The following is a 72,089-nucleotide window of genomic DNA, read 5'->3' on the forward strand; positions in this document are numbered from 1 at the left end:
CTTCATCCATTAGAATTTGATGATACCCGGCATAACAATCCACGAAAGACCCTATATCATGCTTGGCACAATTGTCAATCAAAATATGGATATTAGGTAATGGGAAATTATCCTTTGGACTTGCTTTGTTGAGATTGCGATAGTCGACGCATACTCTAATTTTGCCGTCTTTCTTTGGTACAGGAACTATATTAGCCAACCAAACAGGATATCGAGTGACTCGAATGACCTTTGCTTCCAATTGTTTGGTGATTTCTTCCTTAATTCTCACACTCATGTCAGGCTTGAATTTTCTCAGCCTCTGCTTGACAGGAGGCACCGTTGGATCGGTGGGCAATTTGTGAACCACTAAATCAGTGCTCAGGCCCGGCATGTCGTCATACGACCATGCAAAAACATCTTTGAATTCTATGAGTGCTTTAATTAACTCCTCCCGGATCTTTGGTTCCAGATGGACACTTATTTTAATTTCTCGGATATTACTCGTGTCCCCTATATTGATGTCCTCGGTATCACTCAAGTTAGGTTTGATTTTTTCCTCAAAGTGAATTAACTCTTTACTAATATCTTCAAAAACCTCATCTTCATCATATTCTGATTCATAATCACAATATATTTCTTGAATTAATATTTCGGAACCAGATTGATTTTTAAGACTGGGCTGAGGATTCCTCATGCATGCCATATCACTAGAGCCAGCGTAACAGGAACTGTACAGGAAAGAAGAAAAAGAAAAGAAAGCTATTAGGAATGATAATAAAAAGGAAACTGCTTTTTATTGGATGATGAAAGATAACAAGGTTTGCACACTTCAAACAAACTGTAAGATAAGCTTTAGGATTACAACCCTGAAGTAACCCAAACAAACTAAAAGAAAATCAAAATAAACTACCAAGACTCCTTTCGAATTGGGAGAGGAGTGGCTTTCCAATTATTGAGCTTTGTTTCTGGCCCAACGAATTGAACTTCTGCGTTGCTACACCCTTCTCCGCTTTCCAACATATTCACATCACTAAACAATTTCTCGAACCTTTCAATTAATTCCTTCTCAGGATTGACCCGGGATTTAGGAATTGTTGTTATCGGGCGATTTTTAGCACCGGTCTTGACAAAAGACTTTGACAGATGTGGGACTGGTTTTTGAAGAACCCATGCTAGGTGTTTCACCTTCCTAGCCCTTATCACGTCATTGGCAGTGGGTATGAACCCCAAACCGAATGTTCCCCAGTTCTCGGGGAGAGATACTGGTTGTATAATTCCTTGCAAAGATAAACCCAGACCTTTGCCGGGTATAAAGCCATTCTTTAACATTTCATAATCTACCATGACTGATGCAGAGGATATCTTTGGATTTGGAAGATATTTCCCCTCTGGAATTTTCTCTATCGACACTGTGTCGGTTACTTGGTATACCCATGGTCCCTGGTCATTTTCTGTTCCCTCGACCGGTACAATGGTACTGCTGTGAGCATTTAAACTTTCTTCTCCATACACGACTACTTCTTGATGATCCCATTCAAACTTGACAGCTTGATGTAGTGTTGATGGGACTGCTTTAGCAGCATGGATCCATGGTCGACCCAATAACAAGTTGTAAGAAACAGTTATGTCCAACACTTGGAATTCCATTGTGAATTCAACTGGCCCTATAGTTAGTTCCAACACTATGTCGCCAAATGAATCTCTGCTTCCACCGTCAAACCCCCGTACGCAGATACTATTCTTCTGGATCCTCTCCTCTTTAATTTTTAATTTGTTTAAAGTGGAGAGAGGGCATATGTTTGCACTTGACCCATTGTCAACCAATACCCGGGTTACTACGGAATTTTCACATTTCACGGTGAGGTAAAGAGCTCTGTTGTGCTCGGTACCTTCCACAGGTAATTCATCATCCGCAAATGTAATTCTGTTTGTCTCAAAGATTCTGTTGGCTATTTTTCCCAAATGATTTACAGAGATCTTTTCAGGAACATGAGCCTCATTCAGGATTTTCATCAAAGCCAGACGGTGCTCCTCTGAATGGATCAGTAATGACAACAATGAAATTTGAGCGGGGGTCTTCTTTAATTGATCCACAATAGAATAATCATGGAGTTTCATTTTTCTTAAAAACTCCTCCGCCTCTTCTTCCGTCACAGCTCTCTTTGTTGGCGTTGGATTGTTTTTAGTTTTTCTCAACTCTTCGGGAGTAAAACATCTTCCCGAACGTGTCAAGCCTTGCACCTCACACACTTCTTCCTTGATTTCTTTGCCCTTGTACATTACAGTCACCCGTTCATAGTTCCATGGGATGGCTTTGTTGTTGATGACTGGCAGCTGAATTACAGGTGCAATAATAACCCGATCTGTACGGGCTCCTTCCACGAATACAATGGGTTTGTTAGCAACCCCTGGTACTATCACTTTCGGCCTTTCTTGTTTTGCGGCAACTTTGCTCGATGATCCCTCATCGACTATCATAGACGGTTCATCACCATTTTTGTTCTGCTTAGACACCGGCTTCTCCTCTATTAACTGCTTATCTGGCTTGGCTTCATGAGACTTGATCATCATGACAGTTTGTGATGGCTTCTTTGTCTCCCCATCAGCTTGTATGATTTCTATCATATTAGCCTCTTGATGGGCTGGCATTGGATTTCTATTGATATTTGGGGCTTCGGGGTTTTGAACCTCGATTTTATTAGTATCAATCAGTTCTTGTATTGCATTTTTCAAATGCCAGCATTTCTCTGTATCATGGCCTGGTGCACCGGAGCAATATTCACAGCTAATGGTGTAATCCAGATTCTTTGGAGGAGGATTGGGTAGCTTGGATTGTATTGGTCTCAGCATGTCTAGCTGTCTCAGCCTGTGGAACAGACTAGTGTAAGATTCTCCCAATGGAGTGTAAGTTTTCTTTTTCTGTTCCCTTTCTCCCCTGAATGTTGGCCTAGGCCTGAAACCTGGTCCGGGATAGGCTCGTGGGTAAGTATTTGGTGTGACAGGAGCACGCCAATTGGTGTGAACAGGTGGCTGATTGTATGCTTGAGCATGGTTAATGGAAAAATGAGGCTCTGAAGGGTGGTAGTAGTATTGGGATGAATCATGGTGGTAAGCTGATTGGCGAGGTCGTTGTTGATTATAGTAAAGCGGTGAACCTTTGGGTCCCGACCAAATTCCTGAATCAACTACTGCTGCTTCCTCCCTCTTCTTTCTTCCGATTCCTCCTACCCCACCTTGAATAGCTTGAGTAGTTGCCTTAATTGCTGAATAGCTCATGATTTTATTTGTCTTGAGGCCTTCTTCCACCATACCTCCCATCTTTACTACTTCGTTGAATGATTTCCCAACCGCTGAAACCAAATGGGCATAGTAAGTCGGTTCCAAGGCTTGGAGGAAGTAGTCTACCATTTCGCTCTCCTTCATAGGAGGATCCACTCTTGCTGCCTGTTCTCTCCACCGAAAACCATACTCTCTGAAACTTTCATTATGTTTCTTCTCAAATTTTGTCAAAGATAATCTATCTGGGATGATTTCCAGATTGTATTGGAAATGGTATGCGAATGCCTGTGCCAGGTCATCCCAGGTGTACCATCTCCCATGGTCCTGGCGTGTATACCACTCCAAAGCTGATCCGCTTAGACTTTGACTGAAGTAAGCCATTAATAATTCATCTTTTCCCCCAGCTCCTCGCATCTTGCTACAGAAACCCCTTAAGTGGGCTACTGGGTCGCCGTGCCCGCTGTATAGGTCAAATTTGGGCATCTTGAAACCAACTGGCAATTGTACATTGGGGAATAAGCATAAGTCTTTGTATGCTACACTGACCTGCCCGCCCAATCCTCGCATGTCTCGGAACGATTGTTCTAGACTTTTGAACTTCCTGAACATCTCTTCTTGTTCAGCATTTTTGGCTGGCTTGTCAATTTCGGTTGGGAGATCAAACCGAGGAGCAGTTGAATTGATTTCGGAGGCTTTGAAGGTGGGCTCTAGGGGGTAATATTGGTTGTCCTGGACCTGGAATGTAGGCTCACTAGGAGATTTGTGAAATGTAGCGGGGGGGGGGGTGCTACGAAAACAGGAGTCATAGGTGGAGGAAAGTACGGAACTGGTTTTGGAGGTGGAGACTGCGGTGTCTGAGAGGTGGTGCCTCGGTAGTGCTGGTAAATGGGGAAGTTTGGGGATAATTCAGTGGTGATATTATCCTGAGTTTGGGTCATTGAATGGGGGTAACTGTCCTGTAGACCAAGCTTGGTACATCTCAGCCATTTGCTGCTTGAGCTAAAACAAACATCTCTTCTTTCATTTTCCCGACATCCATCTCCTCTATCTCCATACATGTGTCAACATCTGGGATAGACATACTTTCGGGTATTGGTCCTTTTGATCTTGTGTGATAGTGATAATATGCCAGTATACTCTTTAGAGAAACTAACTGCTTGAATTCTGAAAATGAACAAATTTGTTAGTTTTGAGAGTTTAACACATATATAATCACACGTTGAGATGCAATGCTCCTAGACAAATAATCCCTTTCTATTATGCATTTGCTCGGCTGCTTGTGTCGTCCCAGCTTTCTTGAAATTTTTATTGTTATTCACTTTTATTTATTATATATATCTTTTATCGTGGTGGTCGAATCTTAGAGATTGCCTACGTATCATGCCTCACATGAATCAGACCTTGCGTAGTTCGGACCAAAGGCAATCACTTTTATTCATTACACAAAGATGGAATTACATTTGAAAACTTTAAGAAACTGGCTAGAAAACACACACTTAAATCAAAATAAAAGATACAATTCTTAACATCTCACAACGTGCCCCACTTTCCACTTTTGTTGTCAAATATTGGATTATCTGCTCAATGTGGGGCTTGACCTGGATGGCCTCCCAGCGTAGATACATCCTTTCCAACTCCATTGCTAGATGACGAGCAAAAGTGGGCGCATGCTCAGTAAATCTTTCATAATCCATTCCTTGGCAGTTTATATAACTTTGAGATGTGAAGACTGCCAGGTCGTAGATTTGTGCCCTGAAACCTTGGAGACGTTGGTCTTGGTCTTGCAATTGCTGCTGATGAGTGGTGGCTATATCTCTGACACGGTTTTCACGATCTAGAGCTGATTCTAACAGAGCTCGGAGTCTGGCCTGCTCTAATCTTGCTTGCGATCTTTCCCTGTCGAGGTCTGCTTGTTGATGTTCTCTGTTGCATCTTCTTGCCTCTTCTAGTTGTGCACGAAGCTGGTCTTCTGATCGCATCCAATAGTCTTTTTCCTTCTTGAATTGTGCCTTGTCTTTTTCGGATTGCCTATCTTGGCGTTCCTTGTTAGATCTGGCTTCTTCGTTTAATTGTTGGATCCTTTCTTTTGCTTTGCTCAATGCCCTTTCGTTTTCCGCAAGAATGGAATCATAATCTTGCATTCTTTCAAAGAGATTGGCGATGGTTTTTTGATCCTTCCAGTTCCTCTTTGGCATTTCAGAAACTCTTTTCATTTTTTGGAATCGGGCATGAAGATTTTCATTCTCACAAGCTAGACTCTTCTTCTCACCTTCGGCTTCTTGTGCTTGTAAATCTTTCTCCAAACTGAGGCTTCTCAGATTTTCTTTTAGGGCATGGATAGTTGCTTTGTACCCTTTTTCTTTTTCTCCCCAAATCAACCGTTCTTGGATTTTATCACTGATGTTTTGAACATGGGGTCTTTTTGTTGGCCTTCTTAGCTCAGGCTCTAATACATCATCCACGCGAGATCGTTTTTCAAACCACCTTGCATATCCAGGATTTATCTCACCCCTTGTAGTGTCTGGGACTTGAGTATCACTTTTCAAGTATCGACATCCATTCCACATCTGCTGAAGTAGAGCTTCGGGAATAGTGGCTTCTGGGTATAATTCGATTACTTGCATACTCAAATCTTCATCATCAGGAACTATTTGATATCTCCCTAGTTGCCTTAAGACTCTTAGTGGTGCATACAGCTGAATGCTTCTTAATCCCAATAGTAGTAGATAACTATTTGAGGTTGACATATGTATTACTTCCCTCATCGGGAGCCATCCCAGAGTCCATTCCATTTGATTTGCCGTTAAAGCCTTTAGATGAGATACCCATGCTTCTATCCCTTCTGGAGCTTGATAATTTTTTGTCCTTTCCTCATAGCTCTCGATGCAATTATCATTGTTTGACCCATATTGTATGATCTTGGGCTGTTGTTGGAGATGCTCCATCACCCACATTTGCAACAAAATTTTGCATCCTTCGAAGACCCTTGCTCCTGATTTACATAAAGTCAGAGCCCGATAAATATCTGATAGAATGATGGGGACAAGGGTGTGATTTTCTTTGGTAGTAAGGATTTGCACAACTTTTGCGGTGCGAATATCAATTGTTTGCTCTTTGTTTGGGAAGACCATGACTCCTAGAAAAGCCACCATGAAAGCAAAGCGACGGTGAATCTGCCAAGTGTCTTTGTTTTGCTTATTGGTAAGGCCTTTCTCATGAATTTCGAACCCATCTGACTTTCCGAACCTTGAATACAAAAAGTTGAAGGAACAACATCCATTGATGACATTGCTTTTCCTGATTTCACTGCTGATGTTCAGAAGACCGAAGAATCGATGTACCGAAGGAGCCTTTGTGAATATCAAGCTTTGATTTCTTAAACTTCCATCAAAACCAACATAGCCAGCTATCTCCTCTAATGTAGGAGTAAGCTCGAAGTCAGAGAAACGAAAAACATTGTGAACAGGATCCCAGAAAGTTACTAACGCCGCAATCAGATCATCACGGGGTTTAACTTTCATAATGTCCGTGAGATTTCCCAAATGCTTGACGACCCATTTTTGACCGTCTTCGCCTAAATCATACCACCACATTTGAAGCTGACATAGAAATTCTTCCGTACTTGTGGATGAGAGGCTTTGTGTGGTGCTCATTTTGTATCTGAAATTTAATTTTGATAAAGTTAAAATTCATTTTGAAAATTTATACTAAAAAATCATTTTCGAAATTTTTTTTATTTATTAAATACCTTTATTTCAAAATTTAAAACTATATTTTTTCGAAATTTTTAAAACAACCCATTTTATTCCTTTCTTCTCACCATGATTTTATTTAAGCTGGTCAACAAGCATGTTCGAGGCAAATGAATGCACAAGTAACAAGTAGGATGCATCATGATGGTCTTTTTATTTTGGGTTCACCTGTCCTAGACAGACCCAACCCCTGTGTTGAGTCTCCAAGGCCAAATGTGTATGATGCAAATAGACGTTCCTACTAGGGATCCGGTACATGGCTGAGTTATTCTAAGTGTAAAACCTTAGGTTGATTGTTCTAAACCTGGCTTACCCAAACGGACAGTTTGAGCCGAAGCGGGGGCAACGTACCGGGAGCACGAAAGTCTGCCCGGCCTAGTTACTTGTCCCAACTCCGTCTTATTTGGTATGACTTTAACAGAAAGGTGGGTCACGCGCACGTGTACACCATAAATTCAGAAGACTCAGAAAGAAAGGGGGTTTCGTAGCAGTTGTATATATTCACAATTCAAATAATATTAAAGCGGTAAAAAAACATTTAGCATATTAGCATGTAAACAGTTGAAAATCATAAAGCCAATTAACACAGATATTTTAAGCTCGAATTCTTGAACCCTGAACCAGTGGTTCTGGGTTTATCCCCAGCAGAGTCGCAGCAGAGTCGCCAGAGCTATCGCACCTCCTATTTACCGCGCCCGGGGGGGCGCGTAGGGAGTTTTCTCCAATTAAAGGACAGTCGAAACGGGATTTATTTAATTATTTAAGAGTCGCCACCTGGGAATTTTAAGGCGTCCCAAGTCACCAATTTCAATCCCTGAATCGAGGAGAATATGACTCTGTTTATTATTCTGCGAACCAGAAATCCTGAGTAAGGAATTCTGTTAATCCGGAAGAAGGTGTTAGGCATTTCCGAATTCCGTGGTTCTAGCACGGTCGCTTAACTGTTTTTATTATTGGCTTAATTATCTTGATTTTATTAAATATATTGATGTTACATGATTTTACTACCGCTTATACTTATTGTGATTGAGGACCCTTCTTTGAATCGAATTACGCGTACGTATATTCGTGTTATAAATTTAAAAATGCGGAATTGTGTCACGCGCACGTGTACACGACAACTTTTGATAATATATTTATTAAACAAACATTTTTTCGAAATTGTGTCGACTCAAGAATATTTGTTTTTCTTAAATAGTGAACCGTACATCTCGGGTTTTTATGAAATTGATTTAACGCCTTTGGAAAAATCCTTTTCTTAAATATTCGCTCGAAATTGTGCATACGCATAATCCGAAGTTACTTTTAAAAAAAAAATAATCAGGGTGCGCGAACGCATCCCTGATCGCGCAAGATAGTATTATGGACTTTTCCCCCAAATTGTTTATTATATTATGAGAAATCTTCATTTAAGATACCCTTTAATTCTTGAAAAAGAATTCACAATTTATTGAATGTTGTCCGTTGATTATAATTTCCGCGTATAATTTATGTTCATCCAAGACTATTCCAATTCAAAATAAAGAGTGAGAACATGATTAATACTATTCTTCACAAATACAACATATATATCTATATGCCCAATAATGAATTGTATATGAAACTAAAAATGATTTATAAAGGGAAGAATATTTTTTCAAGAACTTTTATTATTTCTATTTAGTGCAAGTCCTATTTCTAATTGTCATTGATAAAAAGTGTTGCAATTTGTATATCTCATCTTATTCTCATATACTTGCTTTTAATCTAATAGGCCTAATTATTTATTTAGGATGGTAAATAGGCATCAAATTGATAATAAAGGGAATTACTGTACAAATTGATTAACAACATTGCCTTACATGCCACATATTTGTATGTCTTGAAACATTCGTAGCACTTTAACATCATAATGAGCCATGACAACTCAACTTACCATCCACTGATGGTTATATAGATACCTGCTATCTTATACATGGAAATAATACCAACACCATTTTACCTTATTTAACAATAGATATTACTACTGTAGTTTTCTTGATACTTCTATATTACTTTCTTACTTAGCTAACAACAAAATTAAATAATGACCAACATTCATGCCATATTCCCTACTTTGACAATTCAAATATAACTATACTAATGAGATTTCGAAATGGATAATATTATTACAAACTTTTACACGAATTTCAAAATAAGATGATTAACTTATAGCCATAGTGTTGAATTCACTACTAGTTAACCAATATGAAATAAAACAGAAATTTAAACTAAAGGACTTAGATGAGTAAAAAGCAAAATTATAACTCCAAACTTCATTTATTTGCCGTGTTGAAGCTTTTCACAACCTGAGTTTAAAAGGTATGTACCTGGAAATGGAGGTAGAAGAAGTAAATTTCAGCAGTAGCAGCAGTAACAAAATCAGCAAGATATACCAGTGTTCAACAGACTTGGTCAACAAAACAAGGCCTGAGGAACTCAGAAACACAGTACAAGACTTCTTAAAAGTTTCAGATTTTTAAACTGAACAATCTGTCTGATTCTAAAACTTTAGAAAAGGAAAACTGAAAAGCTCTTAATTTCAAAAATCAGCCTTAATACTAGTGTCTGATGTAGAATTCTTTTTACTATTTCTGATTTTCTTTCTTTCCTTCTATCCTATATCTGATTCTGTTCTTCTCAATTTTCAGATTTCTATTTCTGATTTTTCTCAATGTATCTCTCTCAGTCTTTCTCTGAAAAGCTCTTAAATCAGATTTTTTCTCTTTCAAAATCTGAGTCTCTCTAAAAATCTCTTTCTCTGAAAAAACTCTTAAAGTCTCCTAAATTCTGTTTTCTGTCTCACTGATAAATCAGATTTTTTCTTTCAAAATCTCTCCAAACTCCCTTTTTCTGAAACTGATCTCTTCAGTCTGTCCAGCTTCTTGTATTTATACAGGGGTGGTCCTATACAGTTTAGTGCTGGATGGACCCTTTTCTCCTTTAAAAATCAGAAAGTTTTTTCCATTAAAACTACTTTTGAATAATTTAAAACTAAGTGCTATTTATCCTGTTTTTCAGCAGCCCCATTATCCCTTGTTCCCCATTATTACTTAAATTATAGCCACTATCATATTATTGAAAGCACACTATCACATTACCTTACTGTTTCATTCTAAAATAATACTGAAATCCTTCTGTAATTACAACCCTCAAGGAAATCAGAATCTGATAAAAAACAGATTTTAAAAATTGTTCAGAATCGATTATCCTTCTGAATTAAACAGCTATAATCAATCCTATCAAGTTCTTGACTGAATCTTGACTGAGAATGCACTTTTCTAACACAATGGTATCTCACCAACATTTGTGAAATTGAAATTAAACCTAATATCATAACAACATTATACTGAATTCAGCCTAATAATTCAACTGAACTCAGCTTTTGAACTAAGATCAAACAAACAGGAGCATTGTCAATATATTGACAATGTTCTGAACTTAATGTTCAGAAAACAACACACATATAACGTCCATTTGATGGATTTATTAAACAAGAACCAACTGATTAACAATAACTAATTAACTGATTATAGCAAAATAATCCATCCAAAACAGGTTATTTCAGTCAACATTTTCAGAAGCAGGATTTATGATATAACTAATCGACGAACTTAGTCGAGTCGATTACACACATTGTACATAATCACAATCAACAGAAACAATTCACATTTAGAATCAAGTTGACGGGTAGGGGACAATATAACAAAAAATTTGACTGGAAAATTATGAAAAATTAAACAAACTAATGAAACGAACATAGAATACACATAGAATGCACATAAGAAACAGAAATTACCTCTGAACCTTTAAATTCAACTGAACTCAACTCGACTTGGATTTGGATTTTGTTTGAAATCAAACAGACCTTAGTCGAAGTATTTTCCACTGAAAATACTTCGACTAAGGTCGATTAAACCTCAATCTTTATTCAATCTGGACAGAATCCAAAAGTTTGGTATTTTTAGGGTTCTTGAAAGTTCGATTTGGGATTTACTCATTTCTGGTTAGATTCGAGGGAAACCAAAGATGACACAAGGGTGAGGGAGGCCTAGGGGTCATTTGGTGTTAGTTTGAAGTAGGTTGGGATAAGGTCAGGTTGTACTCGAATCTTCAAATGAAGATTCGAGTAGTTCCAGTATGATTCGAACCATGCAACTAACAGATCCGTGATGAGGGTATCTAGGGGAAGTTGTGGTGTTATTTTGGAAGCCATCGGAGAAGGTAAGGTTTTCAGGCCAACCTTCGATTTAAGATTCGAAGAGTTGGGACCTGATTCGAAGGAAACCAATGTTAGATTTGTGTAGAGGATGTTCAGGGGATTCTATGGTGTTATTTTGGTGACCGGCGGCGTTGATGCCGCCGGGTTTCAGGCGGTGGGATCCTAGGGCGGCTAGGGTTAGGAGTGGGGGTTTGGGGGACGATGATGAACAGTGTAGGAGGGGGGGTGTTCAGTTAGGGGCCGGGGTAAGGGCTTGGGACTTATATAGGGGTGGGGTGGATTGATATTGTCCGTCCGATCAAGTAAGATGAAGGGCCAGGATCAATTCATTAAACCAAACGATGTCGTTTGGTTTAATGCCAGGGTCGGCTGAGTCGGGTCACTGGATCGGGTTACGGGTTACGGGTAAAGGGGGTGAGATCTTGACCGTTGGTTGGATTTGATCCAACGGTTTCTGAGAAGCCACGACCAAACGCTGTCGTTTTGGTTCGTCTGGTTTGGACCGGACCTGGGCTAAAGGATTGGGCTGTGGGGGGTTAAAATGTTTTGGGCCTGGATTTTAATCCAGGTCCGATTTTGTATATATATATATATATATATTTTTCATTTTTTTCTAATTTAAATTTTTAATATTAACTATAAAATAATTTTAACTTCACAAAAATATATTAATTACTCTATAACAATTATTTAACACATAGACAAAACATCAATCACACAGTGGAATATTTAAAATAGAACGATTGCATATTTTTTGTGATTTTATTTAAATTATCTTTTAAATGCATAATTAAATCCTATATGCATGCAATATGTATTTTATTTTATTTGTTTCATTTATTATGACAAAGTAAACATTTATGGTCATAACACAAATATTTAACACCACGCAAATTCAAAAATTACACAGTAAAAGAAATTTATTTTATTTTTTGATTTTATTTTGGAGTAGTTTTCGTAAGGCAAAAATCACGTGCTCACAACAAGTACTTATGCACTGCCACATTATCTATTTAGCATGTTCCCTTCCTCATTCCTAATATATTATTTTTCTGTCTTAACTGCTACATGCTTATTGGTGCTTCCATATTTAATTGCTTCTTGTTAGATGTTGTTTTCTTTATTGAAGGTATTAATTGTTCCATAGTTCATTGTTCCACATTATTGGTTTAAGTTGGTTTATCGGTGTTTCATGGTACATTTTGGTTGGTCTCGCTGGGTAGTGTTAACTGATGAAGTTTCATAATTGTATAGATTTTCGTTTGCTTTGGTTTGAGGCATAAATGTTGTGGAGGGTTTTAAGCTAAATTGTGAAATATGTGTTCTTATTATGTGATTGGTACTAATATGGTGGGATAGTGTTGCATGCTGCAACATGAGAAATAAGAGTGATCTATTGAGGAGGAATAAGGGTGAAATGTAATTGTCTGGTAGGATCAGGTTGCGCGCCGCAACAGGAGTAATAAGGGTGGACAGGTGTGATCCGGTTGCACGCCTCAACAGAAGGAATAAGGGTGATATATTTAGGAGCAATAAGGGTGGACTGGTGAGATCGGGTTGCATGCCGCAACATGAGTAATAAGTGTGAATGTATACAGTGTTACTAATTATATGGTGGGATCGGGATGCCCGCTGCATCATTTTGTTATTTAATTCTTCTTCTGATGTGATTTTATTCTGTAGCATTGTAACTCTCTTAAGGATTGGTTATAGCTAAGTACTAGCAAGATAATTGGGTTCCGTATTTATTTACTGCTAGTTACTGTTCCATTTCTTTCCGTACTTTCCTTTTGCTTTATCATATATTGTATGCAGGTTAAACGTGAATGCCCTACCGTAGACTTGTCAATACCTCATCGAGGATAGGCTCAGCACTTACCAATACATGAGGTCGGTTGTACTGATACTGCACTCTGCACATTCTTTGCAGATTTTGGAGCTAGTTGTGGCTGATCGAGAGGTCGGTTGAAGGCATTTATCTAGGAGACCCAAGGTAGTCCTGCAGGCGTCCGCAGGCGCTGACATCCCCTCCTATGTTTCTACATTCCTGTTTTATCTTCTTTTGAGATACATGTACTTTTCTTTCAGATTAATACTTGTAGATATTCTTAGTATGTTCGTGAATTGTGACACTAGTTTTTGGGTGATAACAGTTTCAGTATTGTTAATAGTATATGGATAATCGGCTTATTATGCACTTCCGCATTTATTTCAGTGTGATTTAGCCTTGTTAATTTTAATTATAAAATGTAAAGGAAAAAGATGAATATAACTCTAACATTGGCTTGCCTAGCGAGTGCGATATTAGGCGCCATCACGGTCTCGACACTGGGAAATTTTGGTCGTGACAAGTTGGTATCATAGAACTAGGTTGCCTAGGTCTCAAAATTCATGAACAAGCTTAGTAGAGTCTGAGGGATCGATACGAAGACGTCTATGCTTATCCCAGAGGCTACTGAGTTAGGAACAATTTTACTTCTATTCTTCTCTATCGTGCGATTTGGTCTCTCAATGCTAATTGAACTTTCTACTCTTGTTCCTTCGCATATGGCGAGAACACGTACTGCTTTATCAGTTGATTAGCAGTCTGAGCCCCTAGTGGCAGCTCCTACGAGGGGCAGAGGACGAGGCCGAGGCCATGCTAGAGGCCGAGGCAGGGATAGGGCTCAGCCCAGAGCTCGAGTAGCAGCACCAGCGGCGGAGCCTCGGGTAGAGTTTAACGAGGAGGCTCCAGCCCAGAACGTTTCAGCAGGGCCAGCTCAGGTTCCAAAGAGGTTCAGTGCTACCCCGGTACTTCAGGATGCTTTGGTCTGTCTAGTAGCCCTTATGGAGAGTGTTACTCAGGCCGGTACATTCCCTGTAGCACTAGCCATCTCTCGGGCTGGGGGAGGAGCACAGACTCCCGCTACTCACACTCCGGAGTAGATGGCTGCCCAGTTTCGGACTTCAATAGCTCTGCCAGTTGGGGTAGTTCTGACGGGTGTTGTAGCACAGACCAACGATGGATCAACCATATCTTCTGAGGCCTTGTGGAGATTGGATAGGTTTACCAAGCTTTTCACCACTACCTATGGCAGTACATCTTTAGAGAATCCCCAGGACTATCTAGATGGATTTCACAAGGTATTATAGAACATGGGGATAGTGGAGACCAATGGGGTCGACTTTGCTACCTTTCGTCTGTTAGGTTCCGCCAAGAAATGGTGGAGGATTATTGTTTGGCCAGAAGAGCTAGGTCACCAGTTCTTACTTGGGACCAATTCTCTCAACTATTTTTAGAAAAGTATCTTCCTATCACTCAGAGAGAGGACTATCGGAGGCAGTTCGAGTGCCTTCAGTAGGGTTCTATGACCGTCACTCAGTACGAGACCTAATTTGTTGATTTGGCCTATCATGCTCTTCTTATACTTTCCACCGAAAGAGAGAGGGTGAGGAGGTTTATTGAGGGACTCGCTCAGCCTATCATATTTCAGATGGCTAAGGAGACAGGGAGTGAGATTTCTTTCCAGGATGTAGCCAATGTGGCCTGGCAAATTGAGATGGTTCTATCTCAGCGGAGTGTTCAGGGGTCTTACAAGAGGCCTCGTCACTCCAGTAGATTCAATGGGGCCTCATCTAGAGGCCGGGGAACTTTTGGTAGGGGTCATCCTCCTAGACTATTTCATTCAGCACTTCAGACATCCCATGGAGCTTCAGGGAGTCGTAGTCCTTATGTACCTCCTTTAGGGCAGCCAGCTTATAGTGCACCGCCAGCTTCTATCAGGGCACATCCTCTTTAGACTTATTATCGCGGTCAGCCGACCCGTCAGGGTCGATCTCAGTTTCCTTAGCTGCAGTATCAGGAGGATGTTTTGAGTGTGGTGAGTATGGGCATATCCGGAGGACCTGTCTGAGATTAGTGGGTGTTCAGTCACAACAGTAGGATTCTCATGCCATGATCTCGGCATCGCCCACTCAGCCAGCTAGAGGTAGGGGTTAGGGAGCCAGAGGTAGGGGTTAGCCCGCTAGAGGTGGAGGTTAGGCCGTTACAGGTGGAGGCCAGGCCACTAGAGGTGGAGGCCAGCCAACAAAATGTTGTCTCGGTGGTGGGGCCCAGCCCCGATGTTATGCTTTCCCAGCCAGGCCTGAGGCTGAGACATCCGATGTCGTTATCACAGGTACTATTTCGGTTTGCAGTAGAGATGTTTCAGTTCTATTTGATCCAGGATCTACATACTTCTATGTGTCTTCTTATTTTGCTTTATATTTTATTGTACCTCGTGACTCTTTGAGTGCTCCCGTGTATGTGTCCACACCGGTGGGACATTCTATTGTTGTAGATCGTGTATATCGTTTGTGTGTTGTTACTATTGGGGGTCTTGAGACTAGCGTAGATCTCCTACTACTCGATATGGTTTATTTCGGTATCATTTTAGGGATGGATTGGCTGTGACCTTATCATGCTATATTGGATTGTCACGCAAAGACCGTGACCTTAGCATTGCCGGTGTTGCCTCGATTAGAGTGGAGATGGACTCCTGGTCATTCTACTAGCAAAGTTATTTCTTATATGAAGGCTTGGCGTATGGTTGGAAAGGGGTGTTTGGCTTATTTGGCTTATGTTCGTGATTCTAGCCCGGAGGTTCCTTCCATGGATTCTGTACCAGTTGTTCGGGAGTTCCTAGAGGTTTTTCCTATAGACCTGCTGGGGATGCCACCCGACAAGGATATTGACTTTGGCATTGATTTGGCTCCCGGCACTCAACCCATTTCTATTCCGTCGTACCACATGGCCTCGCCAGAGTTGAAAGAATTGAAAGAGCAGTTGCAAGATTTTTTTGATAAAGGCTTATTAGACCTAGTGTCTCACCCTGGGGTGCGCCGGTGTTGTTTGTAAAGAAGAAGGATGGGTCGATGAGGATGTGCATAAACTATCGGCAGTTGAACAAAGTCACCATCAAGAACAAGTATCAATTGCTGAGGATTGATGACTTATTGGATCAGCTTCAGGGTGCCAAGGTGTTTTCAAAGATTGATTTGAGGTCTGGCTACCATCTATTGAGGATTATGGCATCCGATATCCCTAAGAAAGCTTTTCGGACTCGATATGGGCATTATGAGTTTCTAGTGATGTCATTTGGCTTGACAAATGCCCCAACAACATTTATGGATTTGATGAACCGGGTGTTCAAGCCCTATCTAGATTCCTTCGTGATTGTCTTTATTGATGATATCTTGATCTACTCCAGCAGTCGAGAGGAGCATGAGCAGCATCTGTGGGTCGTACTTTAAACTGTGAGGGACAACCAGTTATATGCTAAGTTTTCGAAGTGTGAGTTTTGGTTGAGCTTAGTCACTTTCTTGGGTCATGTTGTATCAGCAGAGGGTATTCAGGTGGATCCTAAGAAGATTGAGGCAGTCAATGAGTGGCCTAGACCCATATCAGCTACAGAGATCTGGAGTTTCTTTCAATTGGCGGGTTATTACCGTCGTTTTGTTGAAAGGTTTTCATCTATAGCAGCCCTGATGACCAGGTTGAACCAAAAGGGTACCCCGTTCAGGTGGTCGAACGAGTGTGAGGCAAGCTTTCAGAAGCTCCAGGCAGCTTTGACTACGGCGCCGGTGTTGGTGTTGCCCACAGGTTTAGGGCCATATATAGTATATTGTGACGCATCTCGTATTGGACTTGGTGCGGTATTGATGCAGGGTGGAAAGGTTATTGCATATGCTTCGTGGCGGTTGAAGATTCACGAGAAGAATTGTCTAGTTCATGACTTGGAGCTATCATCCATTGTTCATGCGCTGAAGATTTGGAGGTACTACCTATATGGCGTGTCGTGTGAGGTATTCACGGATCATAAAAGTTTACAGTATTTGCTCAAACAAAAGGAGCTCAATTTGAGGCATAGAAGGTGGTTGGAGATATTGAAAGATTATGATATCACCAACTGGTATCATCTCGGGAAGGCTAATGTGGTGGCCGATGCTTTGAGTAGGAATCAACTAGTATGGGTAACCTTGCGTATATTCCAGTCGGTAAGAGATCGCTTGCATTAGATGTGTAAGCTTTGGCCAATCAGTTCGTGAGGTTGGATATTACTGAGCCCAGTCGTGTTTTTGCTTACATAGTTGCTCGGTCTTCCTTGTTTGAGCGTATCAGGGAGCGGCAATATGATGACCCTCATTTTCTTGTCCTTAGGGACACAGTGCGGCACGGTGATGCCAAGTAGGTTACAGTTGGGAATGATGGAGTTTTGAGGATGCATGGTCGTGTTTGTGTGCCTAATGCAGATGGGCTTCAGGAGTTGATCCTAGAGGAGGCCCACAATTCCCAATATTCTATTCACCCGGGCGCCGTCAAGATGTATCAGGACTTGCGGCAGCATTATTGGTGGAGGAGGATGAAGATGGATATTGTTGCATATGTAGCTCGGTGTTTGAATTGTCGGCAAGTAAAGTACGAGCATTAGTGACCGGGTGGTTGCTTCAGAAGATTGAGATTCCTGAGTTGAAGTGGGAGCGTATCACTATTGATTTCGTTGTTGGACTCCCACGGACTCAGAGGAAGTTTGACGTAGTATGGGTTATTATAGATAGACTGACCAAGTCAGCACATTTCATTTCTGTGGCAGTTTCTTATTCTTCGGAGCAGTTGGCAGAGATCTATATCCGTGAGATAGTTTGTCTTCATGGAGTGCCCATGTCGGATCGAGGTACACAGTTTACCTCACATTTCTGGAAGGCAGTACAGCGTGAGTTGGGTGCGCGAGTCGAGTTGAGCACATCACTTCTTCCTCAAACGGACGGACAGTCCGAGCGTACTATTCAGATCTTGGCGGATATGCTCCGCGCCGGTGTTATTGACTTTGGAGGTTCTTGGGATCAGTTATTGCCATTAGGGGATTTTGCCTACAATAACAGTTATTAGTAGAGCATCCAAATGGCTCCTTATGAGGCATTATATGGTAGACGGCGTCGATCGCCGGTTGGGTGGTTTGAGCCGGGGGAGGCTCGATTATTGGGTACAGATTTAGTGCAGGATGCCTTGGATAAGGTTAAGATCATACATGATAGACTTTGTACAACTCAGTTCAAGCAGAAGAGTTATGTCGACAGTAAGGTTCGTGATGTGGCATTCATGGTCGTAGAGAGAGTGCTGCTCCGAGTGTCACCCATGAAGGGTGTGATGCTGTTTGGGAAGAAGGTCAAGTTAAGCTCTAGGTTCATCGGGCCTTTTGAGATTCTTGATCGAGTGGGAGAGGTGGCCTACAAACTTGCGTTGCCCCCAGGCTTATCAGCGGTACATCTAGTCTTCGATGTGTCCATTCTTCGGAAGTATCACAACGATCCATCCCACATATTAGATTTTAGCGTTGTCCAGTTGGACAATGATCTGACCCACGAGGAGGAGCCAGTAGCTATTCTAGACCGGCAGGTACGTCAGTTGAGATCGAAGAGTTATCCTTCGGTTCGTGTGCAGTGGAGAGGTCAGCCTATGGAGACAGCTACCTGGGAGTTTGAGTCCTATACGCGGAGTAGATATCCTCATCTTTTCACCGACTCAGGTACTTTTCAATGTTCGTTTGAGGACGAATGATTGTTTTAGTGGTGGAGAATGTGATGACCCAAAGGTTCATCTTATATTTTAAAACTCGATTCCGTATTCTGATTCCTTAAAAACCTTATTGTATCTCTCCTCGATTTGGTGCGTAGTCCGAGCGCGTATCCAGAAAGGTTTTATATGAAAAATTGATGAAATAATAAATTTTGACCTAAAAGGTTAATTTTTGTTGACTTCGGTCAATATTTTGGGAAAACAAACCTGGACCTATATTTTGACGATCACGATAGGTCCGAAGTAAAATATTGGACCCAGGCGTATGCCCGGAATCGAATTCCAAGGTTCCAAGCCTAAGAAATGAATTTTTGATGAAAGTTGTAAAATTGGAATTATAAAGGTTTAAATAATTTGGTTAATAATTGATCTTGTTGATACCGACTCCGTATTGTGGTTCCGGAAACCGATACAGGTCTATTATGATATTTATACCTTACCTATGAAATTTGGTGATAAACGAGACTGATTTGACGTGATTCGGACCTTTGGTTGAGGAAATAGAAGTTTTGAAACTATCTTGAAAATTTCATGCAATTTGGTGCTAAATTCGTAATTCTAGATGTTATTTTGTTGATCTGATCGCGCGAGCAAGTTCGTATGATGTTTTAAGACTTGTGTGTATGTTTGGTTTGGAACCCCGAGGGCTCGGGTGAGTTTCAGATAGGCTACCGAGTGATTTAGATTTAAGGAATTTTGCAAAGTCTGGCTCGCAAGTGCGAGCATCGTATTTGCGAAGAAGTTTTGCATTTGCATCAGAAGGGCTGGGAGGGAACCTTCGCAATTGCGAAGTTCAGGATTGCAATTGCGATAAGAACAGGTCGCATTTGCGAACAATTGTTCGCATTTGCAATAGTAGCAGGTCCTGGACATTCTTCGCATTTGCGAAGGGATGTTCACATTTGTGGGGTTCGCATTTTCGATCCCCTGATCGCACATGCGATATCTGCAACTGTTCAAAAACGATTTTGGATGGGATTTTTCATTCATTCTCCCATTTTTCAAAACCTAAACCTCAAGAGGCGATTTTCCAAAGACCATTTCTTCCCCAAATCATATGAAAGTGAATCTTACCTCATTTCTTTTCAATATTTTACTACTTTTTGTAAGATTTCATCCTAGAATCTAGGGTTTTCCATGGTAGAATTGGAGATTTTTAGGTAGAGCTTAGGAATTTCAAAATTTGGGGATTTAGACCTCAAATTGAGGTGTGATTCCAAAACCAATTGTACATCTGGGCTCGGGGGTGAATGAGTAATCAGGTTTTGGTCCAAATTTTGGGTTTTGACCAAGCAGGCCTGGGGTCCGTTTTTTACTTTTTGGGGAAAATATTGGGAAGCCTATAATTATGCATTGGAATTGATTTCTTTAGCGATAATTGATGTTATTAAGTTAATTATGACTATATACGAGTGGATTGGAGGTGGAAACTAGAGGAAAAGCAATAATTGAGCTTTGATTTGGCTGTTGGATTGAGGTAAGTGTTGTGTCTAACTTCGGCTTGAGGGATTAGGGATCCCCGACTTAATTACTATGTGAAAATTCATGTGTGTGGCGTATAGGTAAGGTGACGAGTACCTATGTGCCGCCAAATTATCTGTTTAGCCTGTTCCCTTCTCCATTCCTAATATATTGTTTTCCTGTCTTAACTGTTACATGCTTATTGGTGCTTCCATGTTTAATTGCTTCTTGTTAGATGTTGTTTTCTTTATTAAAGGTATTAATTATTTCGTAGTTCATTATGCCACATTATTGGTTTAAGTTGGTTTATCGGTGTTTCATGGTACATTTTGGTTGGTCTCGCTGAGTAGTGTTAATTGATGAAGTTTCATAATTGTATAGATTTCCGTTTGCTTTGGTTTGAGGCATAAATGTTGTGGAGGGTTTTGGGCTAATTTGTGAAATACTTGTTCTTATTGTGTGATTGGTACTAATATGATGGGATCGGGTTACACGCCGCAATAGGAGAAATAATGGTGGTATATTGAGGAGGAATAAGGGTAAGATGTGATTGTCTGGTGGGATCGGGTTGTGCGCCGCAACAGGAGTAATAAAGGTGGACGGGTGGGATCGGGTTTCACGCCGCAACAGGAGGAATAAGGGTGATATATTGAGGAGCAATAAGGGTGGACTGGTGGAATCAGGTTGCACACCAGAACAAGAGTAATAAGGATAAATGTTCATAGTGTTACTGATTATATGGTGGGATCGGGATACGCGCTGCATCATTTTATTGTTTATGTATTCTTCTTCTGATGTTATTTTATTATGTAGCATTGTAACTCTCTGAAGGATTTGGTTATAGCTAAGTACTGGCAAGATAATTAGGTTCCATATTTATTTACTACAAGTTACTGTTCCATTTCGTTCCGTACTTTCCTTTTGCTTTATTATATACTGTATGGAGGTTATATTGTAAATGCCCCGCTGTAGCCTCGTCACTACCTCGTCGAGATTAGGCTCGGCAGTTACCAGTATATGGGGTCGGTTGTGCTAATACTGTACTCTGTACTTTCTGTGTAGATTTTGGAGCTGGTTGTGGCTGATCGAGAGGTTAGTTGCAGGCATTCATCTAGGAGACCCAAGGTAAACCTGCAGGCATCCGCAGGCACTGGCGTCCCCTCCTATATTTCTATATTCCTATTTTATCTTCTTTCGAGACAGATGTACTTTTCTTTCAGACTAATACTTGTAGATATTCTTAGTATGTTAGTGGATTGTGACACCAGTTTCTGGGTGGTAACAGTTTCAGTATTATTAATAATATATGGATAACCAGCTTATTATGCACTTCCACATTTATTTCAATGTGATTTAGCCTTGTTAATTTTAATTATAAAATGTAAAGGAAAAAGGTGAATAGAACTCTAACGTTGGCTTGCCTTGCGAGTGCAATTTTAGGCGCCATCACGGTCCCCACGGTGGAAAATTCGGGTCGTGACAATATCATCCACATCTTCACTGCTTGCACGCCAACCATACAAATCTGGCATCATTTTAACATCTTATTCCATTTACTAACCATATAAATTGGCTACACCATCTATGTACATCTGTCGAGCTACTACATCTACGTTCCTCTGTTACATCACACGTTAATTCACCTACAACTCAACTTGTGCCTATTATTCTCTGGCACGTTTGGCTCAACCGTAACCATGATCTCTTCAACCACACTAATACAACCGTCCCTATTAATGCCATCTGCCTCTTAGCCGCTGAACTCAAATATCTCATCTCTGCCAACCCCCATCCACGCAAACTCACAACTATTATATTTCCTGGCAGCCACCTAAATCTAGCATCTACAAACTTAATATAGATGGCGCATTTGACCCCAACATACATCGTGGAAGGGTAGGAGGCATCTTTCGAGATTCCATTGATGATTGATTAGGAGGCTATTGTAAACCCCTATACTTTACCAACGTTTTGCAAGCGGAATTGCTTGTTCTTTATTATAACCTACGTTTTGCAATCAATTGATCACTCACCCCACACATAGTGGAGATCGACTCTCAGGTACTTATCGCTCTCTTACCATCAGGTAATCACACACATTTTTAATGCTTGCAGGTTGATGCTATATGAACTGCATATGCCGGCCATCCAACATATTCAGGGAGGGGAATGGAGTAGCGGATGCTCTGGCACGTTTTGGAAGGGATATGCAAATTACCCAACCTCAGGATGTTATGTTTTTTGAGAACCCCCCACCTTTTATGTTATCGCACTTACTTTTGGACTCCACAGGGACTGCACTGCGCGTTCAGTTCCCTCTTTGTAATATTCTACTTTAAGTTTTCAATAAAATGACAAATGCATGATTTAGCAACAAAAAAACTACTTCTAGTTTTAAACTGATTCCGTAGAGTTTTATGCTTCAAGGCTTGACATAGCTAGTACCTGCCAATTAAATGCCACAGATAAATTGTGCAGATTTCCATTGGATTTGGTTCATTTTTACTTGTTGGATGCGATATATTTGAATTCAGATGGTATATCCATTTTGGGGTGAAAGGGGAAGGTTGTGGTGGAAGAAGAAATAGGGGAGGGGGATAAAGTGGGGTTGGGGTAGCGAGGTGGCATGCCATATGAGGCCACCTCAACAAAATGTCCGCTCACGTGAGACGTAGTGTCTATGGCAGAGGGTCCTAATGACGGAGAAGTATTTTTGCACCAATTTTATAGTATCGGGAGCAATGATAGACCGAAAATATAACAGATGGCATAACAGATCGTTTTCACACAAGCAAAGGGTATTTTGGCCCTTTTCCCTTTATTTTTTTCCCCTTAGGTAGTAGTATCAAAGTATGTGAAAGCCACAATGATTTAAAGGATGACGGAGAAAGGGAGAAAAAGAAAACAAGCTAACAAACGGACGATAGATGATGTGATAAATAATTGAGATGATGAGAAATTTAAGGAATACTTCCATGGAGAAGGAATACATACTGCAAAAATAAAAAAAGTATATACACTTTGAAACACTCTTATTACAATTACACCATATTAGCATATATAAATCTTGTTCACGAGGGGAAGAAAACTTTATTTTTCTACCCCAGTATATGTTTTATACACTTGAGATTAAAACGCTCTCCATCTTGAAACTGAGTAGCCATGAGGTTATCTTCTTCCGCACGAACACTTGTCAGAGAGGTTGGCTATAACAAATCCAGCAAAAACCTTGAAAAAAAGAAGTAAAATGGCAAGTGGCCACTGTAAGTTGGAGACCACTACTTGTAGATTCCAATAGAAGTTTGTGACACAAACCAAAAACTACACGAAAATTGTAACTTGAAGCTATGTAGGGAGTTGGCCAAGAGAAAAACCTGAATGCATCCAAAAATGTAAACTGCAGAGTAATGACGGCCGTGAACTAGCATGTCAGCAATCATAGCAAGAGGTATGGTCAATGACATTCCCAGTGTCGCAACTAGTGGTGTTGTCCATACTACTGAAAGGGCCCTGTTTCATAATTCAAGAACTTACCCCTGTTAATCTAAAAACTTATAGAGCAAAAGTAGATATCAATGTAGAGAAAAAAGACAGGCAGATTCCGGTGAACCCGAGAATTGTTTTGCTCTCCTTGCAATTTGATTTCATTTTGTCTCCACTGTCATCTGATTTAGCATATTGTGGTCAAGCTAAATGTTTTGAGGGGCGGGGTTAACCCCAGAAAATGTTTTCCCTAGAGTTGATCAATATGAATAGAGATAATAAAGATTATCTACCTTAACCTAAGCAGCAATGTAAAAGTGACCTAACACAACCTGCAATAGCAATTCTATAGATGTGAGAACTGGCAGACTTCCCTTTGCAATTGTTTACCATCCATTCCAACTCCTCCTGCCACCTGAAAGCTTGTCTACTTATTCCTTGCCATCGGAGCATTTTGTTCCAAACGTTAGAAGCAAATTGGCACTCAAAGAAAAGGTGCGACACTGTCTCATTTTCAGTCAAACACAAAGGGCACTTTATATCGACATTCATTCCCCACTTTGCGAGTCTGTCTTTAGTAGCTAGAACTAGGAATCAAGAATAGTAGAGTAATGATGTTGTTTGTTGTTGGACCTGTGATACAGGGTTCCAGCAATTCGTTTCTCTCTGCTTGTAATTCTTACATTGGTTAATAAAATTCTTTTATTTACCAAAAAAAAAAAAAAGTGACCTAACACAAGATCCAAATGGGTTTATTTTTTGAGATGGAAGAAATGGGTTTATTCAAAGTCAAGATTTAATGCTCGTATTCTTAGAATATTCTAAGATTCATTCTATGAATTTATTGAAACTCAGAAGCATCAGTTCTGACATAGATATTGATGTCATTTCACAAGGGAGAAGGTCAAGGTTAATGCTATTAGTAGACAATACATTCGCACAAAGGAGTAACTAGCAGATATCTTAATCAAGAGCCATGAAGAGACTCAGCATGAATACCTTCCTGTGCAAGCTGGGTGCGAAAATATCTTCTATACCCTCTGAACTCGAGGACTACTAAGTGATACGGAAAAAAAGAGAGTGGAGTGACAGGCTGTGAGAAATGTGACGAGTTAGAGTTGGAGCTTAGTTAAGTTAATTAGTTCGCTAGTAGTTGGTTTAGTTAATTAGCCAGTGAAGTTGCTATAAGTTAATAGTAACTAGAACTAGATGATGGAATGAACATCTTTTTGTTATTTTCCACTCAGTTGCAGCTACTCAAAATCTCCTTTGAGGGAGCTAGCTCAACAAGGTTAAGCGTATAGAAAGCTCTTCCTAATTCCGATATAATAAGGAATCTCCATATTCGGGTAACTTTCCTCATTTCGCATAGTTTAATCTTATTTCTAGCAGTGGTACTCCTACAAAGGAGCCCTCTTGTATCTTGTTTCATAATCAGCTCAAAACAAGTTCTCTGTTTATTTTCTTATTTTTCACGATGATAAGTGTTGGTACGTACCATAAGTAGTCAGAGAAAACACTCCCAATAAAGCCATTCAGCAGCACAACCTCAGCAACAGAAGCCGAGCTTGGGAAATCAAACTTAGGTTCCAATCCAATAGCATTTAATGGCCATGCTGGAAAAAGAATTAGGGATGATAAAAATCAGTAATACACACTCAATTAAGTAAGAGATTCAAACTAAGGACGGTACGGTATAATATAGGACTGGTTGCAATCACACTTGAAATCTGGAAGTTCTTTCCACTGGCTTAGAAAATATTTGACTTCTACCCACTGCGGAAAAGATTATTTGTCCTCTTTCCTTTTCAAAACCAAGAGAGTTTCATTTCCCATGAAAGGGAAGTTTTTCCATTGTTTGCTTTTGCAGTATTATAGTATTTCAAAAGTAGATGGTCCCACTTCTATTCTTATAAAATCTCAAACTTTAAAAGTACACTCTAACTTTGGATCCGCTTCCAATATATTATAATTTCAACCTTCAACTCTTCAATTACATGTGACAATTAAAAATGGTGCTACTACATGGAACAGAATAACATCATGAAGTACAACAATAAAACAACAGAGACCAATTCAAACCTAAAAGCCCCAAAAGAACACATTTACTCCAAACCTAAAAGTTCAAAAGAATATTTTCATTTTTTCTGCGGAGAAAGTTCCAAAAGAACTTAATGAAATCAGTTCCAAAATTTGATCACTACCTAAAGAAAATCACCTTCCTTACAAGAGCAGTTGTGTTATCACTGTTTACTTAGATTTCTGAAGAATTTAACATGTCTATGCACGGTATCCTATATTTGTCCTCTTTCTTTCCCTGTAGTATAGACCTAGGTGCCCTCCCCTTCTAAACAAATAAAGAAGAAAAACCTGATCACCTTATTCAATTCTTGGATTTCTTGATTTATTACTCATAAGAATGTTATTTTCTCTTGATACGCCAAAAACTGAGAATAGTGGGCAGCTTCTTTGAATACAAAGAAATTTTAAAATATTCATGATGTTCTTTCCAGGGGCGCAAATTTCCAAAATGTCCATTACCAATCCACCAAAGGCCGAGCAAAGTGAATACTCCAAGATATCCAAAGAACTTCTCCATATCTGTCTTTTCTCCTGATCCAGCAGATTTCTTGAGGAGCACTGAGCACATCAGAAAACCGTGAAACTAGCATTATCATTATAAAATAAAAGTGGCAATTTCATCCCAACCCTGATTGATATCCTACCTGTAAATAAGCCATAACACACAGCTGAAAGAAGACCAAAAACATCACCAATAATGGAATGCTTAGCAGTCCTGCCAGCAGCAAAGGATCCACAAAAATGATGCACTAGAGTTAGCCACAAAAGTAGCATATGGAAGAAAATTTAAAATTACCCTAATATTTGTAGTCCATATAAAAATATAAAAGCCGATTATATCAAGAACCAGACAGGTTAGCCATGAGCAGAAATAAAATAGATATATTGTGGAGTTATTGGTCAAGGGAGCAGGTTACTCAGCTTAAACATATCATTATAGAACAGTGAAAGAAAAATTACTTTAGACATCCAAATTGCTTCATATAGCATAATGTAGTTCAAAGTCAAGGTCTGAAATTGTTAACTGAAATAAACCGAGCGGTAAAAAGTACATTTAGAATCACACAATTCTCCCACAACCATCTAATAATAAATTTGACGATTAGTGTCCCTTAGTCTTGGATTAAAAATAAGCTCTCCGTTCGAGTGCCATAAAAACAAAAGCAAAAGGATCCAGACTACTTTAAAAAAAGGCATATAAGGCATCAGATCAAGCATGAGCGGCAACACTAGCCCTCATGAACTAGGAAAAGTACGGCACTTGTATGATTGTGATATAAGCATTGGAGAATACTATGACCGCCTATTGGGAACCAGCGATGGGGTTTTTTTTTTTTTTTTGGGGGGGGGGGGGGGGGGGGAATGGTTACTATGACTACCTCATCACTAGTATTCCTTAACTAAGAGGTGCATATATTGATTCACGCCAAATGAGTCTAGTGATGCAGACAATTAAATTAACCTATAGAAGAGCAGTTTAGCCTATTAGAAAAGTTGAAAGATCTGGAGGTATGTTTCCCCCTCCTTTTCCCTTTTGTGACCAGCAGATTAAGGCTTATAATACATTTTCAAATTCTTTTATTATTGTGCCATTATTTTCTATAAGATTTTTTTTTCTCTATAATTTCAAGTTCTAGGGGTATTTTGCTCATTATAGAATTCCTGTGATATCCAGAAAAATTTTGCATAAAGAAAGCTATTCTTTGGCAAACTAGTTATAATTTTTAGTAATTTAAACGTTTCGCAAGTAGGTATTACCGTTTGTTTCCTAATTAGTTCAGAAAATCCTACCAGAATAGGTTTAGGTTGTATAGTTTATGTACAATATTGTAATGTTGCTTATGAAATGAACTGTATAAAGCTTTTACTCAGAATTCTCTGAGATCTTTTGAAGGGTATGCCTCCCTTGAACTTTCTGCTAGGCGCCATTCCTAGAGGACATTCGAGATTTGATGTTTTCCTTCTTCTTGATTATTATTTTCCACTGGTTATGGATTTAACTGCCTAATTTCAGATATGTCCTAGATCATATACTTCAACCATTCTTAGATCTTGCTCTCTATTTCTCTACTGCATCAAGTCTGATAAGCGTCCACTTCAAATTACGGGTACAAAAACCAAGCTTTTAAAGTAGATACGAGCCTTGAACAACTTTATTATCTTTTCCTATAAACCATCAGCACTTTTTAGGTCACTTTCACCAGTAAAAGCTCCATCTTTGCCATAATACATGATGATGCAAGGAAGCTAAAGTCCTTAAGTGAAAATGAAAATTAATAGTGCACCAATTAAATTTATATTAGGAGAGACGACTTCTAAATTCATATACATCCTGAGCTTAAACAACACTTATCATTTCAAAGCCACTTATTGAAACTTATTCACTTTTTTTTTTTTTTTAACAATTGCCATTATGGGTAATTTGAAATTTCACCAATTAAAACATGGAAATGACATGAAATAAGTAATATAGAGGCACAACTTGTGCATATCAGCATAGCATGATCATCGTCTAATAAGGGCAGCTCGGTGCACGAAGCATCCCGCAGGGTCCGGGAAAGGGCCGCACCCCAAGGGGTATGATGTAGGCAGCCTACCCTGATACAAGCATTAGTGACTGATTCTACAGCTCAAACCCGTTACCTATAATAACTTTACCGTTGCTCCAAGGCTCCCCTTCTATATGATCATTGTCTCATGGCAGAATAAAATGTTGTGGAACAGAAGAACTTGAGATGCTATGCCTATATGCTAAATACGGATAAAGCATCTTCTGCCCCTATGCATGCATTTTAATCCGTAGATGGATTGTATGGTTCATCTGGAGAATCTGAAGACATATTAACAAGCTTAGACCTCAACATAGATAGACCATGCTTATTAAAAACTTACTCAGATGCACTCAGCATTTCATCAGGAGCCCATGTTTTTCCAACTGTAGTCAGTGCCACACCACTCATACTGATTATAACAGCAATCATCTTCGCAATAGTTATTGAGTCCTGGCCGAGGAGTGCTCCAAAAAGAAGCGTAAAAAGCCCAGATGTTGAGGTCAAAATAGTAGTACTAGCCACACTTGTATTCGCCAGTGCAGAGTTTGAAAAATACTGCAAGCCATTAAGCAATTAAGTTGGGTATTCAATTTGCAATTATATAATTTATCTTGCAAAGAAGGAAAATGACAAATAGCAATCAGCCCCCTACATAAAGACAGAATAGGACAACAAACAGTCAGTCACCTAGATACAATTAACACTCCTTTAATGTAAGCATGGCCATTTTGATCCATAAACAGACCGACTCAAATGATGACGACTTGACTGCATCAAATCTTGCATGAATTCTCTATCTTCTAATTTCTCATCCGTTAAACATTTTCAAGAAGTACAAAAGGAAACATCGATTGTGAAATCCTATATTTGGACAAACAAGTTCTCCGTCTTCGTGATATTTCTGTATTTCTACAATAAGTAAAAAAATCTGTGTTCTTTCTGTTTGGAAATGTTCTTAAATAATATTTGCATATCTTCTAGAGCTCATAATGGGAGATCTCTTAGATGTTCAATGCTTTATAGCCATTTTGAGCAAGCAACAAACATTTGTTTTCTAAAACAAGCAGTAAAAGCTCGGGCATGGTTCAATAAATGACCGTCAATCTTGAAGCAAAATTGATAAGGGTCAGGAAATGAAGCACATCTCATCCGTAATACATTTTATAACATTTGCCAGCTTCCTTTTTCTTTTTTTGCTCACTATAGGAGCCTTTGGCTGCTTTCCTGATTTCCTCTCTTCTTTGTGTTTTTTTTTTTTTTTGGCTTTAGGGGAGAGGGTGGAGAAACATTTGGCGCAAGTACTGAAAGTAGTATATCATTCAACATAAAAATTGTTAAAGGTTTTAGATAGAAATAAGTACCTCTGTCGCAAACCATAAAGGAGCAAGATACAAACTACATTTGACAAGGTCCCATGAGTTACGATCATGGCCCTCCTCTTCAAGAAAGTGGAACTCATCTTTATGGTTGATACCAACTAATGCCAGGGCTTCTTCAGGGCTGCTGTAATCCATGTCTGCTGTAAAATAATCCTTCAAAGCTCCTCCGGGATGATTGTGCATGTCATTGAGTTTAAGTGGTACATCTAGGACTGAGGAGTCCAAGATAAGATTTTTATTATACAGTTTCTTCAAGGAACTCTTTTCTAATAAACTGCATAACCAATCTTTACAAACCGCTATAGGCAGGAAGATTGCCATAAGAGAGATCCCCAGATATGTAACTGCAAAAGGTTGTTTATACTCTACAAAAATTTTCTGCAGCACATAAATGGTTTTATCTTAGTATCATCTGTCCAAAAACATCTGCATAATATGATTGCAAAGCTTTGTATGGAAAGAAATTAATGGCAACAGAAATAAGTGAATGGCAAAAGGAAAGTTGTATAGAAATCCTTCACATACTATGAAAAGATCAACAGCTTCAGCATAGGAACTACAACATAACGAAATAAACATTCTAACTTTCCCTTTTGCACAGCTCTAAGCATTTCTTTACCAATAATCCCCAAGTAATTGTTGTTAAGATGCTATAGTGGAAAACTTGCAATATTGACATGTAATTGACACATAATTCATATAGCAAAACATTGGTTTAAAACCGAATCTTACAAAGCTTGTACCCGGAAAAGAAAGTAGCCCTTGTGACAAAAAATTACTAGTTAATACTAGTAGAATAGGCACAAGTTACTGAATACGATATGCATAGACAACGCAACATCCTTAGCCAATGCAAATGAGATAAAGTAAGCATATGATATTAGATGAATGCAATCAGCATATTTAGTGGTAATACTGTGGGTATCATCAATCAATGGGCTTTGCATTCAAAAATATTTTTCTGTGTCAGATTTTGTGCAAAGGCATATGTTTAGAACAAAACAAGATTGGATTATGGTTGAAACTAACTTGCCTCTCTCAATGTACTCTCAGATATGAGTCTAAACATCGGAATAGTGCATGACAATTTCTTGCTTCTCATTTCTTTCCCGGCAACTGACAGCAGATAAATGTAATAAAATAACAACGCCAACAGAAACCAAAATAAGGTACATAACGTCTGAAAGCAGATAAACAATCAAATGATGTCTTTGTAATGTGTAATGGATACTATACAGGCAGTATCATTGATAAAACCTTGTAAGATGATGACGTCAACAACAAAAATAACTAAGACTCTATGCATTTCAACAATGTTGCAGCCTATCTTTTTGACACTCCTTTACCTTAATCATAATCCTAGTCACAATAGTATCTAGTCTCCTACAAGCAATCCGTCAAATTTTTGAACTTTCCAACTTTACACTCTTCCCCTATCGTCTAGCCTCTTGGGCTTAATCTGTATGCATATTTACTTAAGTCCTACGCTTTCTCACCATTTATATTCTGAACCTATTTTTGCAAGTGCTTTCAGTTGCTTGACTATAGAAAAACAAAGCTTTTCCCCATCTCAGCAATATATATGAGGCCACAATTCATTGGAATCCTAATCTCTCTGTTTGATCTTCCTTTGAGCTAACTTCTTAAACATAATTCACAATCCAATATTATCCTTAAGTTATTCCTCACCATTTCTTTTTCAACATAAAATTCTGTCTGGACCGTCTACATATAATAATAACAAAAAGGAGTTACTAGCATTTCTGCATAACGTCATGAACTAGACTACATTTTGCTATAATCTTATTCATCTGTTAGAACTAATTTTATAATATCAGCTTTATATTTTCCAATTCAGAAGTCGGTTGCACTGTTTAGCTAAGTCTATATATTCCCTTACTTCTTATCAATCTTTCCCTATCAAGTTGCTGCATAAGTAAACAATATTAGAATTCAGCTATAAAATAAAAGCATCAGTACACAAAATAAACCAAGACTAAACTCTATAATCCCCCCAAAAAGAAACAGAAAGAGCGCAAATGAAAAGGCTTTAATTACCTGAGTAACCTCAGCAGAAGCAACCCATATCAACACAAAAGCTCCTATTAACACCAATCCAGCGTTGTATTTCCAACCCATATCTCAATAAATAACTTTAAAAACTCAGAAGCAACGAACAAAATAACAATTTAGAGAATCTAATGCTCTAACTGTGAGAAACACAGTAAAATTTATCCAGAAAGTGCATGTTGGGGTGTTTTTCTTTGGTTCAAAAAGGGGAGAAAATGTGTGAAGAGTTGAAGAAATCCCAAAGGCCAAAGAGTTACTCATGGCTGTGAAATTGAAACGCAATAAATATATTGAAGTCGGCAAGAGTTGGCTGGTAATCCCGAAAAGAAGCTTAAACGACAAAATTGGCTTGTTTTTGACATGTAATTCGTATGTTTCACTGTTTCAGTAACGTACGCGAGTGTCACAAAGTCCTTAACTAAAGTTTCCCGTTTCTTGGATTTTAATGGCAGTGGTTTTTGTTTTCTTCCTCGAGTACGATTAATTTGATAAATTTGATCCCTCTACTCTTTAACAATAAGTCAAACCATATTATCCTACATATATACATCCAAAACAAATACTTTTGCTTAATCTACAACAAATATAGGAAATATATTAAAAACACTTCATCTTTTTCGAATTAAAAAAGTAATATTTGAGAATACTTAAGAATAAACTTCTACCTTCCCAGGGTGGGTAATCTTTAACTCCAAAGGACTTCTTTTTTTAAAAGGAGACAGAGTTCTTATATTTTTTATTTAAAAGGTGACAAAAATTCTACAAAAGTCAAAGTAAAAAATATATACTCCCTCTGTTCCATTTTATGTGAACCTATTTCCTTTTTGGTCCGTTCAAAAAAGAATGAACCCTTTCTAAATTTGGTAACAATTTAGCTTAATGTTACAACTCTACCCTTAATGAGAAGCTTTTATAACCACACAAAATACTCTGGGCCCCATTTGGACTTGTTTAGGACCACAAATTCCAAAAGTCTTCATATTTTTCTTAAACTCCGTGCCCAGTCAAATAGGTTCACATAAATTGGAACGGAGGGAGTACCATAGTATAATTTAAAGTCTTAATTATTTAGTTCATCTAGAGTTTAGAATACTAATATCATTTTGTATATGAACTATAATTAATTTTCATATTAATTTGAACTCCTTTCCTACTCAATCAATATTTTTTTATTTATCAATTTTTTTAAAATTTTGAAAACTATGCTCAGAAATTAGAAAAAATGCTGATATGGTATATATGAAATTTGTATTGGGTAAAATTGGTTTATAATAAATAGTCGAATGATAGCATAACATGTGGAATCGAAGACAGGTAAAAGGCGAGTCAAGTAACAACCAGTACCGAATACCACAACTACAATTGACATCGGGTAAATCCCTAAGGGAGCATGGTCAACAGGAACAAATCAAGTATTTGTGATTGGATAGCATTCAATGAGAGAATATTCTCTATCATTAATGAGCAACTGTTACTGAGAATATTTGCATTCAAGTCCTGCCGTTACATATTCATAAATGATACCTTTATTATCATTTAAGCGAGACTTGATCCTAGGATCTTGTTTCTCTAGCTATACCTATAAATAGCAGGCTCATCAACCATTATAACACAAGAAATTCTTGAAGAAACATATGCTATATTTTACTCTCGCTCTCAATTAAACAACTTTATTTGTTCTTTATCATTGTTTTTATTTTTGTCCTCGGAGAAATTGCGCTCGGATCCAGGCTTATCATCTTCTTCAATTTCTATTGCTAAGTATTTTTTTAAAATCTTATTTCTTTATCATTTTTGGATCAAATCAGTTTGCTTGTCTATAAACCACGTAACAAATTTAACTGTACTGTTTTACGGGTAAATAGTTTGGCACCCACCGTGAGGCTTAGACAGTTGCGTAATTGCTTTGATTCTTACATTTGTTACTAACTTGTTTGATTTTTCCTTAGCAAGAAATCAGCAATGGCAACTAATGATGTCAATATCACGCACAACGTTAAGGGACACGAAGAGTTGCCTTAACACGAAAACTCAATCAGCGACACCCGTAACGAAGGGACGAAGCAACACTAGTTTGTAAAAGGCAGTACCTCCGACATGTGCGGGAGCTAACTCCCAATGATGTAGAGGAAGAACATGTCCTGAAAACAATGAAAATCATAAGAGCACAACAGAAAGCTATCATGAGACACCTCTCAAGGTAGGACCGGATAATGACGGAGTTAAAACAAGCATTGTGAGGTGCTTCTAATAATGCAAACAAAAGGGGTCCGGTTCCTCCTATTGTTCCTATGTATCGAATGGCTCAAAGAGTCGATGGTGCTGGAGGGACCGATAGCGGATATGGGAATGATAACAGGAATTATCCCTTGAAAATCGAGCTCAAGAGGTTTACGAGGGAAATGAACGAACGAATGGATCAAAATACGAAGGAATTTCATGCCCGAATCGTTCAGATTCTGGGCGCACCGCCAATCTTGAAAGGCCCACATTTGAAAAAAATACACGCAATTGCACCTTAAACCGAGCGAAGCACCAGAGTCAATTCTGAAGAGGTTCCAAAGGTCGGACATACCAAAATACGATGGGACTTTGGATCTATAGGAGCACATCACAACCTACACCATTGCAAAAGGGAACGATTTTGGCTCAACATGAGATCGAATCGGTTTTACTGAAGAAGTTTGATGAAACCCTCATAAAGGGGGCCCTGACATGGTATTCACTCTTACCCGAATATTCAATTGACTCTTTTGAAATACTTGTAGATTCGTTCATCAAGGCCCATGCCGGGACAAGGAAGGTCCAAGTCAGGAGGGCAGACATATTCAGGATTGTGCAAGGTGAGTCCGAATTGCTGCAAGAATTCATGATAAGGTTCTAGAAAGAGAGGATGCTGGTACCGGTTGTACCAGATGAGAGGGCAGGAGAGGCGTTCACAAAGGTTTTGAATCCACGAAGCTTTGACGCCTCCTGAAAGTTGAAGGAAAACTAGCTCGAATTCCAAGCAACCACATGGATGGATGTCCATAACCATTACGAGTCAAAAAACAGAATAGAAGACGATCAACTCGGGTTCCCAACATCAGCCAAAGGATGGGACCGAGACAAAAATCAAGACAAGTTTAAAAGCGACTTCGATGTAGATCGGCGATCTTTTAAGGGTCATTTACTGCTATATGAAAGAATCGAGGGATGCAACAGAAAAGGGTTTCAGTCCTCGGATAGGTTCGCTCCTGATAAAAGAGCCAAACATGGCCGGAACAACAGGTCATTACAAGAAAAAGAGGTACCGAGGGCCCGAGACTCCACATATCCTAGGTTATCGAATTACAACTTCAACAATAGCTTAGTGGAGTTAGTATTAGCGTCGCGCCCTTTTTTCTCGCAAAATCAGGTTTCGACATGTGACAACTCTTTTAAAGGCAGGGTTAAAAGAGAAGAGTCGCCACTTAGCGATTTTTAAGGTGCGTTAGGGCACCTATTTGCAAGTGACTCAGGTTTGACTAGTTTGCATCACCAAATATCGAGTAAGTGCTCGAAATTACATCGAAGAGAAGATGTTAGGCACTCTTCGAGGTCCACAACTGTGGGTCTCGGCCAAACTCGAATTATTTGGATTAGTCAAATAAATAAAGAGAGAGAGAGAGAGAGAGCACGAAGTTTGGGAATTTTATTATTATAAAAGACTTTGAGTAAATGAATACAAACACTTGATTCAAAGATAAATAGGAATAAGATGGGGGGAGGGTCCTAAGTTTTTTAGCCTAAAGGATCACCACGTGCAACATAAATAATACTTCGTAACTCCCTCAAGATAGGATGTTACTCATATTATTCAGCGGGCACAGACTATCATCTTCTGCTACCCAATTGCTATCTTCAAGTTGTTACCTAAAGCTCACTAGTTCAATTATAAATCGTACCTTACACGTGCACTACCCATCCCATGCCTATGGTCTAGGAGGCATTGGACCTCTACTTTTGGTGTTTCTAGACTTATCTTAGGCTGCTCAAAAAATGTCAAAACTAGGCGACATACAAAAACACATTAGAGTTCACATATGAATGCAGTTAAATGCTCAAATTAACCTCCACAATTAAACAACAAATGCATGCCCAAATAGATTTTCAGGTTAAGCAATTCAAGATTAAAGAATTTGATTTCCTATAGACATGATTTCTATGTGATAGACATCCAGGCATGCAAGCAGTTTGAGGAACCAGTGTTATTCATAGACATGATTATACGATTGTCGCATACTGATTATTAAAAATTGCAGCTTTCCAGTTATTAATCCTGTAGATATTGTGTCTAAGTAATTTATGCACTAAGTGACAATGAAATCTATTGGAGAAGAGCCCAGAATTATGCATGATTTCTATAGTGGCCTAAATGAGCAATAACAGAGTTGAGAGGTGCATCACTAACGGTTATTAAGGCGAATAATGGTATCCTATAGACAGGGTCTCTAACGATTAGCACCTGGGACCGATTTTATGATTATACTTTAACCCTATAGGCATGTTTTATAGGTGAATAGTGTGATATAATAACAAATGAGATGATTGAAATCCTATAGGCATGATCTCTAGCATATATGCTGCAGCAATGCAAATTGAAGGAAAGTTCAACGATATTTACTTCTTATGGACATATTTCTAATAATCATGTAGCAACAAGGATAATTGAAACATTTGAGCTCATGCTTTGCTAGTAGACAAGTAGTGTGAGTGTGTGCTTCTCTTAATGGCATGATTTCTACAGTTTACATAGCGAGTGAACGACACATATAGCAAACACATTATTAAGTCCTATAGGCATGTTATCTACCCATCACATGTAAATATTAAAATCTACCCCACTCTCTTTTACTAACAACCCAGTTGTTTATACAAAGATTATTACAGGCCCCATAATGAGTAAAGTAACAATATTACATTACATTGAAGAGGCCCACAGTATTCCCAATAAAGATAAAAACAAATACCCAGCATTGCATGGGCCTTCAACATCTCTTACAACATACCTAGGCCTTCAATAGAGAGTCGCATTCAATACACGACCCAAGGGTCCATAGAAGAGCCCAAACCAATTTACTTAACCACAGTACCAAGTTTTGCACCACTTGAACAACCAAATTCAGACACATAGTCCATAACAGGGGAAAGGGAACAACAGGAACAGTTTTGGAGGTTGAGGGAATGACTAAGGACCAAGCCCTAGCGTTTTAGAGTTCACAAGGGCCTCAATTGGACCCCGAGCAGTGCTTGCACTAGGGAGACCAACAACAGAACCTAGATAGCCTTGGTTTTCAGCCGGCTAAGAATGAGAATTTAGAATAGCATGAGCAATAAGTATGGAGAGTGGATAGTGGATAGTGGTGGAAGGACAGGAAATAAGTGATATACCAAGTTAAGCATACAGAGCAACTAGTCAAGCAGGCCAGTAGGATTTCCACACATAGCAGAGTACCATATAGAAAATTTCATATTGAAAGAATTAGGAGAAGAAACAGGTTTTCAGGTATACATAGATTATCATGTACAAATGCATGATGCTAAACTAGTTGAGACTTAAAGTTTCAAATTAAGTCAAATATACATCCTAGTGCCATGTTAATCAGCATTTAGGCATGATGGGGGGAACACATATTGTGACAATCACTGAAGGAGTAAGGTATCAAATGAACTAAAGGCATACTAGGGAAACATATTGGCATAGAATAAAGACCATGGTCTTAATACAAGTTGAAACATATTGTACAAACAGGACAAATATTGCAGAGGTTCAAAGCAGTGACAGACAACAAGCTCATACCAAATAGCACAAGTAGATATTCTTGGATTGACATAATAAACTAATTAACTAAGAAGTTTTAAGTTATGTAATAAAAACAGAAAGGTTCAAAATAGGGCATGGAAAACAAGTTGAAGTAACTGTTAAACTCTCAGTCAATCACCAATGAGTATGAGGGCTCATGTTGAGTGACACAATAGTAGGGGAACATATTTTAGAGGAAAATTTTAAACAACATTCCATATAGTTGGGACTAGTACACAAAGAGAAGTCAAGCAGACACATGACTTAGCACCAAAGGATTCATTCAAAAGTGGAAGTGGTTTCCATAGAGTTGTCATAGTATCCAAACAAAACATGCAGAAGTTTAACAACATATGGTCACAATAGTCAGATTCATATCAAAATGGACTGGCACTGAAGCTCAAACTGAACATATTCAGATGCTAGAGTTACAGAAATCATAAAAATTAAACAATCAATATAGAAGTGCAAATCGTAGTGAATTATACATATTAGTATAACACAAGCTAAGGACGAAGCAGTAAGCTCTCTCATGTGTTCAATTATCACAGAATAACAAAGGAGTATTAAGCATTATCATAGTTAAATCATGCTCATGTAATTCAAACACATATAGGTATGCGGAAAGAAAGAAAGAAATTTAACATTGCAAGAGTTTAAAAGCTCTAACCAGTAGCAAAATCAAAGAGAAATAAAGAGCATAATAGCAAGAATCCCAGGTCTTCGATGCTTCAGAGTTCACAAGAGCCTCGAGAATGGGCTCCGAGCAGTGCTTGCATCAGAGGAGGTCGTTTAATGGCCTTGGCTTTCAGCTGGCCCAGAATTCAACGATTTTAGAGAGTATTCGAGTGTAACAGTGAGTGAGTGACTAAAAGAGGGGAATAGTGAGAATAATAACAATGATTAGGAGGTTCGAAAAGTCTATTTAAGGGGATTAAGGGGAGATGTTTATATAGTAGTTAAAGATTAATACATGAAATAAGGAAATACATTAAATTAAACACAAAATAAGGAAAATATAGTATGCAAAATCAATTAGAATCAGTTTTAGGACAAATCTAGGAAACCCTAGTTTAGACGAGAAACAAAAATGGCAAAAATCTCACTGAATATGGGCTATTACTACAAAATTGTGCAAATAGCTTAAAAATACTAATGTAATTATATAAAATAAGGTAAAAATATTTGACACATATATTATAGATGAAAATAATAATTTTAGGTAACTAAGTCCTCACAAAATAGTTTGAAGGAGTAACTAATAATTATTCAAGTAATTTAAATACATGAAATCAATTTAAAAGCTCTAAAAATTATGAAAAATGCTCGTACATGTTTATAAGCCAAAATAATGATGCAAAAATGATGTTTTGAAAGTATATATACTATTTAAGAAAATATGAGCGCAAAATTGGGTATCAACAGTTGTCCCCCTTTACCCGGGAATGATGAAAGAGTTGTCGGGTAAAGAAAATGATGACCAATTTTGGCCGAGTCGAATGAGGAATGATGTGATTTGGAAATATAGGTCGAACCCTGGTTCCTGAGTTGCCTACATATCCTTGGTGTTACGGGAATCAGGCCGTGTATAGTTCTGGATCCAATAGTGAACGAAACCGATGGAATTGTTGTAGGAATGGTCGTATGTTTTGGAAAATATTTTTTTGGGAAGGATAGTATCGGATGGATTTATGTGAAGTCATGAATGTGAATTTGAGACGTTACGGATGTATCACATGGCAAATATCTAAATGGGCATGGAGTAAAAGGTGAGGAATTACTGGTGGTCGGTTATGTTTGAAACAATTGCATGATGTGAACGTTATGAACAGAAACTGGAGTGAAGATTTCTCTCGTTTGAAGAACGATTACTTCTTGGGTTACATGCAAAACTTAAAACATGATGCATGCAAATATATATGGATTATTGCGAGAATTTAAACATGATAAAATTCCCTTTGGACCATGAAGGTTATCTTTGGACGGTGAGGATGATGTCCTTAGACCATGACGTCCCAGGCCATGAGTCATGCGATAAGGGATTCGCATGCCATGAAATGATGTCCTCGGGCCATGAGAATGGTGTCTCTAAACCATGACGCCTTTGAATAATGATGTGCATTATTGAGAGATCCTCAGGCCATGGAATGATGTCTTCCAGCTATGAGGATGATGCCTTCAGACTATGACGCCTTTGGACAAAATGGCGATGTTTCAGCCTATGAAATGCAAAGATATAATACTTGGTCATATGCAAAATGAAACAAGACAAGACTTAGTCTTGTGTAAGATGAGGGCAGTGCTTAGCCCCAGGTGAATAGAGGATAATGCTCAGTTTCAGATAGCATAGTGGAGATAGTATTTAATCTTAAGGAAAAGACAGTGCTTAGACTTATGCAATTAGGAAGGCAGGACTTAGCCTCATTCAAATGGCAGACAATGCTTAGTCTCATGCAAAAGAAAGGCAGTTCTTAGCCTTATGCAATTAGGGAGGCAATGCTTAGTCTCATGCAGGAAAAGACAGTGCTTAGCCTTATGCAATTAGGGAGGCAGTGCTTAGCCTCATGCAAGAAGAGGAGACAATTCTTAGTCTCATGCAATTAGAGAGGCATGGCTTAGCCTCATGCAAGAAGAGGAAACAATGCTTAGTCTCATGCAATTAGGGAGGCATGGCTTAGCCTCATGCAAATAGGAGACAATGCTTAGTCTCATATAGGGGAAGGCAGTGCTTAGCCTCATGTAATTAGGGAGGCAATGCTTAGCCTCATGCAAGGAAGAGACAATGCTTAGTCTCGATGCAAGGAAAGGCAGTGCTTTGCCTTATGCAATTAGGGAGGCAGTGCTTAGCCTCATGTGAGAAGAGGAGATTGATAATGCTTAGTTTCATGCAATTAGGGAGGCAGGGCTTAGCCTCCTGCAAATAGGAGACAATGATTAATCTCATATAGGGGAAGGCAGTGCTTAGCCTTATGTAATAAGGGAGACAGTGTTTAGCCTCATGCAGGAAAAGGAGACAATGCTTAGTCTCGATGCAAGAAAAGGTCGTGCTTAGCCTTATGCAATTAAGGAGGCAATGCTTAGCCTTATGCAGGAAAAAGAGACAATTCATAGTCTCGATGTAAGAAAAGGCAGTACTTAGCCTTATGCAATTAGGGAGGCAATGCTTAGCCTCATGCAAGGGATAGAGACAAATGGAAAAGTATTTCTTAGCTGAAGATGTTCATGCTAGATAATTTGTTGTCTTGAAGGCGGTGTCTTGATGTATTCGCTAATATTGTTGTCTTATTATTCCTGCATTCAAAAAAAATTGTGAGTTCTGTGGGGGAAGGTTGGTTCATGCTTTTGTCTTCTTCTTTGCCTGTGCTCCTATCTTGAGATACTGTTTGAGTTACCCTGGGTAACGTCTGACTATCATAGAAATAAAATTTTCGAAAAATATGCATGCATTTGATAAATATAATTGTTTTAAAAATATAGTGGTATGCGATATCAAGTAGGTTAGATGAACCAATGACTGTGGCATATTTTAAAGACATCGCGACCTCCTTGCTTTAGAATTTGAGGGTCCTCCTCAAAATTCTACCCCATTTTGAAAGCGATTATTTGACCGTTCTTTGTATGACAAAATCAGATGGACTTGCTTCAGAATTTTGAGGGTCCTCCTCAAAATTCTGCCCCAGTTTCTGACTATGGAAAAATGAAGAATTTATTAAAATGTGACCGAACCCACAAGGCTGCCTACGTATCCCCTCTTAAATGGGAATCAGGTCAAGCATAGTTTAGTTACATCAAGTGAAGAAATGTAAACAATCCTAAACATAATATCTCTTGACTGCGTCTGATTTGATAGGTTTTAGCCAAATTTCTCCATCCATTTCTGCAAGTATGAGTGCTCCTGCTATTAGTACTATGTGAACCATGTAGGGATCTTGCTAGTTGGGTGAAAACTTCCCTTTGGCTTCATCCTGATATGGAAAGATTCGCTTCAGCACTAGCTGCCCCGGTGTGAACTGTCTAGGTCTGACCCTTTTGTTCAAAACTCTAGACATTCTGTTCTGATAAAGTTTACCATGGCATAATGCATTCATTCTTTTCCCGTCAATGAGAACCAATTGTTCATAGCGCCTCCGAATCTATTCTGCGTCACTGAGTTCCGCTTCTTGTATAATTCTTAAAGAAAGAATTTTGACTTCGGCGGGAATGACAACTTCAGTACCATAGACCAGCAAGTAGGGGGTTACCCCGGTCGATGTGTGAGCTGTGGTACGATATCCCAATAAGGCAAATGGTAATTTCTCATGCCATTTCTTGTGATTGTCTACCATCTTTCTCAGTATTTTCTTGATGTTCTTGTTGGTGAACTCCACAGCTCTATTCATTTGAGGCTTGTATGCTGTGGAATTCTTATGCTTGATTTTGAAGGTTTCACACATAGATTTCATTAATTCACTGTTGAGGTTGGTAGCGTTGTTGGTGATGATGGATTCTGGCACTCCGAATCGGCAAACAATACGATCTCTAACAAAATCTGTGATGATTTTCTTAGTTACAGCTTTGTAAGATGCAACTTCAACCCATTTTGTGAAGTAATCTATGGCCACTAGAATGAACCTATGCCCATTTGAAGTAGAAGGTTCGATCGGACCGATGACATCCATTCCCCAAGCAGAGAAATGCCAAGGTGCACTTGTTGCATTGAGTTTATTTGGTGGCACTCGTATCATATTTGCATGTACTTGGAATTGATGACACTTTTGAACATATTTGATGCAGTCTGTTTCCATTGTCATCCAAAAATATCTTGCTCTTAATATCTTCTTGGCTACAACAAAATAGTTCATGTGTGGTCCGCAAGTTTCGGCATGTATCTCTTCGAGCAGTTTGGATGCTTCCTTGGCATCGACACACCGTAATAATCCTAGATCTGGAGTCCTTCTGTACAGAATTCCTCCACTTTGGAAGAAATGGTTGGCCAATCTTCGGAGTGTGCGTTTTTGATTATGGTTTGCGTGCTCCGGGTATTCTCCTTTTGCCAAATATTCTTTGATATCGTGGAACCATGGATTTCCATCGGTTTCTTCTTCAACATGAGAACAATACGCCGACTGACGTTGGATACCTACCGGGATAGGGTCGATGAAAATCTTGTTTGGTTGTTGTATCATGGAAGATAAAGTAGCCAATGCATTCTATCTTTGTGAATCTCTTCATCAACTCTTGTACATAGTAAAGATACGACAATATCTTGGTATTCTTTTTAGCCCATTCTCCTAAAACCTGATGTACCAAAAGGTCTGAATCACCAATTACCAGTAGTTCCTGAACGTTCATGTCGATGGCTAATATGAGTCCTAAGATGTAGGCCTCGTATTCTGCCATGTTGTTGGTACACGGGAATCTGAGCTTTGCGGATACTGGATAGTGCTGACCTGTTTCTGATACTAAGACAGCTCCAATACACACTCCTTTGAAATTTGCAGCTCCATCGAAAATCATTCTCCAACCGTCATATGTTTCGGTAATATCTTCTCCTATGAACGATACCTCTTCACCGGGAAAATACGTTTTCAGTGGTTCGTATTCTCCACCTACAAGATTTTCTACAAGATCATCCACCAATGCTTGCCATTTGATTGCCTTCTGAGTTACATAGATGATGTCAAATTCACTCAATAGTATTTGCCATTTTGCCAACTTCCTCGTAGGCATGGGTTTCTGAAAAATGTACTTTAGAGGATCCATCCTTGATATGAGATATGTAGTGTAGGCATAGAAGTAATGCCTCAACTTTTGAGCTATCCATGTTAAAGCGTAGCAGGTGTGTTCCAGCAAAGAATACCGTGCTTCGTAGGTGTGAACTTCTCACTCAAATAGTATATGGCCTGCTCTTTTCTTCCTGTCTCGTTGTGTTGTCCCAAGACACAACCAAAAGCCCCATCTAGTACAGACAAATAGAGTAGCAAAGGTCTTCCAGGTTCCGGCGGGACCAGTACTGGTAGTGTAGACAAGTATTCCTTGATTTCGTCAAAAGCTTTGTGACATTCTTCAGTCCAACTTGTTGCAGCATCTTTCTTCAACATTTTGAAAATTGGTTCACAAATCACAGTTGATCGCGCTATGAAACGGCTGATGTAGTTGAGATGCCCTAAGAAACTCATCACATCTTTCTTGCTCTTTGGAGGTGGCAAGTCTTGGATAGCTTTAACCCTTGACAGGTCTAGTTCAATACCTCGGCGACTGACGATGAAACTTAGCAATTTTCTGGCAGGGACTCCAAAAGATTCAGTTTCAGATTGTACCTTCGAAGCGATTAAAGAATTTCTTCAAGTCTGCTATATGATTTGTGCTTCTTTTGGATTTGATGATGATGTCATCCACGTACACCTCTACTTCTTTGTGAATCATGTCATGGGAAATGGTCGTCATAGCTCTCATGTAAGTGGCTCCAGCATTCTTCAGGCCAAACAACATCATCTTATTACAATACATCCCCTACATAGTGATAAAGGCGGTATTTTCGGCATCCTCTTTGTCCATCCAGATCTGATAATACCCCACAAAGCAATCCACAAAAGACTGGAGTTCATGCTTGGCACAATTGTCGATTAGTATATGTATATTAGGCAATGGGAAATCATCTTTGGAACTTGCTCTATTTAAATCCCGATAATCGACAGATACCCTGACCTTCCCTTCTTTCTTTGGAACCGCCACGATGTTGGCTAACCAGGTTGGATATTCGACCACTTTAAGAACCTTGGCTTTGATTTGCTTAGTGACTTCCTCTTTTCTCTTCAAACTCATGTCTGGCTTGAATTTTTTGAGCTTCTGTTTCACTGGCGGGCACATGGGATCGGTGGGTAAATTGTGAGCCACTATGGATGTGCTCAGACCGGTCATATCATCATAAGACCATGCAAAGATGTCTTCATACTCTTTCAGGAAATGAATGTACTCTTCTTTTTCTGATGGTCATAGGTGATACTTATACGGGTTTCCTTGACTGATTCGAAATCTCCTAAGTTAACTGTCTCGGTTTCGTCCAAGTTAGACTTAGGCTTGTTTTCAAAAATTTCCACCTCTCTGACAATTCCTCAGGTATTACATCGTCTTCCAGATCCTCTGAATCACTATCCCTATGTTGCGTTGTCTCATTAAATGTCACAGTCATAGGTTCATCAAGATGAGTAATAATAACGTTGTAGAGAAAACGTAAAGGATAATAATGAATAAAAATAGCTATGCATTAAATAAATTTTGAAAGCATCAAACAAGTACGGCTCGATGACTCGAGCAATTATTTCTAAACAAAATATTGAAAATGTCTTAAATGCTCAAATTGCTTTTAAAAATAAATTATGCTAATTGCCGGGCTACCCAAGAACTCGGCGGGCCCGGGATGGTGCAGTACCCCAATTCTTGAGGATAGTTCCTTTCTCCATGGTATGAATAGTAAGGTCTTCCTCCTTAACTATCATATTGCAGTCCATGTCTTCATTATCCAGAAATAAATTCCTTAGGCCAACTAAAGCTTCATCTTTTTCAGATCCCCATATCACATCAGTTTGTTGAAATGTTTGGTGTAAATGTGGTGTTGGCTGCTCAAGAGGGTAATAAGGACCATGCCATGGCGGCGACCAATCATTATACTCTTGCCAGGTGTACTTATATCCAAGCCCAAAGGTTGTGCCGTAACGCTTTGGCTGCACCTGTTTGGTGATAACTTGGAGATTCTTGTTGGGTTCATACCCTGTCCACAACAATATGCTTTCTATCTTGTTGCTCCACCATTTATCTTTCTCAATTACTTTGACGTGCTCGATGCGATGGTATGTTTCTCCACCCAACTTCCTTCTATTCTCGACGACCGGAACAATCTGATTGGTATAAATAGGATTACTCCCATTTCCATGGATGATCACTTCCTGATAATTCCATTCAAACTTCATAGCCTGGTGCAGAATGGAAGCTACGGCATCAACGACATGTATCTAGGGTCATCCCAATAATAGATTGTATGTTGCAGATATATCCAGCACTTGGAACTCGACATCAAACCAGGTTGGGCCCATCTGTAAATAGAGGTTGGTCTCCCCAATTATGGCCCTTTGGGACCATCGAATGCTTTCACGTTCATACTCCCTGCTCGTACCTTTTGCAAACCCTTACCCAACCTCTTTAAAGTGGTTAATGGATAGATGTTGAGACTTGAAGCCCCATCTATCAAGACCCTGGCGATGAATTTGTCTTCAAACTGCACTGTGATATGCAGTGCCCTGTTGTGATCAGTCCTTCGGGCGGCAGTTCGTCTTCGTGAAAAGTGATCTTATGGCTCTCCAATACTTATCCTAACATATTGGCCATCTCCCCACTGGTAATATTATTGGGTACATAGGCTTCATTCAATACCTTCATAAGGGAATTCCTGTGTGCCTCGGAATTTTGCAGTAGTGATAAAATGGATATTTGAGCAGGGGTTTATTCAGATGATCAACCATAGAATATTCTCTTTCTTGCACCTTTCTCCAAAGATTGTTTGGGCCGGTCTCAATGATAGGCGACTTAGAAGCAGCTTCTTTGCTTGTTCTTCCTAAATGCTCGGGTGTATAAACCTTATCGGTTCTGGTCATATCCTGCGCTGCACCTGTTTCCTCCATTTTTACCTTTCCTTTCCTTCTTGCTTCCGCAGCATAGTCCCAGGGTATAGCATTGGACTTAAAGGACGGTGTAGGTGGTACCGTCACGGTAAAGGGTATGGTTAAATCCACCTCAAACGGAGTTGGCGTGGCTGAGGGTGTTGTTACTTCGACCTCGAACGGAGTTGGCACGGCTGAGGGCGTTGTTACTTTGACCTCAAATGGAGTAGGTTTTGCTATCTCGACTTCAATCGGTGTTTGAATCTGCATTATAATGGGTGTGAGGGTGATTGGATATGTTTTAGGATCATCCCCCTCCCGAATGAGTCCAATTGACCCTTCCGGATCCATTCTTCGTCCATGTCTATCAGGTTCACTCCCTCACCTCTGTGATCTGGGAGAGGATTGTTATGGACATTAGGTGCAACCTTTTTTGCCTATATAACTTTGGTGTCAATCAACATCTGGATCTTATCCTTCAAAGTGCGACATTCATCAATAGTATGACCTTTCATGCCCGAGTGGTAGGCACATGTCTTGTTTGGATTAATCCACTGGGAGGAATTTTCCATAGAAACAGCAGGAATATGATTGACATAACCGGTGGCCTTCAGTCTCTCATACAGTTGATCTATGGGTTCAGCAATTGGGGTGTATTGTCTAGGTGGTCTGCGATTGAAATTTGGTCTAGGTTTTTGGAAGTTTTAGTAGGCTGGTGGTGAGTGGTAGTATGTTGGCTAGGTATTATAAGTGTGGTAAGTGGCGGCGGGTTGTTGGTATCTGGAAGGTGAAGGCTGATATATGGGTGGGGGTGTTTGGTATGTGAGAGGAGACTTGGGACCTTGGGCCACCATCATTGCCCCTGCTTTCTTCTTTTTGGAAATACCCCTAACTGCAAGGCTTTGTTTGTAGCCTGGAGTGCTTCAACATTTGTCACCATTCCGGTCTTAATCCCTTCTTCTATCTTTTTTCCCAATTTGATGATGTCGGAAAATTTATGGTTTTCAATAACCATCAGTCTCTCGTAGTACTGCGGATCTTGGGCTCGGACAAAGAACTTATTCATCTGTTCTTCTTCCAATGCTGGTCTTACTTTCACAGCTTCAGATCTCCATCGAGTAGCATACTCGTGGAAAGTTTCAGTTGGCTTCTTATTAAGATTTTGAATGTAGAAAATGTCCGGTGCATTTTCCATGTTAAACCTGAACTGGTCCTTAAAATCTGACGCCATGCTCTCCCAATTAACCCATTTCTTTGGGTTTTGACTGATGTACCAAGACAGGGCATCTCTAGTGAGACTCCTCATGAACAACTTCATGCGGATTCTCTCATCCTTGACAACCCCTACAAGCTTGTCACAATATGTTTTCAAATGTACCTTTGGATCACCTGTCCCGTCGAACATTTCGAACTTTTGTAGTTTGTAACCCTCTGGCAGCTCTACGTCTGGTTGAATACAAAAATCCTCATAATTTAAACCATCGATGCCTTTACCACCTTCGACACTTTGGACCCGGCCAGTAAGTTTCTTGAGTTCCTCCACCATATTTTTTATGAGCAGGTCCTTCTCGGGTGACTTAGGTATGTATAAGGTTTATTTTGGAGTGTGGGGTAAGGTTTCCACGTATATATGATTGTTTTGATGGACTCCAGAAATCTGTGCATGATGGTGGTCATTGGTTGAGTTTTGGGGATCAGGGGTTGGTTGTGGTGCGTTTTGAGGAGTGTGATAGGTGGTGGTTTATGGATACTGAGTTGGATGTTGATGATGTTGTGGAAGGGTAGATACTGGTGGAGGATTAGGATTTTGAGGAGGTGTGGTGTATTGATGAGGTGCAGGAGGGTTTTGTGAATTTTGGTTTTGTGTGTTTGGATGATGTGCCGGATTTTGGGCATTTGTGTTCTGTTGGTTGATATCAGGGATGTTCAAGGTAAAGGAAAGGTTTGCCAAGTTCTGGACCTACTCAAGCTCCCCTTGTAACTCTAGTATTTTCTATTCCAACCGTAAGACCAAATCTTTCTGTGCCGGAGTACTCCGACTATTCGAAGTCTCAACATTCTCTACATGAGTAGCGTTGTCTTTTCTGATACCGCTCATATCATCCTTTTTTGGTTTTTCCTTTTCTTGGGGATCACTTGGAGGAGGAGGAGGTGGAGGACCTCGGGATATGGTATGATATGCTGATGATGCCAGTATGCACGAACCAACCTTTGGGAATGGGAATAATCAAAAGAAAGAAAAATAAAAGGTAACCAAGTCAGTAAGGAGTATTAAAAGGATGTTTGTGGTATTTAAATACTGAAAATAAATCAAATCTTTGCTGAAATGATAATAATAAGAGAGTTACTAATGGCATGTGCTTTATTACAATCAAAATCTAAACTAAACTAGAAAGCAGTAAAATAGCATCCTCCTAATCTATTCTGTCCCAAAAGGACCTTCCCCATGCTTGGCTCTTTTGAATCCATCGATTAGATTCCCCAAGTTGCACATATCCAGCAGTAGATAAGCCTTTTCTAGGAGCCCTCCTTCATTACCATCCATGTTTTGATAGCCTGCAATCCTTTTTCTCATTTTCCCTTCAAGTTCCATAAACCCTTGCTCCAAATATTCCAGTCTTTCTGTTGACTTGGTGGTAATTTCCTTCCACTCGTTGATTGCTTCCATATTCAATTTATGTTTCTCAAGATGCATAGCTTCAGATTCAAAGACTCTCTTGCATAACTTCTTGTACTTAACTTGTGCTTCAGCATCATCATCTATGATCCTATTTTTCAGATTAGTTCTCGGCTTGACGTCTCTTGCTATATCATCCACTAGCCATGATGGGTAGAAGTAAACATGACCAGCGTGATATCTTTCTGGCTCAATGGTATCCCTTTCCACAACGACTTTCTGATTCCACATATGATGTGCCGCGAACTTGAATGGTATAACGTCCCCTTTGAAATCTGCTTTATTGGACCATGTTGGAAACCCGAGGTATAACCTGTTTTCTTCCCGCTTGATGAGGAGTCTCCCTTGACCTGATGATGAACTCATTGCTAGGAAACCATTCAAACATCCAATGTACCTGCTCGTCCGTCAGATTGCTGAAGAAACGCACCCAGCTTACAACATTTCCAGGTTGTGCAAACCTGTCTAGGATAAATGTCATTCTCTTTGGGTGATGGTAAGTTATATGGTCATTCAATGGTCGACGCAGGATCTCCTGGTGGTACTCTCCTCTTTGAAAATGTTCTAGTAACCAAACTTGCAGTAGTAGATTACAACCCTCGAAGTGCCCAGAAACCTGCTTGCACCGATCTAGAGTGCAGTACATTTCAACCAAGATCATGGGGGCGATAGTGTAGGTTTGTCCCTCAATGCCTTCCATTAAGGTTCTGGCGACCATGGTTAGACTAGTATGGATCTTCCTCCTTTCATTGGAAATATCAGCAACCCCAAGAAGCATACAATGAACACGTAGACTCGACGGTGCGTCCAACCCAAGCAAGTAATGGCGAGTTCATCGTGATAAAGGCGGTATGACTTGTTATGCTGAAATCGTTCATAAAGAAATTCAAATGGAATGTACGACTTCTTCAAACAAAGCAGCTCATCATTTTTTTTTGAAACCTAACATTTTCAGGAAACCGCGAAGGGTGCAATTCTATGGGACCAGTAATCCGGGACTATCCCATGGCAGATTAGCGAAACCTCCTATTTCCTCCAATAAAGGAGTCATATCTATGTCACCGAAGCAGAAGACAACCCTCTTCTCATCCCAAAACATACTAGCAGCCTCAATCAATGATTTGTTTGGTTAGATGTCTAACAGAGATGACAAATTACCTAAAACCCTTCTTACGTGATTCTTGTCACAAGGTGCGAGATTTTTCCACAGCAGCAAAGGTGGGATGGTTTGGACCATGCCAAACCTGGGGATTTCGTTCTTTATTTTCTGCAAACAAATAGAGTTATCCTTTTCTCCTCCAGATTCGACTATTTACACACTAATGATCAACATATTGGCATATTTTCTAAAAGTAATGCACATAACGTGATAACGTCCATTGGGATTGTTGAAATCCCGTCGGACTTTGGACAAGGCTTGCCTTAGCGGATTATCACGCGAACAACATTTTAACCCATACTAGGTTTGACATGATGCATGCATAGTTGATATTAGAGTGGGGTTTCTAGAAGACTCTAGACTGGTACCCTCAAGTGGATAACTTGAGAGGAAAAACCACAGAATTGTCTGCTGCATCACTGATGAACTACTTTTACCGCAAATAAGCCTTTCCAAATTTAAGGGGTGATTTTGGAAGAGCGCGGACACTCATCAAGCGCCGCTATGATATTAATTAGGCACGAGTGGAATATGATGTGGAGCATGCAGTTATGTGAAATAAATAACACATTGTCAAGTATTTGCATAATAAATAGAATGCGATAAATACAATATTAAGGTAAAACATAAAGAATATAAAAGAAAGAAAAAGGAAAAAAAGTTAGTTTGCGGGATATATGAGAAGGTAATAAAGGAAGCAAGGGAGTAGGGATGTGAGAGACATGATGTAACAATCTTTAAATGAGTGAAGAGCAGTTATAGCAAATACGGATGAATAGGGAAGGGATATGCATGTTATAACCAATTTAAGCAAGAAAGGGTGGAAAAGGGAAGGGATTAGCATATTACCACAAATTCAAATGAAGGGAGAATAGGGGAGGGATGTGCATGCAAAAATGAATTATACAAATAAGGGGAAAAACGAGAGCGGGATGTGCTTGTAGCAGTAAATAAAGAAATATGTTTATCAGAGAAGACTAATTCATATAAGCCAAATTTGCTATAGTAAGAGCCTAAATATATCCCCAGCAGAGTCGCCATGCTGTCGCACCCCTTTTTCTCGCGAAATCGGATTTCGATGTGTGACAACTCTTTTAAAGGAAGGATTAAAAGAGAAGAGTCACCACCTAACGTTTTTTAAGGTACGTTAGGGAAACTATTTGCAACTGACTCAGGTTTGACTAGTTTGAATCACCAAAGATCGGGTAAGGGCTCGAAATTACCTCAAAAAGAAGGTGTTAGGCACTCTTCGAGGTCCACAACTATGGGTCTCGACCGAACTCGAATTATATGGATTAGTCAAATAAATAAAGAGAGAGAGAGATCACGAAGTTTGGGAATTTTATTATTATAAAAGACTTTGAGTAACTGAATACAAACAGTTGATTCAAAGATAAATAGGAATAAGATGGGGGATCCTATGTTTTTTAGACTAAAGGATCACCCTGTGCAACATAAATAATACTTCGTAACTCCCTAAAGATGGGGTGTTACTCATATGATTTAGCGGGCACAGACTATCATCTTCTGCTACCCGATTACTATCATCAAGTTGTTACCTAAAGCACACTAGTTCAATTATAAATCGTACCTTATATGTGCACTACCCGTCCCATGCCTATGGTATAGGAGGCATTGGACCTCTACTTTTGGTGGTTCTAGACTTAACTTAAGTTGTTCAAAAAATGTCAAAACTAGACGACGTACAAAAACACATTGGACTTTGTATATGGAGAATCCGGGGGCCTAATTCCCCCACTATAGAACCATCTCGCGGTCATGCCCCTCGAAGCTCGAAGCAAAGGTCGAGACTCATCCTCGAGGTTTGATACATGTCGGTCGGAAAGATATCGTATTCTGACAAGTACAACAAGCTACGATAGGCGAGAAGGGAGTTCCCAAGGCACGCAGCTTAACCTTACATGGTTGGTCTATCCGGGGCCTATTCTCAAGATGTCATTTCTAGCCGTCCTATCTCCATAACTTAACGGCTAATACGTTCTGTACCATAACGGGTTCCCCTCATATATAAAGGGGATCCCCATTACTTTGTAGGCTCAGCTGATGTTGCTCTATTTTTCTCCACAAGTGCAATAATATCTCTCTCTCTCTCTCTTCTCTTTCTAACTTGCTTGTTCTTACTGGCCCGAGGCCATACTATATCCATCATTCTCTTATTTACTCTTCATTATATAGCTTAATATTGGCCGTAAATAGACTTGTTCAATTATATCCTCAACTGTTAATCCATTCCCGACTATACCCAATAGCCCTAGCTCAACCCCGACGTCGACCCCGAGGTCCCCCATCGACCAGACTTATACCCGGGCAGCAGGCCCTTCGGTTCGATTACTATCTCGTTTTAGCTTGCATTTCCTCATTAAACTTCACATTATTAGCATCAACTGCTCTAACAACTGGCTCAGGAATAGATCACGTATTTTTAGAATCCCATTTACAAATTTAATTGTTGTTACCATTTTCACGGTAAACAGTTTGGCGCCCACCGTGGGGCTAAAAATAATAGTGATTATTTTCTTGTTGGTTTCATTGCACAAACGCACGTTATCTTTCACACTTTTCTCGTCCAAATATCTCTTCTTTCAAGACGAAGCGCCTGGCTGGACTAGTGAATTGGGAAGCCGGAACCTCAAAGGCGATAGAGAAAAGGGTGTGGCCGACCTAGAGGCCGGTGTCCACATGATTACTGGGGGAGCCAACGTTCCCCGAGGACCTGTGTCCAAACGAGTGAGAACATTCACTACAAAGGAGGGGCCGACCCGAGAACGTTTACCTGGAGAAACCTTCGTATTCAGCAAAGAGGATCTCGAAGCTATGATGGAACCGCACAACGACGCGCTAGTAATCTTGTTTCTCTCAAACAACACCAGAATAAAGCACGTGCTTATGGATCCAGGCAGCTCACTCAACATAATTAGGTCAGAAGTAGTAGAACAACTAGGGCTACTCAATCAAGTTGTTCCCACCGCTTGGGTCCTTCACGGTTTCAACATGATCGGAGAAGAAACGAAGGGAGAAATCACCCTCCCGATCGACACGTCTGGCAAAACCCAGAACACCGAGTTTCAGGTCATCAACGACGACATGAGATACAATGCCCTATTTGGCAGGCCTTGGATACACAACATAAGGGCGGTGCCGTCGACCTTGCACCAGGTGATAAGGTTTCCCACCAGGGATGGCATCACAACCATACACGGAGAACAGCGGGCAGCGAGGGAAATGTTCGCGGTCCACCACGAGACGCTAACCCTCATATGCCCGGCCTCGGACGAGGGGGGAAGCGTGCGGACCCTTGAAGACGACGAGAAAGTCTTCTTTGCACCTCGAACCTTCATCGCCCCCGAGGAATTCGACGTGACCAAGTCAATAGTCGAAGAGCTAGAGCAGACCGTCTTGATCAAACACCTCCCGGATCACAAGGTATACCTGGGGACGGGGCTGACCCCCGAACTCAGGGCAGGGTTTATTTAATTCCTTAGTAATAATATCGACTGTTTTTGCTTGATCCCATTTAAATATGACATGTATCCCACCAGAAATAACCTCCCACAAACTAAGCGTTGACCCCAAATTCAAACCCGTGAAAAATAAGAGAAGACCGCAGTCCGAGATAAAGCATGCCTTCATCAAAGAGGAAGTGTAGAAACTCCTTAAAATCGGATCCATTAGGGAGGTAAAGTATCCCGAATGGCTAGCTAACGTAGTGGTAGTGGCAAAAAAGGGGAATAAGTTAAGGATGTGCGTAGAATATAAAGATTTGAACAAAGCGTGCCCAAAAGATTCCTTCCCATTGCCTAATATCGATTGCATGATCGATGCTACGGCCGGCCATAAGACCCTTACTTTCCTCGATGCCTACTCGGGGTATAATCAAATTCAGATAAACCCCGAGGATAGGGAAAAGACCTCATTTATCACGAAATACGATACTTATTATTATAACGTAATGTCCTTCGGGCTAAAAAATACAGGAGCAATATACCAACGGATAGTTAATAAAATGTTCGAGCACCAAGTAGGAAAATTGATGGAGGTATATATCGATGATATGCTATTCAAGTCCCTGCGCGCAGAGGACCATCTGACCCATTTGCAGGAAACCTCGACATCCTCAAAAGCTACAACATGAAGCTCAATCTTGAGAAGTACGCCTTCAGAGTAGGCTCGGGCAAATTCTTGGGCTTCATGGTCTCAAATAGGGGGATCGAAATCAATCCTGACAAAATAAAGGCCATTGAAGAGATAACAGTGGTGAACAACGTAAAAGCTGTTCAATGGCTGACAGGGCAGATCGCGGCCCTAGGAAGATTCATATCGAGATTGTCGGACAAAAGCCACCATTTCTTTTCCCTACTCAAAAGAAAGAACAACTTCGAATGGACTCTAGAATGCCAATACGCCCTGGAAGAACTGAAACGATACCTGTCCAGCCCGCCTTTGCTGCACACACCCAAGGAGGATAAAATGCTATACCTATACCTGGCCGTATCCGTAATAGAGGTTAGCGGCGTACTGGTCCGAGAAGGGCAAGGTATGCAATTTCTTGTTTATTACGTAAGCCAAACCTTGGGGGACGCCGAAACCCGGTACCCCCATCTGGAAAAATTGGCTCTCGCACTAATAAGCGCCTCGCGCAAACTAAAGCCTTACTTTCAGTGCCACTGTATCTGCGTGCTGTCAACTTATCCCCTCCGGAGTGTACTGCATAAACCGGAGTTATCAGGTCGATTGGCCAAGTGGTCCATCGAACTCGGAGGGTATGACATCGAGTATCACCCTCAGACGGCCATCAAGTCCCAAATCCTGGCAGATTTCGTGGCCGACTTCTCGCCAACCCTCGTGCTCGAGGTAGAGAAGTAGATTTTATTAAAATCAGGCACATCCTCTGGGGTATGGACCCTATTTACAGATGGTGCCACAAACGTAAGAGGATCCGGACTCGGTATAGTCCTAAAGCCGCCCATCGGTGGAATAATCAGGCAATCCATAAAAAACACAAAGCTGACTAACAATGAAGCCGAGTATGAGGTTATGATTGCAGGTTTGGAGTTGGCCAAAAGTTTGGGAGCCGAGACTGTCAAGGCTAAATGCGACTCGATCCTCGTGGTAAGCCAAGTTAACGGAAGTTATGAAGCCCGAGAAGATAAGATGCAAAGGTATTTGGAAAAAATCCAAATCGCATTATGTTGCTTCAAAGAATGAACCTTAGTCTATGTACCTCGAGAGCAAAATTGCGAGGCCGGTGCCCTCGCAAACCTAGAATCTTCCGCTAAAGAAGAAAACCTGCTCCTCGGAACCGTCATCCAACTGTTCAAATCTGTGGTCGAGGAAGGTCACGTGGAAATTAACTCCACCAGCCTGACATGGGATTGGAGAAACAAATACATCATTTATCTGAAGGACGGAAAGCTACCCACGGATCCAACGAATCGAGGGCCCTGCGAAACCAAAGCGGCCCGGTTCTTACTGGACGAAAATAGGTCTCTCTACAGGAGAACTTTAGATGGTCCTGTGGCGATATGCCATGGACCGGGCGACAAGGATTACATGCTCTGGGAGATCCACGAGGGCTCCTGCAAAAATCACTCCGGGACAGATTCCTTAGTCCGAAAAATGACCAGAGCGGGCTACTATTGGGACAGCATGGAAAAAGACGCCAGGGAATTCGTCCGAAAATCAACAAGTGTCAGAGGTTCTCTCCCATGATCCACCAGCCCGGGGAGCAACTGCATTTCGTTTTATCACCATGGCCATTCATGAAGTGGGGGATGGACATTGTCGGTCGTTTGCCGACGGCGCAAGGTAAGGCCAGATTCATTTTATTTATAACTGACTATTTCTCAAAATGGGTGGAAGCGCAGGCCTTCGAGAAAATAAGAGAGAAGGAAGTCATCAATTTTATATGGGATCACATCATATGCTGGTTCGGGATCCCGTCCAAAATAACATGTGACAACGAGAGGCAATTCGCCGGGAGCAAGGTAACACAGTTCCTTGAAGACAACAAAATCAAGAGAATCCTGTCAACGCCATACCACCCGTGTGTGAATGGCCAAGCTGAATCTACAAATAAAACCATCATTCAAAACTTGAAAAAGAAGTTGGAAAGCGCCAAGGGAAAATGGAGAGAAACATTGCCCGAGGTGCTGGGGGCATATCGGACAACTCCAAAATCGAGCATCGGGGAGACACCTTTATCCCTAGTGTATGGCGCCAAGGCACTGATACTGGTGGAGACCGGGGAACCAAGCGCCAGATTCCGACACACTAGCGAGGGATGAAACAATGAAGCTATGGCAACGGCCCTCGAGCTGCTCGACGAAAGACGGGAAGCCTCGCTGGTTCGGATGGCTGCCCAGAAGCAGAAAATCAAAAGATACTACAATAGAAGAAAAAATCTCCGATACTTCAGAATCGGAGACTTGGTCCTAAGGAAGGTTAACCTCAACACCAGAAACCCTAATGAAGGGAAGCTGGGCCAAAATTGGGAAGGACCGTACCGTATCCTTGGGATAGTTGACAAAGGATCCTATAAGCTTGGTACCATGGAGGGCAAGCAGCTTCCGAGTAACTGTATCGATGGTTAAGCAGTATTACTGCTAGGGTGGCCGGATGAGGAACCCCACACATATCCTCGAGCAAACATCGCACTCTTTTCCTTTGACCAGGTTTTTTATCCCGAAATGAGTTTTTGCCAACAAGGTTTTTAACGAGATGACGTCTATACATCTCCCAAGAAGGATTCAAAGAGCCTCCAAGATTTCTTTCGCAATCAGCCCCGCCTAGGAAAAAGACGAACAAGGCTCCGATAGGGAACAATGTATCGGGTCGAACGACCCAAGGAGCTGCACCCGCACTGACCGAACTCGCAAAAACAAAACAACATGTATTTACACCAAACAATAAAGAATATCTTTTGACATCTCGTACTCTAGAAAAGGGGATTTCAACATGACCACAGCGAAGGCCTCTCCACCAAACACGTCCCGAGATACTCGGAGACTTAGCGTCAGCAATTCAGCACCCGCATGACCCCAGGGTTGGAACTCCGGGCTTATAAAACCCCTACAAGGCAATTTTGATCTCACAAAAACTGGTCTTCAAGCTTAAACAAACTTGATGACTCGGAGACTGTCATTAATCGCCATGCGCTGGAAAACCCGTAACTGTAAGACCCCTAGCGGGAAGACTCTGCATAACCAGATTTATTCTACATTACAACAAAAATTGTAAGACCTCAACAGGCATGACAAATTGTAATACCTCAACAGGCATGAAAATCCCGAATTTCAGGCTATACGTTGCATTTGTAAGAGTCCCGAAAGGGCATATCCTCGGTGTAGACGCCTGAACTGTCACTCGAGATCAAAATGGCTTTGGCCAAACACATATAACTACAGTCAAAACGGTTGATACAGCCATACTAACGCGACTCGAGGATGCCCGACCATCGCTAAACAAAAATCGCAGGCCACTACTTCGAATATACTTCAGAAAGAACCTGTTTGATGAAAAGGGCTTTATTGTGCTCACGATGACTTACCTCGTCCTGCTACTAGGTGAGGGCCTGGTTATAAAGCACCTCAACCAGATCGGGGGGAACTCCATCCACCTATCAATTCAAGGTCAAGTGCTCGATACCCCATCCGCTGCCTCACCACCACAAATCTGAGTCGTGCCAGCATTAGATTCCTGTCCGTAAGCATCTATTCCCACTGCCTGAGGATCAGTCAACCCCAAAAGCTCTTCGAAGGGTGCCGAGAAGCTGCTTTCTCCCTCACCTTCAGCACGAGGATTTCCTGTCGCCCTGGATACTAGAGCCAATGGGTCAACCTTGGAATCCTCCACTCTGATCCTCTTGCCTCTTCCTCTCCTCGTCATGCATCAGAATGTCCCCTCCAACGGACGACACCTCCATCATCAGTAGGATCCCTCCCAGACCTGGATAGATGTAGATGTTAAAATTTATGGTACAGAGAAAGCTACTAACAGAAAGATACATCAAAATGCACGGATGCATCAAGACTCAAGGCTTACCAGGGCCTCTGGCCTCCCACCAAGCTCTAGATAAATCCCGCCACGCTTGGTCGGTATACGGGCAGATTGAGTGCAAATGACCACCCTAACCATGAAGGTCCAGCACCGCGCCGAGGTAGATCGCTGCGGCTAAAAATACAAAAATGACAGAGTCAAATGTATGAAGAAAAATTTATTAAGAAAGGGCAAGGGCACCACGTCTACTTACGCCCAACGTTCCACTTCTTAGGGAATGACATCTTTTTCGCTGGAATCAGATCAGACGTCCTCACTCGAACGAATCATCTTAACCACCCATCATCCTCAAACTCCTCGGTAGGGGCAAAAGGGACCTCGAGTCTCAACAACGAAGATTGACCAAGCCCCGCGAAGTAGACGGGGGTTATACATCCAGATCAAATGGTTTAGGGTGAAGGGCATTCCCTCTATCATGCTCGAATAATGCCTGATCATATAAACCACGCGCCAGAACGAAGGGTGGACTTGACCTAGAGTTACCTGGTAACTCCGGCAGAAGTCGAGAATCATGGGGTCGATCAGGGGCGAGGATGGCCCCACCGGCCCCACCGGCCCCAAAGGGAATGGGTAGGTGTACACACTCAGAAAGCCAGATTTATGAGCCGTAATATCCTCATCTTGAGCGAGAATCTCCACGAGCACGGTATCTCCCCAGTAGCAGTTTGCATTCACTCTTTTGATGTCCATTATAGAGCTAATATATTGAGTTACAGGCTCACGGTGCCCTGACTTCGAGGAGGGTCTCTCAACTCTAAAATCGGAGGTCATCACAAAGGATCCCGGAATGCACTCCTCGGCAAAGGGGGGAGTGGCCACTTCGCCTCGAGAGAAAAGCGAAGAAGATGAGCCCGCAGCTTCCTAGGAAGCAGAAGTGGAAATATTCGTCATCCTAGGAGAAATCTGAGGAAAGAAGAAAAAGGGGGTTGCGTCCCTAGGAAAGAGCGAGAACGAAGGGAAACAGACCTCACTAAGGGTTTTGAACACAAGATGGAATCTAAAAAGGAAGAGACGAGTATTAATAAAAGCATCATGGGTATATTGAAGGAAGACAACCACCGCAGTCAATGCTAAAATCTGCAGGAATGGTGCGCTTAATGAGCCTTAATACCTTGTATCTGTTCGCAAGGGCACCAGAGGAAGCATGGGTTCAAAACTATTTCTAATCGTTTCTTGTCGTCTTCACTCTAAGAAATGTAGAGACTATCTGTATACGGCGAATCCAGGGGCCTGATTCCCCCGCCATAGAAACATCTTGCGGTCATGCCCCTCGAAGCTCGAAGCCAAGGTCGAGACTCATCCTCGAGGTTTGATATATGCCGGTCGGAAGGATATCGTATTCTGATAAGTATAGCTATCTACGACAGGCAAGAAAGGAGTTCCCAAGGCACGCGGCTTAACCTAACATGGCTAGTCTATCCGGGGCCTATTTTCAAGATGTCATGTCTAGTCATCCTATCTCCATAACTTTACAGCTAATACGTTCTGTACCATAACGGGTTCCCCTCATATATAAAGGGGATCCCCATTACTTTGTAGGCTCGGCTGATGTTGCTCTATTTTTCTCCACAAGTACAATATCTCTCTCTCTCTCTCTCTTTTCTTTCTAACTTGCTTGTTCTCGCTGGCCCGAGGCCATCCTTATATCCATCGTTCTCTTATTTGCTCTTCATTATATAGCTTAACATTGGCCATAAAGAGCCTTGTTTAATTATATCCTCAACTGTTAATACGTTCCCGACTATCCCCAATAGCCCAAGTTTGACCCCGACGTCAACCCCGAGGTCCCCTATCGACCAGACTTACACCCGGGCAGCAGGCCCTTTGGTTCGATTACTCTCTCGTTTTATCTTGCATTTCCTCATTAAACTTCGCATTATTAGCATCAACTGCTCTAACAACTGGCTCGGGAATAGATCATGTATTTTTAGAATCCCATTTACAAATTTTATTGTTGTTACCATTTTCACGGTAAACAGACTTCATATACGAATGCAGTTAAAGGCTCAAATTAACCTCCACAATTAAACAACAAATGCATGCACAAACAGATTTTCAGGTTAGGCAATTCAAGATTAAGGAATTTAATTTCCTATAGACATTATTTCTACGTGATAGGCATCTAGGCATGCAAGCAGTTTGAGGAACCAACATTATTCATAGACAAGATTATACGATTGTCGCATACGATTATTAAAAATTGCATATTTCCAGTTATTAATCTTGTAGGTGTTGTGTGTAAGTGATTTATGCACTAAGTGATAATGAAATCTATTGGAGAAGAGCCCAGAATTATGTATACTTTCGATATTGGACACCAGGCAGTGCTCATACTAGGGAGGCCAACAACAGAACCTAGATAGCCTTGGCTTTCAGCCGGCTAAGAATGAGAATTTAGAATAGCATGAGCAACAAGTATAGAGAATGGATAGTGGTGGAAGGACAGGAAATAAGTGATACACCAAGTTGAGCATACAGAGCAACTAGCCAAGCAGGCCAGCAGGATTTCCACACATAGCAGAGTACCATATAGAAAACTTCATATTGAAAGAATTAGGAGAAGAAACAGGTTTACAAGTATACATAGATTATCATGTACAGATGAATGATGCTAAGCTAGTTGAGACCTAACGGTTCAAATTAAGTCAAATATACATCCTAGTGCCATGTTAATCAGTATTTAGGCATGATGGGAGAACACATATTGTGACAATCACAGAAGGGGTAGGTATCAAATGAACTAAATGCATACTAGGGATATATATTTACATAGAAACAAGATCATGGTCTTAATACAAGTTGAAACATATTGTACAGACAAGACAAATATTGCAGAGGTTCAAAGTAGTGACAGACCACAAGCTCATACCAAATAGCACATGTAGATATTTTGGGATTGACACAATAAACTAATTAACTAAGAAGGTCCGAGTTATGCAATAAAAATAGAATGGTTCAAAACAGAGAATGTAAAACAAGTTGAAGTAACTGTTAAAATCTCAGTCAATCACCAATGAGTATGGGGGCTCATGTTGAGTGACACAATTGTAGGAGAACATGTTTTAGAGCAAAATTTTAAACTGTATTCCATATAGTTGGTACTAGTACACAAAGAGCAGTCAAGAAGATACAAGACTTAGCATCAAAGGATTAATTCAAAGTGGGAGTGGTTTTCATAGAGTAGTGGTAGTATCCAAAAAAAATATGCAGAAGTTTAACAACATATGGTCACAGTAGTTAGATTCATATCAAAATGGACTGGCACTGAAGCTCAAACTGAACATATTCAGATGCTAGAGGTACATAAATCATAAAAAACAAATAATCAACATAGAAGTGCAAACCATAGTGAATTATACATATTAGCCTAACACAAGCTAAGGACGAAGCAGTAAGTTATCTCATGCGTTCAATTATCATAGAATTAGAGTATAAATATTATCATAGTTAAATCATGCTCATGTAATTCAAACAGATATAGGTATGCAGAAAGAAAGAAAGAAATTTAACATTGCAAGGGTTTAAAAGCACTAACCAGTAGCAAAATCAAAGAGAAATAAAGAGCGTAATAGCAAGAACCCCATGTCTCCGATGCTTCAGAGTTCACAAAAGCCTCGAGAATGGGCTCCGAGCAGTGCTTGCACTGGAGGAGGTCGTTTAATGGCCTTGGCTTTCAGATGGCCCAGAATTTAACGATTTTAGAGAGTATTCGAGTGTAACAGTGAGTGAGTGTGTAAACGAGGTGAATAGTGAGAACAATAACAATGATTAAGAGGTTCGAAAAGTCTATTTAAGCGGATTAAGGGGAGGGGTTTATATAGTAGTTAAATATTAACACATGAAATAAGGAAATACAGTAAATTAAATACAAAATAAGGAAAATATATCATGCAAAATCAATTAGAATCAGTTTTAGAGCAAATCCATGAAACCCTAATTTAGACGAGAAAACAAAATGGCAAAAATCTCACTGAATCGAAGCCATAGGGGTCTGATAGTTAGTGTATCAGGTTGGAAACATGAAGATGATACAGAATCGGAATAAAAAAGATGCCAATGACTCAATTTCCATAAATAATCAAGTCCCAGTACTTGTAGCATTCAAAAGATTGTAAGTAACTCCGCGTATGCAAGAAAGGAAAGGAATCATGGATGATTTCCATGTAAGATCGGACTGGGCTGGGATTTAAGTGAGGACGACTAGGGTTTAGGTTTGAGAGATGAGAATGTGTGAGTATACAAAGGCGGTGGGTTGGTAGAAAATGGGCTAGGGTTTTGGGTATATAAAGAACAGGTAGGTTAATTATGGGTCGTTGATCATTTAAGATCAACGCCCAAAATCAAATTGGAAGCGAGACAGGTTATTAAGCGGGTCGCGACTGGGTTATAATTAAAGGGGTCATTTGGTCTTGGGCCAGGGAATTGGGCTAAGGATATTGGGCCAATTTGGTCCGAATATTAGTTTAAAGCTAGGCGATTATTTAAATACACAAAAATAATTTATAAAACTACTTGGTAAATAAGTAAAAATATTATTTATACGCTGAAATGCTTAAAAATATTATTTTGACACAAATAATATAAATAAAGAGCATTTCTGTATGATTATGGGCTATTACTGCAAATTGTGCAAATAGCATAAAAAATACTAATGTAATTATATAAAATGAGGTAAAAATATTTGAAATATTATAGATGCAAATAACAATTTTAGTTAACTAAGTCATCTCAAAATAATTTAAGGGAGTAATTAATAATTATCAAGAATTTAAATACATGAAAATCAATTTAAAAGCTCTAAAAATTATGGAAAATTATATGGAAAATGCTCGTACAAGTTTGTAAGCCAAAGTAATGATGCAAAAATGATGTTTTGAAAGTATATATATTATTCGAGAAAATATGAGGGCAAAATTGGGTATCAACATCGGCGATGCAAAATATCAAAGAGGCACGATACCCGAAGCCAATCAGATCTGAACCCAGGACAAGCTGGATTCAACTTAGCTGGATTCAACTTGACAAGTGTACAACCTGAGGAAAAATCTTGATGCCCATGAACGCTGAAGGGGTAACCAAGACTACTGTATTCGAAGCAGTAGATGGTGACATGAGCTACAATGTAATCCTCGGGAGGCCGTGGATACACAAGATGAAGGATGTGCCCTCAATGTATCATCAATTGTTGAAATTCCCGATCCTAGAAGGAATCAAGCATATAAGAAGAGATCAACTAGTTGCAAGGGAGATGAACTCGGTAACTGTTTCCAATAGAAAGGGAAAGGAGCCCACTAAATAACATTCATAGGAACCAATGCCTTCTCCCTTTTCGAACGAAGACGAAAGCAAGAAGGCATCTGAATCTTATAAAGTTCCAAGATATTTTAAGGTACCAAAGGAGACGGATGCGACCAAGTCGATCGTAGAGGAACTCGAGCAAGTGGCCTTATTCAAAGAGTTCTTGGAGAGGAAGTTCCATCCGGGGACATGACTAAACCCGAGCTCAAGTTAGGGTTTGTTAGTTTTCTTAAAGCTAACAATGAGCATTTTGCATGGTCGCATATGGACATGACATGTATTATTTTAGAGGTGGCCATGCACAAGCTAAGACCGGATCCAAACATCCTACCGGTAAGGCAAAAAAACCCGATAGCGGGGTCAGGAACATGTTTGTTAAAGAAGAGGTTACTGATTACTCAATATTGGTTCCATAAGCCAGGTAAAATATACAAAATGGTTAGCCAATGTAGTTGTAGTTCCAAAGAAGAATGACAATTTTAGAATGTGCGTAGATTATAAAGTTTAAATAAGGCGTGCCCTAAGGAATCATTTTCATTGCCAAACATTGATAAAATGATTGATGCTATGGTCGGACATGAGTTGATGAATTCCTTGATGCTTACTCCGGGTGTAATCAAATCAAGATGAACCTGGAGGATCAAGAAAAAACTTCTTTTATAACAAACTTTGTCACATACTGCTACAATGTGATGTCATTTGAGCTTAAGAACGCCGGAGCCACCTATTAAAGGCTCGTTAACAAAATATTTGAAAATCAGATAGGCAAAACAATGGAGGTATATATTGATGACATGTTATAAAGTCTTTGAATGCAGGAGATCATTTGAAACACCTCCAAGAAACTTTCGATATCTTGAGGAAGCATGACATGAAACTCAACCTAGAAAAATATGCAATCGGGGTTGGTTCCGGAAAATTCTTAGGGTTTCTGGTGTTGCAAAGAGGGATCGAGGTAAATCTCGACAATATTAAAGTTATCGAAGACATTCCGGAACAATTGACAAATTTTAAAGAGGTGTAACAACCCGGCCAGTCATTTTAAGAATTAACGCCTCGATCCCCTATTAACTGCTTTCCCCGTATTTTTTTCTGCTATTGTGAGTTGCCGGGAAGATTCATTTTGAGTTACAAAGTGTTTTGGGACACTTAGTCCCTAAATGAGAGCTTAAGCTTTAAAATTTGGATTGTAGTTGGAGCAATGTGAAGATGGCCTCTGAATGGAATTTCGTCGATTTCGTTAGCTCCGTTGAGTGATTTCAGGCTTGGGGGCATGTGTGGATTGTGTTTTGGAGGTTCGTAACTTATTTAGGCTTGAAATGCCGAAAGTTGAATTTTTGAAGTTTCCGGATCAATAGTAAGATTTTGATATCAGGGTTGGAATTCGATTTCGAAAGTTGGAATGGCTCTGTAGTGTTGAATGTGACTTGTGTGCAAAATTTGGGGTCAATCGGACATGGTTTGATTGGTTTCGGCATCGGTTGAAGAATTCTTGAGATTTCAAGTTCATTAGGCTTGGATTGGAGGATGATTCGTGGTTTTAGCATTATTTGATGTGATTCGAGGGTTGGACAAAGTTCGTATGATGTTTTAGAGTTGGTTGGTATGTTTGGTTGAGGTCTTGAGGGCCTCTGGTGAGTTTCGGATGCGTAACGGAGGTTGAATTTGGAATTAGGCTATTCTGAAGTTTGTTGCTTCTGGTATTTTTGCACCTGCAATGAGGAGCCTGCAGGTGCGGTCCGCAAAAGCGAGGCAATAGGTTGCAGGTGTAGCTGGAGCTCAAGGTCCAGTGACCGCAGATGTAGCTCAAGGACCGTAGAAGCGGACCGTATCCGTGGAGAGGGGAGCGTAGGTGCGGTGAGCGTGGAGTTAATGAAATTCCACAAATGCGGAACCCAAGACGCAGGTGCGGCCCCATGAACCGCAGATGTGGTAATCACTGGGCAGATATAGAAAAATAGAGGGTTTGAGTTCATAACTTAGAAAATCAAATTGGAGCTCGGGGGAAGGCGATTCTGTGGGGATTTTGAAGAGAAGACCATTGGGTAATGATTCCTAATCCCTTTTTGATTGTATCCCATTAATCTAAGCTTAAATTCATGAATTAATTTTGGATTTGGAGTGAAAAATTAGAAGAATTGGGGAAAAGTTCTGAGGCCAATTTTTGGGAATTTGATTGAGATTTTGGCATCGTATTTGAGTGATTTTAGTATGGTTAGACTCGTGAGTGAATGATTGTTCATAATTTGTGACTTTTACCTGATTCCGAGACGTGGGTCCGGGGAGGATTTTTGGGCATTTTTCTATTTTCTTACCTTAGCTTCGATTCTTTTAGCTAAACTCGTTGTTTGTAGTTATATTTACATTATGATATTAATTTGATTAGATTTTGGCCAATCGGAGTTGGATACTCGTGGCAAGAGCGTGATTTCGGATTAATTTTGAGCTGGTTCGAGGTAAGTGGCTGGCCTAACCTTGTGTTGGGGAACTCCCCTTAGGATTTGGTATTATTGTTATATGAATGCTATGTATGTAAGGTGACGAGTGCGTACACGTGCTAATTATTGGAAAACCCCGTTTTCATAAGCAAATATCCGTGTTTGTCTTGTAATTAAGCAATACTTATACTTGAAGCCTCTTGTTTAGCTTAGGAAAAGCATACTTATGTGATTTAATTGTCTTACATGCTTTAACTGCTTACTTGTATTCTGTGCAGCATGTTTAGAGTAGAAATTCCTGTTTATTCTTACATAGAACAATATATTGTTTCTTGAGACTATTGTGTGTTTTATTTGGGACTACGGGACTATATCCTGGGAGATCCCTATGCATGTTTACTTTGGGACTACGAATCGGTATTCCGAGAGATCCCCCTACACGTTTATATTGGGACTATGGGACGACATCCCGGGAGAATCCCCTGTACTGGGTATTTAATTTGGGACTACGAATTGGTATTCCGGGAGATTCCCCTGCATATTTATGTTTCGAACTACGGGACGATATCCCGAGAGATCCTCTGCACATTTACTTTTGGGACTACGGGACGATATCCTGGGGGATTACCTATTTCTATCTCTGTGTACTGAGTATATTCTGTCCATGATTTTACTCTTTATCGACTGTTAGTATTTTCAATTATACTGTCGCACTTCACATTGTTTTACCTTGTTATATATATATATATATATTTATATATATATATAACTAACCAGTAGGGCCCTGACCTTCCTCGTCACTACTCGACCGAGGTTAGATTTGGCACTTACTGGGTACCACTGTGGTGTACTCATGCCCTTTCCTGTACATATTTTTCGTGTGCAGATCCAGGTTCTTATGCTGAGCCGTTCTACTAGTGAGGTGGGCGATATCAGAGACTTTGAGGTTTATCTGCTGCGTCCGCATATCCAAAAGTTCCTCTCTATTCTCCCCTCTAGCTTTAGACATCCAGTATTTACTTTTTATTAGACACTCTGGAGTTAGAACACTATATAGTTTTTCTACAGCTTGTGATTTCATGAGATTTCGCGTTTTGGGAGTATGATTCAGTATTGAGAGTATGTATTGTATATGCCAAGCGGCATTTTTAGACTCTTTTATTATGCTTTATCCATAACTTGCCAGATTCGTATTTCATTTCCTTTTTCCGCAATGGGTCGTGACAAGTTTGTATCAGAGCTCTAGGTTCATAGGAGTCATGAATCACAAGCCAGTTTATTAGAGTCTCACGGATCAGTACGGAGACGTTTGTACTTATCTACGAGAGGCTATGTAACTGTTAGGAAAAATTCCACTTCATTTGATTTCCTTGTCGTGCGAGATTTTTCATATCGAAATTCTAAACCTCTGTCTTCTATTCTCTCTCATATGGTGAGGACACGTGCTACCGGAGATGACCAGGCACCCGTGCCCCCTACTAGAGTTGCCAAAGGTCAGGGCCGAGGTAGAGGCCGAGGATAAGCACGTGGTGCAGTCAGAGCACCCGCGCGAGCTACCACAGAGGAACCTCCAGCAGCTCCAGCCGGAGCCCAGGCTCCTGATATGCCCACTGCTACTACTATCCCAGCTCTTCAGGAGACCCTTGCACAATTCGTGAACATGTACACCACTCTAGCTCATGCAGGGTTGATTCCCCTTGCTGCAACCACATCTTATTCCGGGGGAGGAGCACTGACTCCCGCCGACCGCACTCCTGAGCAGTGATTCTAGGTTGATCAGATCCTGGAGGTTATATCGGTACCGCCTGTAGCCCTAGTTCATCCCGAGGACAGGGCAGAAACTTCAAAGGATGAGCAGCGGAGGCTTGAGAGGTTCAAGAAGTACAAGCCTCCTATATTCAGTGGTCTAGCATCAGATGATGCTCTAGGATTTCTGGAGGAGTGCTACCGTATCTTCTGCACTATGGGTATATCAGGATCGAGTGGGGTTTCTTTCACTACCTTCCAGCTTCGAGGAGCAGCCTATCAATGGTGGCATACTTATGAGTTGGATAGCCCAGCTGAGGCAGCTTCCCTTACATGGACCCAGTTTTCAGATATGTTTTTGAGGGAGTATGTTCCTCAGAGCCTCAGGGACACATGGCGCGCAGAGTTTGAGCATTTGCGCCAGGTACTATAACTGTTTCAGAGTATGCTATCCATTTCACTGACTTGGCTAGGCATGCACTAGCCTTGGTTTCTACAGTTCGTGAGAGAGTTCACCGGTTTATTGAGGGGCTCATTCCTAACATTAGGTCTAGCATGGCTCGGGAGTTGGAGATGGATATTTCTTATCAGCAGGTGGTGAGCATTGCTAGGAGAGTAGAGGGTATGCATGCTCGGGATAGGGAGAAGAGGGAGGCCAAGAGTCCTCAAGAGTTGAGCCATTATTCTGGTGCCCATGCCCTAGGTGCAGTTCATCATGGTAGGGGTTATATGAGTCGCCCCGTTCATTCAGCTCTTCCAGTAGCCAGTGGTGTTCTAGCTCCTCCTAGACCTCAAGAGCTGTATTATACACCTCCAGTATCTAGTGCACCTCCTGCACGGGGTGCTTTCTGTGGTCAATCCAGCAGGCCTGGCCTGAGCCAGTCACAGCCGCCACGTCCTCCTAGAGCTTGTTTTTAGTGTGGCGACACATGTCATATGGTGAGGGATTTCCCCAGACTTAGGAAGGGTGCACCTCCATAGACTTCTCAACCACAACATGCTCCACCAGGTCCTCAGGCTACGATTACAGCACCCGTTGCCACCCCACCTGCCCAGCTAGCTAGAAGTGGAGGTCGGGGAGGTAGATGTCGTCCTAGAGGGGAGGCCTGGCCAGATATTATGCCCTTCCTGCACGTAATGAGGCCGTCGCCTTCGATTCTGTTATCACATGTATTGTCCTGGTTTTCCATAGAGATGCATCAGTTCTATTCGATCTAGGCTCCAATTATTCTTATGTGTCCTCTTATTTTTCCCCGTATTTGGGCATATCTTGGGATTCTTTGAGTTCCCTTGTTTATGTTTCAACTCATGTGGGAGATTCTCTTGTTGTAGACTACGTTTATCAGTCGTGTTTGATTTCTCTTAGTGGTTTTGAGACCAAAGCCGATTTATTATTGCTCAGTATGGTAGATTTTGATGTTATCTTGGGCATGGATTTGTTTCCACCCTATTATGCTATTCTTGATTGTCATGCCAAAACCGTGACGCTAGCTATGCCAGGTGTACCATGAGTAGAGTGGAGGGGTACCTTAGATCACACTCCCAGTAGAGTTATTTCATTCCATAAGGCTCAGCGAATGGTTGAGAAGGGTTGTGACGCGTATCTGGCTAATGTGAGAGATGTTAGTATTTATACCCCTACAGTTGATTCAGTCCCAGTAGTGAGGATTTTCCTGATGTGTTTCTAGCTGATCTTCCGAGTATGCCACCCGACAGAGATATTGATTTCGGCATTAACTTGTTTTCGGGCACTCAGCCCATTTCTATTCCTCCTTATCGTATGACTCCTCCTGAGTTGAAGGAGTTGTAGGAGCGGTTGCAGGTATTTCTTGACAAAGGTTTTATTCGGCCCAGTGTATCACCTTGGGGTGCTCCTGTCTTGTTTGTGAAGAAAAAGATGGTTCTATGCGTATGTGCATTGATTATCGCCAGTTGAACAAAGTTACAGTGAAGAACCGGTATCCTTTACCTCGTATTTTTGATCTATTTGACTAGTTACATGGTGCACGAGTGTTTTATAAGATTGACTTGCATTCGGGTTATTATCAATCGAAGATTCGAGAGCCAGATATCTCGAAGACTGCTCTCAGGACTCGGTATAGTCATTACAAGTTCCTTGTTATGTCATTTGGGCTGACCAATGCCCTAGCAGCATTTATGCATTTGATGCACAATGTGTTTCGGTCATATCTTGACTCGTTCATCATTGTCTTTATTTATGATATTCTGGTATACTCTTGGAGTCGGGAAGATCATGAGCAGCACCTGAGGATAATGCTTCATATCTTGAGAGAAAAGATATTATATGCGAAGTTCTCAAAATGTGAGTTTTGGTTGGATTCCGTGGCATTCTTGGGTCACGTGGTATCGAATGAAGGGATCAAGGTGGATCCGAAGAAGGTGGAAGTGGTGCAGAGTTGGCCCAGACTATCCTCGGCTATAGAGATCCGTAGTTTTCTTAGATCGGTGGGTTATTACTGTTGATTTGTTGAGGGATTTTATCTATTGCAGCACCTATGACCAGGCTGCCTCAAAAGGGTGCTCCGTTCCTGTGGACGGAAGAGTGTGAGGAGAGCTTCCAGAAGCTGAAGATAGCTTTGACTACAACCCCAATTTTGACATTGCCTACAGGTTTGGGGTCTTATACTATCTATTGTGATGCCTCGAGGATTGGCCTTGGAGCTGTATTGATGCAGGACGGTAGGGTGATTTCCTACGCATCCAGATAGCTGAAGGTGGATGAGAAGAGTTATCCTGTCCATGATCTTGAGTTAGCAACTATTGTTCACGCCTTGAAGATCTGGCATCATTATTTTTACGATGTGCCTTGTGAGATCTATATTGATCACTGGAGCTTGTATCATCTATTCAAGCAGAAGGACCTTAATTTGCACCAGAGGAGGTGGTTAGAGCTGCTGAAGGACTATGATATCACTATTTTTTATCACCGGGGCAAGGCCAATGTGGTGGCTGATGATTTGAGTCGCTGGATGGGGAGTTTGGGGAGTTTGGCTTATCTACCTGCAGCGGAGAGGCCCATGGCGATGGATGTTTAGGCCTTAGCCAGCCAGCTTGTGAGATTGGATCTTTCGGAGCCTAGTCGGGTTCTAGCTTGTGTGATTTCTCTTCCTTGTTTGGCTGTATCTGAGAGCATTAGTTTGATGACCCTTATTTGCTTGTCCTCAAGGACAAGGTTCTGCATGGTGATGCCAGAGATGTGACCATTGGTGATAACGGGGTATTGAGGATGCAGGGTCAGATATGTGTACCCAATATTGATGGGCTTCAAGAGATGATTCTAGAGGAGGCCCACAGTTCGCGGTATTCCATCCATCTGGGTGCCGCGAAGATGTACCAAGATTTGAGATAGCACTATTAGTGGAGGCAGATAAAGAAAGATATAGTTGGGTTTGTAGCTCGATGCCCCAATTGTCAGCAGGTAAAGTATGAGCACCAAAGACCGGGTGGTTTGCTTCAACAGATAGAGATTCCAAAGTGGAAGTGGGAGCGGATCACCATGGACTTCGTAGTTGGACTCCTACGGACTTTGAGGAAGTTCGATGCCATTTGGGTGATTGTGGATCAACTGACCAAGTCCGCGCATTTTATTCATATGTGTACTACCTATTCTTCGGAGTGGTTGGCGGAGATTTATATCTGAGAGATTATTCGTCTGCATGGTATTCCAGTTTCCATCATTTCAGATAGAGGTACTCAGTTCACATCATGGTTCTGGAGGGCCGTACAACATGAGTTGGGTACTCGAATGGAGTTGAGCATAGTATTTCACCCCAAGACAGATGAACAGTCTGAGCGCACTATTCAAATTCTTGAGGATATGCTTTATGCGTGTGTGATGGAGTTTGGATGTTCTTAAGATCAGTTCTTGCCATTAGCGGAGTTTGCCTACAACAACAGTTATCACTCTAGCATTCAGATGGAACCGTATGAGGTTTTGTATGGTAGGCAGTGTAGATCCCCGGTGGGTTGGTTTGAGCCAGGTGAGGCTAGATTATTGGGCACAGACTTTGTTCAGGACGCCTTGGAGAAGGTTAAGGTGATTCAGGATAAACTTCGCACAACCCAGTCTAGACAGAAGAGTTATGCAGATCAGAAGGTTCGTGATGTTTCCTATATGGTTGGAGAGCGGGTCTTGCTTTGGGTTTCACATATGAAGGGCGTTATGAGATTTGGGAAGAAGGGGAAATTGAGTCCGAGGTTTATTGGTCCTTTTGAGGTATTGTGACGTGTTGGGGAGGTTGCTTATGAGCTTGCCTTACCTCCTAGCTTGGCATGAGTTCATCCGGTATTTCATGTTTCGATGCTCCAGAAGTATCATGGTGATCCGTCACACGTGTTGG

At 40.6% G+C, this 72,089-nt stretch overlaps 2 protein-coding genes across 3 annotated transcripts; both read right to left on the reverse strand.

Moving 5' to 3' along the window:
- Nucleotides 1–23,242: 23,242 nt before the first annotated feature.
- On the reverse strand, nucleotides 23,243–32,290 carry LOC107759850 (putative transporter C405.03c). Of its 2 annotated transcripts, XM_016577885.2 has the most exons (8): nucleotides 31,863–32,290; nucleotides 29,787–30,182; nucleotides 28,766–28,980; nucleotides 26,518–26,588; nucleotides 26,333–26,431; nucleotides 25,290–25,407; nucleotides 23,683–23,818; nucleotides 23,243–23,536 (listed from the first exon to the last, which is right to left on the reverse strand). In XM_016577885.2, the coding sequence occupies exons 1-8, from the start codon at nucleotides 31,941–31,943 to the stop codon at nucleotides 23,477–23,479; spliced, it is 1,176 nt and encodes a 391-aa protein (XP_016433371.1). In that variant the 5' UTR covers nucleotides 31,944–32,290; the 3' UTR covers nucleotides 23,243–23,476. The 2 variants fall into 2 exon arrangements, with proteins under 2 accessions (XP_016433371.1, XP_016433429.1); XM_016577943.2 differs by lacking the exons at nucleotides 23,243–23,536; nucleotides 23,683–23,818 and adding an exon at nucleotides 23,952–24,206.
- A 14,897-nt stretch (nucleotides 32,291–47,187) lies between these two features.
- LOC142163004 (uncharacterized) lies at nucleotides 47,188–47,880 on the reverse strand. The gene has a single exon (XM_075220250.1). The coding sequence runs from the start codon at nucleotides 47,878–47,880 to the stop codon at nucleotides 47,188–47,190; it is 693 nt and encodes a 230-aa protein (XP_075076351.1).
- Nucleotides 47,881–72,089: the final 24,209 nt, after the last annotated feature.

Source organism: Nicotiana tabacum, chromosome 1 (genome assembly GCF_000715075.1).
Source record: "Nicotiana tabacum cultivar K326 chromosome 1, ASM71507v2, whole genome shotgun sequence".
Lineage (NCBI taxonomy): Eukaryota > Viridiplantae > Streptophyta > Magnoliopsida > Solanales > Solanaceae > Nicotiana > Nicotiana tabacum.

What these genes read in the sequence shown, in the direction of transcription:
- LOC107759850 (XM_016577885.2), bottom strand. Translation starts at nt 31,943, where the DNA reads ATGGGTTGGAAATACAACGCTGGATTGGTGTTAATAGGAGCTTTTGTG. An exon ending in GTGTTATGGCTTATTTACAG is followed by an intron (nt 26,432 to 26,517) that starts GTAGGATATCAA and finishes TGATGTGCTCAG; the next exon opens with TGCTCCTCAAGAAATCTGCT. An exon ending in GTTTTCTCTGACTACTTATG is followed by an intron (nt 23,819 to 25,289) that starts GTACGTACCAAC and finishes ATTATGAAACAG; the next exon opens with GGCCCTTTCAGTAGTATGGA.
- LOC142163004 (XM_075220250.1), bottom strand. Translation starts at nt 47,880, where the DNA reads ATGGTGGAGGAACTCAAGAAACTTACTGGCCGGGTCCAAAGTGTCGAA.